Here is a 72,089-nt window from a genome sequence, read left to right as displayed (position 1 = left end):
TTATCTATAATCTTTTGCAATTTTTTAGATAATTTCATAATTCCATCCGTGTAGAACTTCTGTGGTTTATTGGCAAAAAAATTTTTCAAGTGATTTTCAGCAGCTCTTTTGTCGGCCAATGTTTTTCTATCAAGAAAGTTCTGAAAGGTCAAAACAAATGATAGTCAGACGGTGCAAGGTCCGGGCTATACGGTGGATGCGTCAAGATTTTCCAACCAAGCTCCCTCAATTTTTGGCGCGTCATCAAAGATGTGTGTGGTCTGGCGTTGTCATGATGGAAGACAACACCTTCTCTGTTGATCAATTCTGGTCGTTTTTTCTTAATCGTTTCCTGTAATCTATCCAGTTGTGAACAGTAGAGCTCTGAATTAATCGTTAGGTCATGTGGTAACAGCTCATAATGGACGACTCTCTTCCAATCCTACCAATCACACAGCATCGCCTTATTTGTCGTCATATTAGGCTTTGAAGTCGTTTGTGATGATTTGCCCCGCTTACCCCACGAACTTCTACAAACGATATTCTTGTATTTTACCCATTTTTCATCGCCCATGATGATTTGTTTCAGAAATGGGTCAATTTCGTTGCGTTTTAGTAATGTTTCGCTAATGGAAATTCGGTCAATCAAATTTCTTTGCGTAGCCAGCCTTTTTCAAATGATTCCAAACTGTCACATGATTGATTCTTAGTGCATTGGCTATGTCCAGACAGCTTGTATGTCAGTCTTGTTCGACCAGTTACAAGATTTCATCGACTTTTTCAGTGACTGACCGACCAGAGCAAAGTCGATCTTTGACATCAAAATTTCCAGAACAAAATCGAACAAACCACTTCTGCGTTTTGCATCCTGCGTTTACTTACAGCATCAGCGCCGTAAACTTTACAAATTTTTCTGCATATTTGTGCTGCGTTTTTGCCTTTTTTGTAGTAAAAAAACATCACATAATGTATTTCTTCAGAAATTTTATTCATTTTCAAACCAATTTAACTTTTGACACGATTGATGAATTACAAAACTTTATTTACAAAAAATATAATCTAAAATGTCATCTTTCAGACGCGTGTTTGTTTGATACAATTGGATTAGTATCGCCTGATATATAACCATCAACACCATCTAGTGACAAAAAATCGCGAATACTTTTTAAATGACCTAATATATATATACAGGGTGAGTCATTTTAATCTATGGACCCGAATATCTTCCAAATAACAATATCTACAAAAAAATGGTTTAGATAAAAGTTGACCAGGATAGAAGGGGTCATTCAATTGTACCATTGGTTTTGACCTTGAAGTTCAATTTTGAAAGTTATTTGAACGTCACGATGGTTTTTTTAAATGGGACACCCTATTTTTGACTGCGGATTTCGAAAGAGCGGAAAATTTTACATCAAACTTGTCTTATGAAAAAATTGTTTTTGCGACCTTGGAGAGGTCAAAAATGAAGGTGAAATGCCTGAAAAATGATCTAGTGTACTTTTTCTGAAATGATGTGGTTTTCTGGGTAACACAAATGTTCATAATGCTTAAACATTACTACTTGCAACTTTCGGCCGGATTCTTCGACGCACGCCTATTGTTCCCCTCCCGCCGCTCGCGCCTTAGCAACGGCGCCGCCGGACGGCGTAACGCACGGTCCTGAGACGATGTATCGCGCTCTGTAGTTAGCCATTCCTAAAGCTACCCTGCTTAGAACTGTGGATAGTTTTCAAAACAGATCGCAGTTATGCCTCGAAGCCAACGGAGGTAATTTTGAACAATTACTCCGTGGGTAATTCATTTAAATTACAGTGTCAGTGAGAGGCGAGGGGACTCACGATAATCAAGCACCCCGACGTGAGAGGCAAGGGGACTCACGATAAACAAGCACCCTAAAGGAAACAGAACTTACTACGTTCACGTCGTTGTTTCCGGGTAACGCTAAAAGTAAGATGAAAGTGCTTTTGACCTTGATATGACCTTGATATGACCTTCAAAAGGTCAGGTCGAAAAACTAAAAAATCCCTATGCTCATGTAAAAAATGCCATTGTTTAAGAACCCGTTGTCAAGAAACAGGTTCTGCGGTCAAAAATAGGGTTTACTAATCAAAAAATGCGTTATGAGCCTTAAACAACCTTGAAAATTAACCTCAAAGTCAAGCTAGTCAAAGTGATTAACACTTTTACAATTCATTAACTTTGTTTAAGCATTATGCACATTTGTGTTACCCACCCGCGCGTAACGGTGAATGCGCCGCCCCTGCGTACCATCTGTATTCGACCCGTGATACGCTAACTTAATCGGATGATATTTCAAAATCTAAGCGTCTGACAAATTTTTGGCAAAGAAAAAATCGTCTTAGAATTCGACCAGGATTACGTCCCTTAAAAGACAACGGGTTATTCTGAATCACCCTGTATATATATATATATATATATATATATATATATATATATATATATATATATATATATCAGGAGCATTCTATGAGGACACTTTCAAGGGGCCAAGGGGACTTATATTTCTATATTTAATGCATACTTTGGGGCAAAAATTTTATATGATTCGGACTGTAGAGTGGCGCCACCTAGAGGCATGTCCTCAAACAATACATTGACTACATTAAAACATATAATGCATATTTTACACGTATTCTTCTTAAGAGGAACGTGAAAACATATTAAAAAATTAATAGTAACTAATCATTGTATTGTTACTCAATTCTAGTATCATTACGTCAGTATTAGATAAATAATAATAAAAAAAATAATAATCTTAAAATGTAATTAAAAATTTTATTTCCAAGGCAATAAAAAAGCATGCAAGTTTATCTTTATGTATTATTAAATTTTTTAATAGAAACATTGATGGGAAACTGTCTCCAAATTATACAATAGATATAATATCCCGATGAAAACGTTATTAAACTAACATATACCTTGATAAATTTAAAACAAACATTAAGTTCCGACATAATGATTTTATAACAACGTTCTTCGAGTTGTATATAATTCAAATAATATTTATTTCAAAAACCCACGGTTAAAAAATTCCAACTGTATAAAGTATATCTAGAAAGATTTCGATAAAACCTTTTTACTGACACACAGAATATATGCCCTTAAAATTCCAGAACACACGGTTAATTTGAGAACGTTCTCGAGTGCATACATAGTTTATACAATTCAAAGATTGTCCCCAAACAATGCTTTTGGTGAAAAGATTTTAAAGTGTAATGTTTTAGTAAGATATATTTTATTATCTGAGAAGACAAATAAGTTTTATTTCCAATAATTTCTTATACGAAAATTAATGACTTTTTCAGTAGATTAATCAGATGAGTGAATAAAATGAATACATAGTTATATCTATATAACAGCAAAAAATTAACAATAAAATATTTCCATGTTAGCCAGTATCTGGTAGGTCAATGACTAAATGGACATTAGTGGAGAGAATTGGATGGCCAACCTTAAGCGCACTTCTTGTTAAGCACGGGAATGTTGATGTTTACAAGTCGCGTTTGTCATGCGATTGTCGCATGTTACATACAGGGTGTTCGCTAAAAAGAGTACCAACTTTCTCGGGATGACATATAACAATAATCAGAAATATCCTTTATCATATTACAATGTTTGCAAAATTTAGCCGTTTGTAATTAAAATCGGCGATTTAACCCGATTTCCCGCCAATTGTAAACGCTAGCAATGATTACTCAGTGCTTGCGGAAGGGAGGGGGGGAATTATTTATTATAAGTAAGAATAAGTATTCGAGCGTTGTCAAGCCGTTTGAAGAACACACGCCATATAAAGATGAGCTCTAGGAATGGGAGAGTGTAAACGTATCTCATCGCGTGTTAACTTTTATCGCTAAACTGCACAGAATCGATTATATATGTCCAAAGCATTTAATGAAGACATTTGCTTGGGTCAACGCTATAATACTTCGGGACATTTCGATTCTTTGGGTCTTGTCACTATTTCAATATGAAAATACTTAATATTCTCTTTCAATTTTCTCTTACAGCAATATACGTTTTATATGCTTGCGCAAAGCGAGAGAGAACGCACAACAGTGGACACAGTCTGTCTTTTCCCGAGTATTACCCCCACTCCTCAAAAACTCGTGGATCGCTCAGTCTAGAGATCCTGTCTATGCGTTTAGCTAGATACTTTGCTGTTTGACTAGATGTGTATTCTTGTTCTTCTCCTCAATCAGAAGGTGTTCTACAGTTTTCTATACATTTCAGAATAATTATAATCTTAGTTAAAGTTTGGAAAAATTAACAATTTTGACTAAATATTTACATCAGTCATGTATTCATTAGTAAGGTTTGACAATCAAGAGTATTTTATATCTCTTTCAAAAAAAGTCAAAATTGTTCAAGGATTAAATTGTCTTACTAAAATAAATGGATCATCATATAAAGGTTATTTATTAAGCACTGATAGTAAGTTAATTTTAATAAACTTATCCCTTTAGTAAACAATAATTATTAGTTAAATGTTATAACTTCACACTCAATAGCGTAACAGTTACGCATAATGCTACATTTTTAATATAATGTGTAAAATTACAACATTAATGTTGTTACTTATAGTTGGTATTTACTGGATTAGGTTATTCGATGAGTTCTATAGAAAGTATAGTTTGAGGACATATATAAATTGTTTATAAAATTTTTGTTTAGAAACTAAAACTTTGAATTGTTCAATATTATATACTACATTTATTAATTATTAGATTCATATGAAGCCTTGCAAAAGAAGCTGGATGATATTAATACTACAAAAGATGAATCAAAATCATCATTATTTAATCATCAAAATTCCAATGTGAAAGATTGTTCGATACTTATTTCAAAAACGCCACCAGCAATAAATAATCAACTAAACAAATTTTCATTTAGAATTAATCAAAATTCATTGATTGATTCAGAAGTATCTGTTGAAAGTAGTACACCAAGTGGCGCGTCTAAAATTGTAAAATTTATTCGAGATGAATGGCAAAATATCTCGAGTGTTTCCCCCAAAAATGTATCATCTAATGTTGAACAAATTGAAAATTCTAATAAAATAATAAACAATATGTAGGATTCTCATTCAAATTCATTAGAAAGAAACATTGAATCTAACATCACTGAAGACACTGTCTCCAAGAACGACACTGATAATACACTTGGTGCTAGCTCGAATTATATACCAAGTAGCATAAATGAAACAAATTGTACTGCTGAACAAATTTGTAATGAAAGTACTAATTTGAATTTTTCTAATAATGATGCGCCTCCGGTTGATATTCGTGATGTTTATGTACCTGTTTTTAAAAAACGAAAATATGGGTTATTCACTTAAACAATATTTTTACCCATATTGCAAAACATTGCGAAAAAAATTTGCTCGTCATTTAGAATTGAAACATAAAAATATACCAGATGTACAAAAATTTATACATTTTCCAAAGGGCAATGTTGCGTATACATTTGCTTTACATATTATTGTAGTCGAATTTGTTTTTCGAAATAAGAGGAATCAAATGGGTTTCGTAACCGACTCGTTCGTTCAGGCTCGAACATGTTACAACCTGCACGGACGGTTAGGGAGTGTGTGAAGTTAGCCACCCTTTTTTTGAAAATTACTATTTTGAAAGTTGTTCCAGGTTGTTCTAGTTGTTCCAAACATTGTTCCAAAAGAACAATTCTAAAGGTGATATAAAAGTCGCAAAAAAAAAAAAAATTTTTTTTAGCTGGCCCCAGTGTTTTTAAAAACTATTATTTTGAAAGTTGTTCCAGGTTGTTCTAGTTGTTCCAAACATTGTTCCAAAAGAACATTTCTATAAGTCGAACAGAAATCGAGGAAAATAAAAAAAAAACGTTTTCTGACGAACAAATTCCTGGACGAAGAGTAAACATATCTTCTTTTTCTTGTTCCAATGTGGACCTTTTTATTCTAAATAGTTTTAGGTCTGTGAAACATAGTTCTGCAATATGAATCTTACATCACAATCAGTTCTGTTATAATGTTATAAAGTTTAATTTCTTTATCTTAAAACTCAGGTATTTTAGAAAGATCAACTACAGTACACCTTCAGTCACTGCTTCAGTCACTGAATAAAACTCTAGCTAGTTCTTGTCCGTAGGTAATATTGTTACAATGAGTATTCAATAATACCAGACAACAACTAAGAATACTGCATACATTTCTACCAAGGTAAATTAAAGCATTAAATAAAAAAAGATAAAAAATTTATTTAATATATTTTTTATTTTATATATAATCGTTATATATATTGTTTCACGTAACCGTTATAAATATAAAAATATGAAAATATTTTATGTTTCTACATAAATACATAAATTTACATTATATTTTGTTTTATCACATACCTTTTTTGGCTTACGTAACAAATTATCATATTCTATCTAATTGGTACCATTACGTATAAACGCAGTGTAATGACCAACCGACATATGGGATTGTTGTCCATAGTACACAACGCATCCAACATGAGTGTAATTTTGTTTATTTAATTGAATGGATACTGGAACATCGTTCAAAGCAGTTATGACTGAAGATTCGATAAACAGTTGTGCACCGTATGATACGCTCATAGATCGTTCCTTATTACATTTACTACACGTAAGTTTTAAAACTTTTCCCTCCATTATTGCATCAACAACTTTTGCATAACCGTATTTGTTTAATATCTCTTCATTTATCGATAAAATGCATTTCTTAACAATTTTTATATTTCCACATATTTGACATGTACATATTTCGTCATAACTATAATTTTCTTGGAATAAATATTCACATAAATTTACAATGTTCGATAAAGCGTCTATTGTTACAATGTTAGGAGTTGTGATATCTTGTATGAAACATATCACATCTTTTAAAAGTTCAGCTCGCATTTTGTAAATCGTTTTAGTCGCATCTAATTGTACAAAAGATTTTATAAATTTAGAAGCATCTGTTGAGGCTGTATCTACAATATTTTTAAATTTATCGTACACGCATGCCGCGGCGAGAATTTGCATAACGCTATCAAAACCACATGTATTTTTAACAATTATTTTAATAGATCCTATTTTTAAAATAGAAGAAATATTGCCATTTTTTAATTGACCTAGTGTAACATGTTTTTTACTAATATTAAACGTGTCCCAACCAGGACATTCATCTAGATAAATACGTTTAGTTTTTTTATTATCATTCTTATTTCGCCAGTTTTGTTCTGCCGCTAATTCACAAGATTCTTCATCTGATTTGTCAGAATTTATTGATAGTTTTATATCTATTTTCGAGCATGTGACAATTTCTGTTGAAACTTGCTTTGCCGTTTCATAATGCATATTAATATTTGACGTAGATAATAATATTGGTTTGTTAATTTCTGACATAGCTAACTTTGCTTTACCGGAAAAAGACCGAATATGTACTGTTAAAAATTTATCTATTCGCATTGATTGCGAACTGTATTGTAATAATCTGTGTTTGATATCATTAAATTCTGACTCAACTGCAGATGAACTTGCATTAATTTTGCCAAATCCAAATTGTGATATCATTACTCCGGAGTATATTGGGAAATATGGTAGCAAGTACTTAACTTTTTGTGCCATTGCTGGACAATAATATGGATTTATATCTACACCCTCAAGAGCATTACGCAAGTCATTAGTGCAACTGTCGAAAAACGCATTGACCCAGGTAATCATTGCATTATTACTAGTAAAATTAATTTTTTCGCTATTTTGGTGTGTATCTCCCTGATTAAGGTCTGTCAATAACAAATCCGATTCGTCTACATTGCGACCAATCTCAGTACCCCGATCAGCAATTTCATCTATATCGGGAACTCCTTTAATTTTATTACACAACAAAATTCGAGATTCTTCAGCTAAAATATCTTGCTGATTCTTATCTTTTCCAACATTTTCACTAGAACAGAGAATAATCGTTGCTCGCACAATTTGTTGTAGGTTAGTAAAATCTGTTGTTTTTGTTAATAAACACATTATCATTGTGTAAAATGTTTTTACTTTAGGATGGACAGATGTAAAAATTTTCCATCTAGTTATAAAACTAACATAATGCGAAATATCTAAACGCAAAAAACACGTTGGTATATTCTCGCTCTTATTTGCAATTAATAAAAAACATCTTGATAAATATTCTTTTAAGTCATTACAATCACTAAATGCTCTTACAATAGCACCCATTAATGCTCTATCAAAATCACAAACTATCTGTTGTGGACGTGGAAAACTTGTTTTATGCAAACTACCGATTCGACGTATTTCCAATAACCAATAAAGAATTGCATTTGTGTGCTGCGCAGCGCTTAACATTTGAAATACAGGCATTTTTGCAGTTGGAGTTTCGCATACAATTTGATACAAGTATATATGACTTGATAATTCTCCATTTGGCAATTTTAATTTTTTTACCAAGGATCTAGTCGCATCTATTGAAATATAATTTGGATATTGCATATATATTGCTATTTGTTCTAAAGTCCAATAATGAACGAAAAACGGGTCTAACGAAATAGAATGTATTATACCAATGTGTAATTCATATTTCATTTTAAGAATATTTTTTATGGGGTCTATTTCGTTATTCGCACCTAACTGAATATCTTGTCTCTCTTGTTTAGCTTTTCGCAATACGCTATTAACAGATAAATGTGGAGGTTCCGAATCGCCTAAATCCATAAGTTGTCTGCTTCCGTTCTGCGCCACTGACAGGATAATTGATGATTTTCTGCCAATATTTTGGATACTTTTACTCTCCTCTGCCCTTTGAGCTGACGTTTCTTTTCATGTCTTACGGATTCATCAAAATTACTAATCTTGCATTCCATAATAACATCGGTTTTAAGTGGAGGCTTGTTAACAACATGACCTAAAAATGTACTATTGCATTCTTTACATAATCCCTTAACGATAAGATATATGCCAGTTTCTGAAATTTTAGAATGTTTAAAAACCAACGCGCACGGCAGTTTTGTCGCTTTATGAACAGATGCATATATTTTATCTGTCCAAATTTTACGTTGTAATACGCAATAATTACGAGAACCATGTTTTTTATCAAAATACGATACATCTTCAGGAGACATGCTAACCCAATCTTTATATGCAAATGTGATGTTAAATTCGAGAGTTTTATCTTGTGTAGAAGTATCAAAAGAAGATGTACTACTTTGTAAAAGTAAGGACTGTGAAACATCTACATTGTGAAATTTTCTTATTTTATCTAGAATTCCATATCGATATTTTATCATCATATAAATATATTTTGGTTTAATTTTGTTTTTTAATGCTATACTTATCTTTTCGTATATTTTATTACTCGGTACGACTGGTTCGCTATGCTCGTCTAACAAATCTTTATAATCTGATGATAGAATAACATCTAACAAACTTTCAACGTTTTTGGCCATATTACTGTAACATGATATGCGAGAATAAAAATAATGTCACAGAGATAATAAAAAATAATAGAATAATAGACGTCAAAGGATAGCTATACATACGTTCAGATAGATTTCGAAATACTTCAATAATAATTTGTGACGAAACTTTACGCTATATGGTAATCACCGAGGTACTGTCGAAAAAATTCCTAATCTATAAGCGCCATTGTTTAACGCTTTATAACTTTTTATCTGCTTAATGTCTATTTCTATCAACGCAAATTAACTTTAATTTTAGTTTAACTTACTGCTTATCTTTCTTTAGTTCTAAAAATTGGGAAGGAATAAAGAGTAAGTTGAACTAAGGTTAAAGTTAATCTGTGTTGATGGAAATAGGCATAAGAGCGACTATTTTTCATTCATATACATGTTCTAATACATAGAATATGAATATGAATGAATATGAATGAAATATTAACTGTTTGAACTAAGTTTGAACTAAATCAACGAAGAACTACTGTTTTCTTTAGTTTATTTTAATGCTTAACGTGCGTAACGTAGACGTGCGTAATGTAGGTTAGGGTTACCTATAAGGCGCTGCAATCAGTACAACAAATAACCCTAGTATTGGATAAAACGTATAACCCTAGGGTTCGGTAAAACGAATAACCCCGGCATCAACTGTTACGTATAATCTCTTTGACCAATTGTGAGCATTTTTGAGTATGATTGACAAAAATAGACATCACACAGCAAAAAGTAAACACAAAATGTTTTAATACATTTAAATGGACACAATACATTCAAAATCTTCAAAAAGTATCTTATTTATCTTACTTAAATTTTGAAGAAATGCTGACTGTCAGACTCTACTTCGACCGTAGCAAAACACAATTTTTACTGCCATGACAAGTTAACTATGTCATTTTATCAATAAATGAAGAGATATTAAACAAATACGGTTATGCAAAAGTTATTGACACAATAATGGTGGGAAATTTTTTAAAATTTACGTGTAGTAAATGTGATAAGGAACTGTTCGGTACATAACTGAACGACACGACTTGCGCCGGACACCGATCACAGTGATCCCACCCTTTCGATTTTTCGTCTTGTTTCGGAGAAATTCGGCGGCTTCCGGGAATAAGATGCGTGGGGAGATGAACCGATGATCTTGATAATTCTCGAATCACTCCTGGTCCAGACTTCGAAGCTTTAACACCCTTACTTTCAACCACGCGAGCGAACGATTGTACTCGATCTACTGACATTGTAGATATAAATCTTATATTTAAGATCACAATCTTATACATGTCTTACGTGGATATCCCGTATGCACTTAACGTTGGCGAGGCGATACTATACATTTAAACAGCAATACTCGCACTCACGCATGCGGCTTCAATTGTCGCACAGGAACGTTCTATGAGCGTATCATACGGTGCACAACTGTTTATCGAATCTTCAGTCATAACTGCTTTGAACGATGTTCCAGTATCCATTCAATTAAATAAACAAAATTACACTCATGTTGGATGCGTTGTGTACTATGGACAACAATCCCATACGTCGGTTGGTCATTACACTGCGTTTATACGTAATGGTACCAATTGGATAGAATATGATAATTTGTTACGTAAGCCAAAAGAGGTATGTGATAAAACAAAATATAATGTAAATTTATGTATTTATGTAGAAACATAAAATATTTTTATATTTTTATATTTATAACGGTTACGTGAAACAATATATATAACGATTATATATAAAATAAAATATATATTAAATAAATTTTTTATCTTTTTTTATTTAATGCTTTAATTTACCTTGGTAGAAATGTATGCAGTATTCTTAGTTGTTGTCTGGTATTATTGAATACTCATTGTAACAATATTACCTACGGACAAGAACTAGCTAGAGTTTTATTCAGTGACTGAAGCAGTGACTGAAGGTGTACTGTAGTTGATCCTTCTAAAATACCTGAGTTTTAAGATAAAGAAATTAAACTTTATAACATTATAACAGAACTGATTGTGATGTAAGATTCATATTGCAGAACTATGTTTCACAGACCTAAAACTATTTAGAATAAAAAGGTCCACATTGGAACAAGAAAAAGAAGATATGTTTACTCTTCGTCCAGGAATTTGTTCGTCAGAAAACGTTTTTTTTTTTATTTTCCTCGATTTCTGTTCGACTTATAGAAATGTTCTTTTGGAACAATGTTTGGAATAACTAGAACAACCTGGAATAACTTTTAAAATAATAATTTTCAAAATAGGGGGGCCAGCTAAGAAAAAAATTTTTTTTGCGACTTTTATATCACCTTTAGAATTGTTCTTTTGGAACAATGTTTGGAACAACTAGAACAACCTGGAACAACTTTCAAAATAATAGTTTTTAAAAACACTGGGGCCAGCTAAAAAAAATTTTTTTTTTTTTGCGACTTTTATATCACCTTTAGAATTGTTCTTTTGGAACAATGTTTGGAACAACTAGAACAACCTGGAACAACTTTCAAAATAATAGTTTTTAAAAAAAGGGGGGCCAGCTAAAAAAAAATTTTATTTTTTTTGCGACTTTTATATCACCTTTAAAATTGTTCTTTTGGTACAATGTTTGGAACAACTAGAACAACCTGGAATAACTTTCAAAATAGTAGTTTTCAAAAAAAGGGGGGGCCAGTTAAAAAAATAGTTTTTTTTGTTTTATTAGAGTATCATTAGGAATAAAATATAATCGCTTTGGAACAATGTGGAACAAAGTTAGAACAATCTGGAACAATTTTCAAAATAGTAATTTTCAAAAAAAGGGTGGCTAACTTCACACACTTACGGTTAGGCAATCCGCGTCTTCACATCCACACCCGTGCGCATACACACGGACAGTCTCTGAGCCAAAAGGACGACCAACCAGAACGCGGCTGCCGGGATGAGCACGCGATTTGCTGGAAGCAAAGAAGTGGGATCATCACGATCCCGAAAGGGTATATAAATCGATCGCTCATCGATCGAAGGACTCATTCTCGATTTCGGCTGGCAATCGGCTGTTCGTTGGAACAATAGCAATACACTGCGCTCAAACAAAATTATAACCCCGAGAATGCGTTACGTTACACATCTTGTTAGTGAGTAAGTGTCCTCTCGACAAACACGCGAAGCCGTGCATCGATCGAAATTTGATATCTTGCTGAGAAGCGGTAAAGTGCCGAACAGGCAATAAAGAACGACGCATAGTTATTGAAAAATTCGAAAATATGGGAATTATTTTTATAACACCAATGCTGATTTAAATACAGGAATTCTTATATCTTGTCGACGTCCTCAAGCAAAATTTCAAAGTACTGCCGAAAATTACATATGTTGTCATCATTGTAAAGGATTTTTTTCTAGAAGGACTTTAAGTATGCATTACAAAAAATGTAATCCAGTTTATGAGAAAAGACGAAAAAATCAACTCATTAAGAGAAAACAGTTAATGGGATATATACAATATCGTGCTAATCATGTGATGCGTCGAAAAATCATGCCAGCATTCCGCGATGATAAAATTTCAAGATTGATTAAATACGATGAACTTATAATTTTATTTGGCAATAAATTGTGCAATATATACACACTTTCTCATCAATACGATATGATTAGAAATTATTTACGTCTTCTTGGCCGTTTTAAATTAACAATCAAAGAAATCAATAATAAAATATCTGATTTTATTTTACATAAAAAAGCTGGACAAAATACGTTCGAACAGGTCGGTTTGCGGATGTTACTCACATATACTCTGTCTAAAGTTGAAATACTATAAAATGCTGCAGAAAAGGGAGTTTTTCCGAAATATATCATGAAACACATCAATTTTCAATTTCAGACACGATTTAATCAAAAATACCTCATATTCGCTTTGTTATATAAGTACATTTTTTAATAGAAATAACAATGATATAATTTTTTTTTAAAGTATGAATCTTTAGCTTTAAAACGCCGTATTGTAAAATTCTTCACAGTTTTTTGTTGCAAAGAAATGATTTTTTTTTTTTTAAGTGAATTTTTAGATGGCCACAAATACCTCATATTCTCCATGTTACATAGTTATACTTTTTAAAAGAAATGACTTTGCCAAGTTTTATTTTGAAAATGTGACTCTTCAGCTTTAAAACGCCGTTATTTAAAAATCCTTAAAAGTTTTTTGTTGCGAAAATATGATTTTTTGAAGGAAAAGTGGATTTTTTACCAATTTCTCATTTTTGCTTAATGATTTTTCTTTTATAGCTTCACAATAAATTATTTTTCGGCAATGCCGATTGTGCAGTCACACTCCTAAGATTTTGAACTTTCGTTTAAAAAAAAATTGTAAAAAAATATTGATTGTAATCAAAGTTATAGCTTCTCAAAGTTGAAAAAGTCTCCCAAACCCAAAAATGTTTCCGTATTTTACAGGATCGGTGTGTTTAAGGGTTAAAATACACTATTAAATTATAATATATGTCGTAATTTATTAAAATTAGATTTTACCTTAAATACAAAACAATATGGGTCATCAAATAAATTCAATATTTTATTTGTAAATTAAGGTTTTTATAAAACATTTTTTTTGTGGAAAAATGTATTTTTTTTCCTTTTAAATAAATAATTATGTAATTAAGCAAGTAAAAATTAATCAATTAATATATTTCAATAATAACTCATTGAAATAAAAAATTGTTTTATTTAAAATTAACTAAGTTAAAATTATTAATTTTTCTACTTTGTTGTTTAATTTTTTAATTAGATACAAGTTGCTTTGTCAAACTCTGACAAAGATGATACGAAAGATGATAGTATTCAAACAGAAGATGCAGTAACTGATGATGAGCTTAATCAAAATAACACAAATAATTTTAATAATAAAGATGAACGTCAACCACGACTTTTGAGAAAATGTATTTATAAAAAATTATTAAGTGATAATAGTGACGATGAAATTTTAAATTCTAATACATATAACAGTTCAAGTTGTAAGTTAACAAAAATTCATTACCATTTTATATTAGTTTTATTTTATACACTTACATCTTATACACTGAGAGGAAAAGAAACATTAAAAATTAAATATATTGTATGATGTTTTCCTTAATATTTATTAGTTATAAAACTTAATTATAATAACAAAATATACTCTCTAAATTTAAATCAGTGAAATCTTCGTGATTTACAATGCTATACTTACACTGTGATCATCAGTGATTATTTATCTTTCAGTGATTAAATATCGAAAAAAAAAAACATAAAACATTCGGTTATCAATATTTTGGTTTTTTTCTTACAATCAATGTATAAGAATATTAAGTGATTTTGTTTAAAATATTTTTTTAATAATATATAATAAATTGAATTTTTATTACAGCCATACAACAAAGATCAATAAAACGTATTAAATGGACACAAATGAAAAAAGAAACAATAACAAAACACTTTGGATATTCATGAACTGGTTAAATTACCATCATTGAGCGAATGTAGAGCTGTGATTCTTTAGAATACATATTTAAAGAAAAGGACGCCTGAACAATTAAAATCCTGGATCAATAATCCGCACAAAGATAAAACTAGAAAAAAAGAATATTTGCGTAACAAAATGCTGAGATAAATTAGTTCCTAGAAAAACGTAGAAAAAGTGCTGTAAAACCAAAAACTTTCTATAAAACAAAACTTAAGAAAATTTTTTGAATTTATCAAAATTTAAAAATTTTTACAAGATTTTTAATTTTATTATAATTTTTATTTTATTACATACTTTTTTTATATTCTTTTAATTTTGCAGAAAAAGTAAAACTTACCGATAAAAAAGTAAATTTTTTGGTTATATTTTTGTTTAAAACAATTATATGTTGAGAGAGACTGTCACATTTTTTTGTGATGTTTCAAAAACATTGATGCATTTATTTTTAAAAAACTAACTTAAAAAAATTATCAGAATAAATTAGATTAATGCAATAATAATTTGAAAACCTGCATCCAAAAAAACCTGATTACAAAATAATCATTATAACTGTTATTGCGCCAATATATAATTTCATTTATAGTTTTGTACTAAGATCGATACATTTTGATTAAATTATTTTAGAAAAGAAAAATATTACACAATTCATATATATAAAATTATATCTTTATTTATAAAATGTACAACAATACTATTTAATTGTAAGCGTAATTACTGTATTTTCAATAATAAAAGTTATAATATTATATTTTTAACAATTTATTTTTATGAATCTGATCAATAATTTACAATAAAACTATTCATCATTTACATTATCTTATATAATCGATTAATTACCAGGAATTAAAGAGAGATTGCTTATTAGTTTTTCAGATATATATTTTAAAGGCGTTTTAAAGTTTAATTATAATAAATAAATAAAGATTTACGAATGAAAATTAATTTTCTATTCTGAAAGAATGCTGAATATATATGTATATATACCATTTACGTATATAATATTTACTATTAACATATAGACTTTAAGACTTAATGTTTACAAGCAACGCTTTAAAAAAATTGGTTCTTTATAAAAATTGTAACGATACGCCCCTCCACCGTCCGTGCGCCTCCGTTCCGTCCACCGAACACCGAACGCCGAGTGCGGCCGAGGACCACGTGCACGCACAACCGAACTTCGCCGTGCAACCACGCGGCGACACGCGCGCCGACCGTGGCGTTCCGTAACGCTCCCACTCCGGCTCAACCGACCGAGCGCGCGGATTGGCTTGCTCAGCCGCGCGTTCGGATATATAAGCCGGCAACGCACAAGCCAGATCCGTCCGACTATCCGACCCGTCCACAAGACCGAGCATTCTCGATCGCTCCTTAAAGACGAGCATTCTCGTCGCACTCCGATATCCTCGACGGGCATTCCCGTCGCTATCCTCGGCCGAGTATCCTCGACCAGTCGTCTCGACGAGCATTCTCGTCATCATCACCGGCCGAGCATTCTCGACCAATCACGTCCGAGATCCTCGACGAGCATTCTCGCCATCATCACCGGCCGAGCATTCTCGACCAATCACGTCCGAGATCCTCGACGAGCATTCTCGTCATCATCACCGGCCGAGCATTCTCGACCAATCGCCGTCGTCCTCGAATACCTTTACTGTCGAACCGACAAACTTCGTAACCCATTCATCGGCAGGGCACAAGCAACCTGTCGATCGAGCGCCCCACTTGCACGGGGCGCGCTCGGGCGAATCGCGGCGGCGACCGCGCCGGCAACGACCCGCATTTGCGCACACGCTTACACAACCGCGTTAACCAATCCCGTCGCGCCCCGCGACTCCCCGACCGTACGGGAAAGCAGCCCGCATAACTCGCTAGTCTAGCCGAAAACTTGTAAATAGATAGTTCTAGCATTAGATATAAACCGCGTAAAAAGACCGTTACAGGTACTCCGCCGCGTAACTGTTAATCCGAGTACCAGCCATATTGTTATCTCTATCAGTATCTCTTTGCGATCTCTATACTATTATCTCTACCATTGTCTCTTTGCGATCTCTACGTTATTAGCTCTATCATGATCTCTTTATTTTGATATCTCTCTATTTCGTTAGCTCTTTTATTTTCTTTCATGTTCATTCTGCCAACTCTTTTTGCAATTGTTATTTTTAATAAATCATTCACTATCTTTTGCTACGTAAAACATTGGGTATAGTCATTACGGACACCTGACCAACCGACGAGCCTTATCCGGTCCGATCCCGAAGTTCCCGCACCGCACCGAACCGACCGAAACTGCATACCGTTACAAAATAAATAAGTTTGTTTAATAATACATTTCTAACGGTTATACATTTTTACTACTTTCAAAATATTATTTATTTATAAAAAAGTAATTGTTTTATATGTTGATGAATCTCAAAGGATAATTCACAATCTTCAACCTTCCAGCTGAAGCGCACACAAACATAATAATAAATATACAGGGTGTTCTAAACCAATGTATAAATATTACTACGATAAGGTAGAAGGGATCAAGATAAATCAAAAAGTCTAATAACAGTTTGCGATATTTGCAATAATTTTTGTGTAATAAAATATTAAAGTCAGCCGAATAAGAGCACGCAGAGAGGCAAACAGTTAGTCGCCTGAGCCGTAACACCGCCCGGCTCGACACAGTGCGGTGCCAAGCTATCCTTTCCCTCGCCGCGCGCCACTTACCGTCGCCTACAATCGGGCCGCAGTGGGCGGTCCTACGGCTCAGACAAGCGACCGCTTGTCTCTCTGCGCGCTCTTATTCGGCTGACCTTAATATTTTATTACCAAAAATTATTGCAAATATCGCAAAATGGTATTAGACTTTTTCATTTATTTCGATCCCTTCTACCTCATCGTGATAATCTTTATACATTGGTCTGGGACACCCTGTATATAGACTCATTTACATATATTTATTAATTTCCTAATAAAATTATTGTATAAACTGAAAAGCAACATAAAGAAATTAAAAATAGAAAATAGTGAGTTCAAAAAGTGTCGAAATGTCACTGAAGTATGGGTTAGCTCAAGAAAATGTCTTTAATGCTCTAAACATATTGTATATACATACATATAAATCTTCCGCATGTAGTATTAAAAGTCTATAATAGATGTAATGTAATGTATGTTTAAGTAGTAATTTCTTTCATTGAGCGTATATTTTAAGTCTAATCTTTAAGAAAGTTAAGGATTGGGAATTATTATTTAATGTTTATCAATATTCAAGATAATCTTTTTGTGAATTTTTTTTATTTTTATTTTTATTCAATATATACAATATCTGTTCTATTTACAAGCAGTTATACTACATATTGTATTTTTTTCTATACAATATGTAGTATAACACTGCTTGTGGGTAGAACAGATTAAATGCAAAATCCTTGAAAATATTCAAGGACCTTTACAATAGTATGAGTCTTACAATAACCAATAAAAGAAAAATGATTAAAGTTTTACAAATCGATATGTATTTGTGCGGTTCAGTGGTGAAATTAAATGTAGCAATAAAAGCAGTCCAATCTTTATACTGTAATTATGGTTTCTACGTGCGATGATGCATTAAAAGTTAATTCTAGCAACAACCATCAATACATAGTATTAGATTGTCTCTTATAGCTGAGTTGCATAGATAAGCATTTATTCATAAATCTTTGTTAATTAATTTCTTATGTATTATTGTAAAAATTGCAATATGAGACAGAATTTTTCTATTTAGGTTGATTTATTCTAGCTAGTGAAGCATATAAAAACTATTATCTAATACCTTGCATATAAAATAATAATTAATTATCAAAAAATTATTTTAAAAATTAATAAACTTTAAGTAGTAATTATTAAGTTATAATTCTGAATCTTTTTTAAAGAATAATAGATTTAAAACATATGTTTAATAAACTGCAATATTCATGAAACGATGGTATTAACGATGAATCAAGAAACAGTGACAACCTGTAAACGTCTTAGCATTCTTAGAAAGACACATGGTAGCCTCAAGAGAAATTATTACTTATAGAACATATATGTATTTGAATCTCTTTGATTAAAAGCATTAATTGGAGACTGTCCTTAAATTATACATTCAACGTATGAATTATCCACAAATTATACGCTTGACATATCTAATGGAAGTCTTGCTAAAACTTCTATAAAAAGCGGATAGATTCTATAAGGGAAACTTTCCTTTCTTTTCCTAACTTTCGTTTCTTTTCCTAACAGGAAAAGAAACGCGTAGTAAAATAGTCAAAAAATGGTTAGAATATTACGTTAAAATGGCGTTTATTATGGAATCTATTTGTTTCTAATGGAATTTTTATCAAGGATGTACACTCGACATATTTCATGGAAATATAATGTCCTCAAATTAAACATTTTATCTCTATACCTTTATAATGTATTTTGTCCTCAGAGTAAATATTATAACACGCTTTTGCAAGACATAAATATATAACGTGTACATTAAGGATAAAATATATTTTAAAAGTGTAGAGATATAATGTTTAATTTGAGGACATTGTATATCCATGAAATATGTAGAAAGTATAATTCGAGGACATTTCCATTGTCCTCGTCCATTTATGTCCAATGCATAATGTGAGGACAATTCATATGTTGAATGCATAATTTGAGGACAGTCTCCAATTAATGCTTTCAATCAAAAAGATTCAAAGTATCCATTGATTGCAAGATTTTCAATACTTTTTTTGTCAATTACTCTATAAATAAAATCATCAATTGCATATTGTTTGTGAAATAGTAAGGCACCAATCAGCTGAATAAAAATAGGATGTCCCAAACTATGCTCTTGATATATATATTGTCACGTACTTTTCCTGACGCCGGAGAGCAACGGCGAAATACGCGATCAAACAACGGAATAGCTCGCAAAACACGCGCGGGAGCGACGAGCGAACCGAGAAACACCAAACGCTCGCACCAAATCGCGAGATTGGGCGCCAGACGCGATGATACCGGTCGCGTCTCCGGGTTCACTTTTCCACTCTAAACACGGATTCACAACACGCGAGAATGCGTCATGCCGAAACGCGAAATCGTCGCTCGCACGCGGCCAGCTAACTCCTCTAACCGGTGGAGGGACGGGGTAGCGGAGACAGGGACGAAGCGGCTCTCTTACGGGAGACGACGGGTAGGCGAGAAATTAAGTAAAGTCAGGCCGATATAACAGATAGAGAACACTTATATTGCAGTGCATAATAGAGACGGCATACAATAAAATAAGAACAAAAAAGAATAGCGGTTAACGTAAGAAAGAAAGACAAAGAGATAAGGCGTTGATCAAAAAGAAATTAAGAAGCCGGACGCGGGAATTATTTCAACTCAGACCATAATTACGCTACACGCGCCGATCACGACGACTGGTCCCGCGCGAAGCGCGGCAGCCAATCACGCGCGCTCTGACCGGCGCGGCAAGAACGCGAATGCAGAGCCTCCGCTAAGGCGAGCCACGTAATTCTGAGACAAAAATGCGTACAGTAAAAGATTCGCGCCGACGACAACGCAGTCGCCGGAACCGCACTACAAAATTAATAGAACACGCGCGATACACCAAGTCACCGATATCTCGGGCGGCCGTATGATCACGGCCGTAACACGACTTACGCACGTGTGCGAGGGCTTTGCGGCTTCCCGGGAAGTCGGTCGTTTGCGAGCTTCTACGGCGGGACGGCTCAAACACACGCGGCAGCCGACAGCTGGGTGCCTCGACGAGGTCTCGGGCTTGAGGTGGAGAGCCAGCCAAACATCAAGAAGCAAGGTGCGTTCAATCGCCACGCGGCGGACGCGTCGGTAACTCGCACACTAACCTAATGGCTCCACCCCGGAACGCGAGCCGGTCGACACCGACAGCTCGTGGCTTTACACAGCGGTTAGACGGGTCACCTCGACTCCAGCACGGTCCTCCTCCGGGTCCCTAGAGTCCTCGTGGATTCTCTACATGCCACGACGACGCTCGCCAAGGCCGGGCACTCCTTTCGATAGCGGACACCGATATCCGACCGATATCTCGCTTTTCAGCACACGCACGCAGTCGAACGGGTCGCACGCAAAAGCCGAGAGGATCGCGCTCGATGCGCGATCGATGAGCGCTACCCCTCCCACAGGGTGTGCGATATCCTTGCGCCTAGCGGCGCGGCCTATCAGCGGCCGCCCTTATCTAGCCGTGACGTCACGGCAGCGCAGTGTCGGGTCTCCGCAGGTGTCGTGCGGTCTCCGTCGGCATCCGACATCCTCGTCGCTCTCGGACGACAGCAGCAGCAGAATTTTCCCAGCGACGACTCTTCGCCGCTACCCTCCTCGATGGACAGCCGGCATTCGACGGCCCTCGTCCTGGCCGTTCGTCCGCCCCAGCCTGTCCATCAGCTGTGCCACTCGCGAGCCTCCTTTGCGTGGCGCTTATCTGTCGCCACGTCTTGTCTCGTCCTCCTCTCCGTCGGCGTTTTCCGGTGCGCCGGCCCTGGACGATCGCCCTCTCCTTTCCCTGTCGCTGTCCGTCTCCCTCGCCGCTGCTGGTCCTTCGGCGGCGTTTGTCGAGGTGCCCGCGGTTACAAGTAATAAGCCGCGAATGAGTAAATAAAATAACACGCAACGCAATCCCGCCGGAGATTTCGTTCTCTCGCAGAGTGCCCGACCCGGTCATACGTGCCTTCTGGCGCAACGCTCAGGCGGAAGACGGAGTGGTGAGGCAGCTAAAACTGCCACGTCACAATATATATATATATATATATATATATATATATATAGGGGAGACCGGGGCAAATCGTTAGACGGGGTAATTCGATAATTGGAAATTTTTATGGGTACTTATTAAAAATTTACTTTAAACACTGTAAACACGTCCTAATGTAACGATGTTGCTAACAAAGATTTGTTGGTAATGGCGTCATATTGAAATCGTAGTAGTGAAAAATGTGTTTTGCGACAGTCGAAGTAATTTCTGATAGTCGGCATTTCTTCGAAATTTAAATAAGATAATAAGGTTTTTTTGAAAACTTTGAATGTATCGTGTCCAGTTGAACGTATTTGAAACATTTCGTGTTTACTTTTTGTTGTGTGATGTCTATTTTTGTCGATCATACGCAATAATGCGCACAGTTGATGTTGGGGCTATTCGTAATACCGAGCACAAGGGCGATTTGTTAATACTGATTGCAGCGCCTAACGTAAGTTGGATAACCCTAACCCTTCAGCTGTATTACGAACGTTAGCGCTACGCAGAGTTAAACATTGAGGTAAAGTTCTTCATTAATTTAGTTCAAACTTGATAATATTGTGTCTTTTAGTACATAGAACATGAATATGAATATAAAATCGTCGCTCTTAAGCAGGTAAAAAGTTATAAAGCTTTAAAGATTGACACTTGTGAGGTTAGGAAATCTGTCACACCGATGGCATAAAAGAACATGCGAACGTGTATGTTTGCATTTGTTTTTTGTATACCTACATCCTTTTTTAAATAAAAAAAAGTCTTAACAACAGCTTTTTTACAGACTTTCAACTTAAAATACAAATTTCGGAATATTCCCGGACTAGTTACGAATTACCCCGAGCTTGGGGCTATTCTTAATTCATGACATTGGTCGACATTTTTATATGTACTTTAAAGCAGGTACATTTGTATGTTCTATTTATATCGGCATTGTGAAGGGGAAGGTTCAACCTTTCAAACCGGCTCATGTTTTTTTTTTTAATTAATATAGGACTCAGGAGACACAAAAAAAAAGATCTAACGATTTGCCCCGGTTTCCCCTATATATATATATATATATATATATATACATGCACGCACACCCGCCCGACCGCGATCGCTTTTCTTCGCTGATAATTCAAAACAAAGTATTAAGCGTTTCCCCGCATGCACTTTCTAGCATCAAGTCTAACGGGTAGCGCTCTCGACGCGATTAAAACTGTACCGGTCACCGCCGACAACTTTGACATCGCGTGGAAGATTCTGCTCTCGCGTTACGACAATAAGCGTCGCCTCGTCGATGTTCATATTGCCGCGCTGCTCAATCTGCCCCCAGTCAATAGGGAGTCGGCGTCTGAATTAAACGACCTTCGCGATAAGGCGAATCGCGCTATCGTCTCGCTAAAAAAGCTGAACAAATCCTTCAAAGAGATTCTGAGCGACATCCTAGTTCACACAGTCTCGCGAAGGCTCGATAGCTCTACGCGAAAAGCGTGGAAACTAAAGGGAAACTAAGACGCGAACATTCCCACGTTCGAAGATCTCGACAAGTTCCTTGCAGCACGCGCTCGCGCGCTAGAAGAACTCAGTCCCTCAAGTTCGACCGCCTCGACCAGCGAAAGGATCACAGGTTACGGCTTCGACTGCATCTCCGATCTCATGCCCGCTTTGTAACACTTCTCATTATGTAAATAAACGCGCTCAATTTTTGAACCGGAGTCCGAGTCAACGAGTGGAGGTCGTCAAACAGGCAAAGCGCTGTCTAAATTGTCTCAGTACGAAGCACGCCACTCAATCCTGCCCAAGCAAGTATTCATGTCGGACATGTCAAAAACGACATCACACTCTCCTTCACGTTGACTCGGGTTCCGTGTCTGCGGTCACCGCCGTCGCTCCAAACGCGTCAACGCCCTCCGAAACGACGGAAGTCTCAACTGCAGCTTCGATGTCCGCGGCTTGCGATTTCCCATCTCGACCGCCGCACGAATTCTCGTGACTTCCCTCCTTGATCGAACGCGCATCGTTCGCGCTCTCCTCGACCCCGGATCGGAACTCATTACGTTCATTTCAGAAAGTTTAAGTCGGGAATTGAAATTACGGCGCCTTCGTCTGCCTGTCTCGATTTCCGGAGTCGGATGCGTGGATGCCGGATCGTGTAGATACGCCGCTCAAATCAAAATTTTGTCGATACATTCGCCCGAGCCGGCTTTTTCAGTCATCGCGACTATCATGCGCTTACTTGCACCATATTCTCCGTCACGCGCCGCGTCTCAAGGTTCGTGGAGTCATTTAGACGGCCTCTCGCTGGCCGACTCAGACCCAGCAAGCGCTGCGCCGATTGAAGTTATCATCGGTGCCGATCTCTACGGTGAGATTCTCCTCGATGGCCGTCGGAAAGGAGAATTCGGTCAGCCTTACGCGCAGAACACCATCTTTGGATGGGTACTCTCCGGACCGACGTCCTCTTCGCCGTTCCTCTCGTCGGCATCCGTTCACTGTTGCTCGCAAGTAACGTGCTCACGCGGTAACTCGCCCACGCTTGATCAGGCATTGAGACGATTCTGGGAAGTGGAGGAGATTCCGCGGAAGGCGGTGCTCACTCCGGACGAATTACAATGTGAGGAGCATTTTCTCACAACGCATTCGCGTTGCTCTGATGGGCGGTACATCGTCCGTCTACCATTCAAAAACGGTCTGCCGATCGAAATCGGATCATCTCGCGGCACAGCTACTCGCTGTCTTAGCAGCTTACTCCGTCGATTTCGAAAATCGCCGGATCTTCAAAAGGAGTATTCGGAATTTTTGCGCGAATATGAAGAGATGGGTCACATGCGGGAATCCCCTCCGCTCTCTGAGTCGTCTCAATGCGTATTTATTCCCCATCATCCGGTTATCTGCGACGGAAGTAGCACTACGCGTCTCAGTGTAATATTTAATGCGTCGAGTGTTACCTCCAACGCGACCTCGCTCAATGACCATATGTTAGCGGGACCAAAGCTTCAGACCGAGTTAACTGCGGTTATTTTGCGTTGGCGTTAATTCCGATACATTTACTAAGCGGACATCGCAAAAATGTATCGACAAATTCTTGTCGATCCGCGGGACGTAGACTATCAACGCATTCTCTGGTGCAAAAGCGAATCTAGTTGCCCTCGCGAATATCAATTACTCACGGTCACATATGGAATCGTGGCCGCTCCGTTCCTGGCGCTTCGAGTACTGCGCCAACTTCTCTACGATGAAGGACCGTCATTTCCACTCGCCGTGTCAGTCCTTCAGGATAACATATACGTCAATGACGTGCTCTTTGGCGCCGATGACATTCCGCTCCAGCGTCAAACGCGCGATCAGACATGCGCGGTGCTGAGCCGGGACGGGTTTCAGTTGCGCAAATGGTCGAGTAACTCATCTCGACTGCTCGACGACATTCCTGAAGAGAATCACGGTCTCGCTTGTAGTAAAACTCTGCAGGAAGACGAGCAACTGAAGATTCTGGGAATTAGCTGGAGTCCATCTCAGGACGCGTTACAATTCCGCGTGTCCGTTCCATCTTCGATTGCTCGTACGAAGAGGTCAATTCTCTCGGTCATCGCGCATCTTTTCGATCCCCTCGGCTGGAGCGCCCCAGTAACAATCCGCGCTAAAATCTTTCTTCAGAAGCTGTGGCAAATCCGCATCGACTGGGATGAGGATATTAATACTAGTCTAGGCGATGAATAGTTGTCGATCGAGAACTCTCTCAAAGCCATCGATGGCCTCCTCATTGATCGGTGGATACGGAAAGGTGCGGACACCGTCATGTGCGAGGTGCACGGATTTTCGGACGCGTCTCAGAAAGCCTACGCGGCCGCCGTATACATTCGCCTAGCCTCGTCATCGGGCAAACGGTCGTCGATGCTGCTTCTCAGCAAATCAAAGGTTGCGCCAATAAAACCATGGAGCGTACCACGGCTGGAACTGGCTGCAGCCGTGTTACTCTCGCGCCTCGTGAAATTTGTACTGGAGTCATTGCGGCTTCCAGACTCGACTCCGTGTTACTGTTGGACGGATTCCACAGTGGTTCTCGCCTGAGTGACTCAACACCCGTCGAGGTGGAAGACGTTTGTCTCAAATCGTGTCGCCGATATTCAAATTCGCCTCCCTAATGCCTCTTGGCGACACGTCTCCACTGATGACAACCCCGCTGATTGCGCGTCTCGCGGCATTTTCGGGAGTCAGCTCGCGTCACACGATCTCTGGTGGAGTGGTCCGTCGTGGTTGCGTTTCGCCAGCTCTGACTGGCCGTCGCCGATCGCCCCCACTGAGAAAACCGTGAACCTGGTCGAACAGCTGGAGCCGTGGGATCTTGCTTCGCGATATTCGTCATGGCCGAAACTTCTCAGGGTCACGGCATACATCATGCGGTTTGTGTCTCGGGTACGTGATCACTCCTCACCGCGCGTGATTCAGCGGGACGGGTCTCTCTCTTTCTCTCTCCGCGAGATCCGCTACGCTCGAGTCTTTTGGCTGAAATATATTCAGAGAGATTCATTTCCACTCGACCGGAACGCTCTTAGGTCAGGAAAACCTCTCGCCTCGAAAAGCTGTCTCAATCTGCTCACTCCGTTCCTCGACAAAGAGGAACTAATTCGCGTTGGCGGGCGGCTCGCTCACGCTTCGCTCCCGTTCACCACCAAACATCCTATTGTGCTAACGTCTCACCCGTTAGTTGAGTTGATCGTGCAGAACGCTCATTTGCGATTACTCCATGCTGGCACTCAACTAACTCTCAATGTGGTGCGGCAGAAATTTTGGCTGCTTCGCGGTCGCAGTGTCGTCAGAGCCGCGATTCACAAGTGCGTTGTACAACACAACTCATGGGCAATCTCCCTCAAGTGCGAGTGTCGCCTCCTTCGCGCGCCTTCCTGAATTATGGCCTTGACTATGCTGGACCAATTCTCATCCGATCTATGTCTGGTCGTGGAATCGCGTCGCGAAAGGCATACATTGTCATAATCATCTGCATGGCCACTCGCGCCGCCCATCTGGAAATTGTAGACGGTTACGCCACTCCTTCGTTTCTGGCGGCGTATGCGAGATTCGTTGCTCGACGAGGTCTTCCTGAGTCCATCTACTCGGACAACGAAACCACGTTCGTCGGCGCCGACCGCGAAATGACGATCGCCTTTCGCGCAGCGCTGCGCAACTCGGATTTTCAAAATCAAACCGCCACCGACAACACCAGCTGGTACTTCATACCTCCGTCCGCGTCTCATTTCGACGGTCTCTGGGAGGCGGGGGTGCGAAGTATCAAGCATCATCTCCGTCGCATGATAGGAGCTCATACGCTCACATACGAAGAGATGTCTACTCTCCTCTATAGCATCGAAGCGTGCCTCAACTCAAGGCCGCTAGCGCCGCTCTCCGACGCACTCGACAATTACGAACCGTTAACGCCGGGACATTTTTTGATCGGCGGTGCATTAACCGCTCGCCCTGAACCGTCTACGCTCAATATTAAAGAAAGTCGTCTCACGCGATGGCAGCTCGTTCGCCAGATAACGGAACAATTTTGGAAAAGCAGCAGAGTGATTATGTTAACACTCTCCAGCAAAGAACTAAGTGGAGACGCCGATTTCAAACCGATGTTCGCGTTGAGCAGCTAGTCTTGCTTAGAAACTCGCTTCTTCCGCCGTGCAAATGGGAATTGGGCCGTATAATAATGTGTCATCCTGGCTCCGACGGGCTCTCGCGAGTCGTCACCATAAAAACAGCAACGTCGGAATACAAGCGCCCGCTGAGTAAACTTTGTTTTCTGCCAATCGACATTAAGCAACAATCGAACACCGACGGTGAACCCTCGAAATAACGCAAACATATCAATCGCCTCGCTCTATCCTTACTCGGAGAGCGCCGAGTTCATCTTTCGAAACGAATATTCCGAGGCGGGCGGTATGTTCAGAACTAAATGTATTTCATCGTATATTTTATTACATATTGTATTTTAGCATGTATCGCATATTATAAATTTTCAAAATTGATAACTGTTCGATTGAAAATTATATTTCTGTTCCTCGCAATAATTATTAAGGCAATATTGACACTGATACTTGTAAATATCTTTGAAGTTGTATTTCATCTCTATTTGTCTCACGTCACGGTCAAATCCGAGGATTCTGTTATTCTTTTCACGAGCATCTCTGTCCGTTAATTTACTCATCTCCGAAACAAACAAGTTTCGCGCCAAGGTGCGCGCGAAGGAGAGTCAACGAACATCGATATTTCCCAAACATCGATTTGAACGGTACGCGCTTTCGTTCGTTTAAATCGATAACTTCCATCGGGAGGGCCGCTTGGCCAATAATCTTCATTTCGGGAACAATTCGCTCCTCCCGAGTCTCCTTCGCGGAGCACCGTTTTTCCGGAGTTCGTGCTCTCGTTCGAGAGTCCGACGCCTTAGAAACTAGAGAAACGCGATCAATTCAAACTATCTTTGCAAAGTGACCGCGCGAACGGAATCAGACTCATCCATATCGATACCGAGCATTCATAGTGCATTCGATCCGACTTATCGGTAACAGCAGAAATTTTGTGACAAGTTGTAATAAACATTTTGTGAGAACCGATAAAACTGTACATTCAGTGCATCCTTGATCACCTCCTGTTGTCCGTTCCTGCACTCCAGCGCCGAACCGCTCATTTCTCTCTTGTTCGCCTGTGTCGTCGTCGCTTTCTCGCGCTTTCTCTCTCTCTCTCTCTCTCTCTCTCTCTCTTTGTCGTTCGCGGTACTGCTGTCTCTCGCGCTCTCAACGCTCGCTAGCAGTATCGTCCGAATTTAAAATTCACAACTCCCGCGTTCTCTCTCTGAGAAAAAAAACCGGCTTCCAGTGCTCGTTTGTTAAATCCTAAATAAACTAAACCGAGCCCACTGAACAGTTTTTAACTGTAATGATCATTGATTCCAAATCAGATTGTTTGCAATAATAATGTTCCAATAGTTCTCTTATAAAATGATTATCGATTCCATTAATCAGATTATTTTCAATAATCACTACAACGCACTATTTTTAATATATAAATGATTATTAGTTGATTATCCACTATAAAAGATAGTACTAAATATTCCATATATCATTGCTGATTTTGGTATGACAAAAAAAATATATAATAATAATACGTATTATTTATAACTTTGAGTTCAATAATAACACGATTACAAACGTGATTATTGATTTTCAATAAACACTACACCATTACAAAAATAATAGTGTAGACAACATCGTAGTGACTATTGGGCTTAAATAATCTTTCAATATTTCTGTGCAATAGTTCATCCCAATAATCTGCGAAAAAAATTTGACAAATAATCCAATAGTTTTATTAATAGCTTTACTAATAGTTACAATAGTTTATTTCCGTAAGGGTTGGAACTCGGTCAAAAAAAAAATCGTAGAAGAATTTAAAAAAAAGCATTTTGTAGAAAAAAAGTCATACTTTATAGTACTTGCATTGCATTTATCGAGAAAAAATTTTTTTATTGAGTTACAGGCTGTCAAAAATACGTAATTTTAAGGAAAAAACAATATATCTTTTTTGGGGCATAGCACAGAGAAATTGAAAAAATTTTTGAAAACCATTAATAGCAAGTTAAAGCTGAAACTGTAATCTTTAAAATGCCTTTTTAATTTTTTATCTACTGATGATTTTTCACAAAGTACAGATATCATTTGTGAAAAGTGCATATTTAGCTTTAAAGTTGCGTAACTCGGTCAAAAAATTTTAGAAAAATTTTAAAAAAAGCATTTTGTAGACAAAATGTTGTAGTTTATGAAGCTTTACTTGAATTGTTCGAAAAAAATTTGTCGAGCTGCAAAGTATCAAAGATACGAAATTTTAAAAAACAAAACAAGGTGTGCTTTTTACTGCACAAAGAAGTTAAAAGAACTTTGAAAATCTGTTGATAGAACGTTAAAGTTGGAACTTGTAGCTTCAAAATGTTTTTTTTATTTTTTATTTACAATAATTTTTTGCCGAGTTACAGCCATTTAAAAATAGCTTAATTTTTGGTATCTGGGAAGTGTTCCTTATGTATATACAGGGTGTTTGATAATTAATGATTAATCTCTTGCATGTAAGTAGAATGAATTAAACTGAGTCAAAAAGTCCTGTACCATTTTTCAAAATTTGCAATAGTTAACGAGTTATAAATTAATAAAAATAGCTGAATTAATCCCGCCCACAGCCAATCCAAGCGCGCGCTCGACGTTGCCGAGCGCACGGGGCGTGGTGTTTATTAGAGACGATGGCCTTCGCAAGAACGGCGCGTAATGCTGGGCCCCCGCCGTTCTTGCGAAGGCCATTGCCGTTAATAAATATTACGCCCCGCGCGCTTGGATTGGCGGTAAGCGGGATCAATTCGGCTATTTTTACGACTGACTGCTGCCAACCTAAGGTTGGCAAAAAGCGAGGGAGTATGCGTTTCACCGAAGGCTTATCTTTGTTACCTTAGTTCTCAGGAACTACAACATAATATAATATCAACTTTCGCACATGAACTTCTTAGTAACCAAGCATGGTTTAAAGCGTATAATTATCGTTAATTGTTCTATTAAAATCATAGACAATAAATGATATTATTCGTCTATATGTTCTCTCATTGGTTAGCAATAAAGTTAGGTATAGCAAATTGATTAACCAATGATGTGCGTTGAAAGCATCCTCATGGGGAATTTTAGTGATTTACAGTTGTAAGACATTTTGAAATTACAAACAATATACCGATTTTGATGAAATTAGGCTCATTTGACGCGTTTTTTGCACAAAATGAACAAATCTGGCAGAAAAAAGTGTCGGACTGTCCCGCTAACCAAGATATCAATCGTTAAAGTTAGCGATTGTACAGGTTAGAAAACCAGTCATCTCGGCGTAATATAACGAATTGAGCATGCGCTGTGATAGAAATATGCACGAAATTTGAAATGTTTCATTATTAATAATTGAATAATTTAACAATTTATAACAGTCAATAGTTATTTATTTATTAAATAATGTTTAAGGATAAACTGTTTTATATAATAAATTTTTTAATTATTTATAGGTAGTTATTATAATTGTATTTATCTTTACAGAAATTATATTAGTGAAATTATATGTATGAATCTAAACTTTTTCCCCAAAGCAACGGAAAAAAAACTATAAAATTGGAAGAGTTACTTTAACATCCTTTTTTTATTTTTTATTATAAAACTATGAGTAAATGTAAATTGTTAAAAAAAAAAATAAATAAACTGCTTGAGTGCCAAGGCAAATGGTTTATCGAATTGATCAGTACATTCAAGATACTTGAGATAACTCAACAATCTTCCAACATATTTTTTTTTTTATTAATTTCACTAATTTGTGATCAGATCCATACAGTTTATATTGACTTTACTAATACATTTCTGTTCAGATCCATACAGTTTATGATTACAGCCAATCTTATCAATATGGTACGGATTATTTTCTTGCGCTACTATTGAAAGAAGTTTGTGAACACGTAAATACATATATGGTTTGGTTGAAGAATTCTCCTCGAAACAATGTTGAACTGTGTTGAGTTAGTCTCTCATCAAATACAAAATACCACTCTTTAGGCTTTGGGATTACTAGGTTTTACAAACTTTAACTAACACTTCCTTTATGAAATAAGTCAATTAGCGGTAAAAAAAAATATATTACAGACTTCACACTTTAATATGGAATTATCAAACTTGACATTCTCTAATCTCTTTTCTACCTTTTGTAATTGTTTTAAATAGTTTAGCGATGCGTGACCTAGTCTAACATGCCATAACGTTGTCTCATTTATTTTCTCTAATTTCTTAACTTCTTCGGTTACTGAGCTTTCAAACATTTCTTCTATATTTTCTATTGTTTGTATGTCCTCTAACTTAATGGCTTGCTCAGATTCAGTATTGCTGTTGTTCACATTTATGAGCTCTCCTTCATTCTCCCTCCCAATCGCAGAGTCAACATTATTTCTCTCATCTAATTCTCCCTCCGAAATTGATATCTCATTATTTTGAATGTTTGCTCGCGATTGTTCAGAAAACTCACAATGTGGAACAATTGCTGCTCTACATTTATACACAGCACACTCAACATTATCTTTGTCCTCTATATATTTGTTTTTGACTTCGAATTGAATAATCCAATTTGGCTTCTCATATTTTCCTTCGAAAACTGTTTTATTTGTTAATTTATTGTAAACTTTAAGCAATTTATCATCTAAATAAATACTGAAACCTGCATCAGCCAGTTTTCTTAAAGACAATAGATTTTCAGATACTTCTTTCGTTGCCATAACATTTGTTAATTTAATGACTTTATTTTCTTTGGTATTCGATATTAATAGAAGATCTCCTTTACCATCTATTGAAATGTCTGCAAGCTCATTTTTATTCGCGCATTTAATAACTCTATCATTACATTTTTCAAAATTTGACAAAATCATACTTTTATTCACAATATGATCTGTTGCGCCGGAGTCTGCAATAAAATTAACCAACTCTTTTGCACTATTTCTATCTTTTATTAATCTAACCACACATATTTTACCTTCTTTTGATTTAACTTCTGTTGCTGTTTTCGTTGAAGTTTTCTTGAAGTTTTGCAGCTTAGTTATCTTCCCTTTGTCGTTAACTCTTTTAGTGCCTCTAGGTTCAAATTTACCCTTTTTCTTTATATTTTTATTAACAACTTTATCTGCATACCTTTTTCTGCTACCTTTTTCCTCTAAATCTGTTCGCCTCTTTTCCGGAATTGGGGCAGCTATCTCCTTTATGACCTCGTACTTCCTGGCAATAATAGCAGAACCATGCCCCATGTTCTGCTAGCGGGCAATCCTTTGCCATGTGGCCCAGCTTGTTGCAACTGAAGCATTTTGTTTCCTCTATAGTTGCTCTCTGTGCTCTGATCTCTGGTTTGTCTATCTTCTCTACTTTCTCGTTTTTCTTTTCTGCCTCTAACTGCATCATAAAAGATTTTATTTTGTCTACATTCATTTCTTTAAGACTTGATTGTCTTCTAATCAAATCCACATTTCTCGTTCCGGTACATTGATTGACACGGCCTGATATAATGCGGATCTGATTTCTTGTTCTGCGAGAGGCACTGCATCCTCGCATGACTCATATTCTCTAATTATCGAATCAAAGCGTTCGCAAAAATCACTTACTTTTTCATCTTTTCTCATTTTAATTTGATAAAGCTTAGCTCTTACAGATGTATGAGTTACATTTATTTCGCTCTTTTTATATCCTCTTAATTTCTTTAATATCTCTATCGGCTCTTTTTCATATAAAATTCTCTTATGATAGCTTTCATCCAAATGATTTATAATAATATCTCTGACTAAAGCTTTTCTTTTAATGATTTTTGATTCGGAAAGATTTTCAGGACTTGTAACACTCAAATCTATTACATCTAATAAATCGTTATTCGTTAATTCAGATTTTAAATAGTCCATCCAAAGATCAAAATTGTATTTTTGCGTCAGCTTGTATTCTCTTTTAATATGCAGTCTTTGTTTATTTAATTCTAACTCTATCGTGTTTTTAAATGTCTCTAAACTTTTATCTTTTTCGGCGGAACAGACTTTTATTTCATCTAACTTTTTCTTTTTAGATTCTACTTCTGATTCTCTAACCGTTGTTATGCTGTTATTTATTGAACCATGCACATTTTTATTGTTTACCTCTAAGCTTCTAAGTTTTACCCTTTCTCTCTCTAGATTGAGTCGGGTAACTTCCACCATGTTTTCCATCATATCGGTGGCTTTCGACATGATTTTGTCCATCAGCTTCATGGAATTTTCCATTTTGGTGACTAATTTCTCCTGCTTCTCATATATCATTCTGCTTCCGATCGGCAGCATCGGAAGGTTTTCCACCCACGCTTTAGTCACCTCGATGTTCTCGGTGACGACAGGCAGCTTCTTTTTCGGAATCGCTCCTGTACTTTCCGTCTTTTTCTCTTTCTCCCTCTTCTCGCCGTCTGCGCTGTCGCTCTCGATCACGGTAATCATGCTGCTATCGCTGTCGTAGTTGACCAGCGCTTCCGGAATCTCATCCTCTAACGAGATATTCTCTACCTTGTCGTCCATTCTCTAATCGGGATTTAGCTGTTGATATATCATTAGTGTATTAATTTACCCCTGGTGGGGTCCAGGGGCGAAGCCCCTGAGGTTCGGGGCGAAGCCCCCCCGACTGAAAAAAAGCACAAAAGAGAAATCAAATGCAAGTACTCGTTCGTTATCATTGATTACGCAAACATTGCGAAACAAGACAGGTACAAGCAACTGAAGCGACGCAGTTGTAGAATTCGTAGTGGACTCGGTACTCGATAAAGTTAAAATAGTAAGTGCAACAATGACGCGATATTGCGAAACGACGACTCGATAGCTTCGACGACGGTGACCTCTCTTGGCGAGCGCGTTTTCTCAGATGCGAACGCGCTCGAGCCCCGCCACCGCGTCAAGGTGGAGGTCACATCGGCGGGGAGGCAGATTGGCGGAAGGTGCTATGCCAATCTGCGCGAAGATCTATTTACAATGTTGACATAGTCTAAACGACCAGTGAGTCGTTGGAATTTATTCCGACTCACTGGTCGTTAGTCCAGCCGTGTGAATACGGCGTCTTTTTGTCGCAATGATGTTCTCATCGCTGTCGGTAGTGGCGGAGGTGGAAGGCGACGTCGAAACAGATGCGACTACCGACGCAATCAATGGCTCGGCATCGTCGGACGAGTCCTCGTCGGAGCTGATAATTATTACGGCTTCGTTGTCGTCGTCGTCGTCGCTGCTAATCACAATCGGTGACGAGGGTGGCGGCGGCGGCGGAGAAGACAACGGGGCCGATGCTGATGGCGGCGGCGGCAGTACGTTAATGCGCCGTAATACGACGCGAGGATACAGATTCGACGTATCTTCCACGCCGAGGTCGCTTGGCGTGGTCAACGGCGTTTGCGGCGCTGTTGCTGGCAGCGGTCGCGGTCCATCCTCCAGACTTGTCACCAGTACTATCGGTCGCGACTGTCGCGACGTTATCGCGGACGCTGGCGGTGACTCGTCGTCGTCGTCGTCGTCCCCGCTCGTGACGACTTTGATGTAATCCGTGGAACATATATCCCATAGGTCGTCGATCGGTGCTGGGGAGTGAGGTGCTGGAGCCGGTCGCGGCAGCACCAGCCTCTCCAATCGCACCATAGGTCGCGAGTGTCGCGACGGTATCGCGGGCGCTGGCGGTGACTCGTCGTCGTCGTCGTCGTTCCCGCTCATGACGACTTCGATGTAATCCGTGGGACATATATCCCGTAGGTCGTCGATCGGTGCTGGAGAGTGAGGTGTTGGCGCCGGTCGCGGCAGCACCAGCCTCTCCAATCGCACCATAGGTCGCGAGTGTCTCGTCGGTATCGCGGGCGCTGGCGGTTGTGACGATGCTCGCGGCAACGACAAACTAATGAGATGCCGTAGACGCGCGAGCGCGACGGCAAGTTGCCCCTCGATGATGTCGGCCTGCTTTGAGGTGCAGGGCTGGCATTGCGCGAGTCCCAGTCCGCGTATGTGGGCTTTGACTTGCGCTATTTCATTTCGTACCGTTGTCGGCGGTACAAATATCTGCACTGATCGAACAAGCGGGCCGCGTCGTTCGTTGTGCGGTCGGTCCTGCGGCGTCGGCAACAGTACGGTGTCGTCGACTGGTGGCAAACGCACCGTCGGGTACGAGTTTCGTGGCACGTCTGTTCCACGTGCTGGACGACGTCCTCGTCGATTTTTCAACGGCCTTCCCGGCCTTCGTCGTACCCGGCCTTCGTCGTACTTCCGGTGGCGGAGTCGGCGACAAAGCTGTTCTCTCTCGTACCAGCTCTTGCGTGTCGGGCGACGGTGTGCGCGCACGCTCCAGCGACGGCGCTGGCGATGGCGAACGTTGTCGCGATGGTGCGTGCTGTACGCGTTGGCGTATCTTTAGCAGTCGTCGTCGGACTTGGTTTACAGTCGGACTCGTACTATCCGCACGTCGGACTATCGACCATGATTTCTGTTGCGCGGTCGGGTCGATTACTCGCGCTGGAACTATGTGGACGTTTTCTTCAATAAAAGTAAGTAGCTTCGCCACAAGGTCATCATTATGTGGCACGTCAATAGTGGCGCGGCATATTCGCGCGAACGCCGTCGGCAGGCGGACGAGCATCGCGCTCGCAACATCGTCCGGTGTTACGTCTTTGTGGACTTGAGCGTGCCTTGCGCCCAAGTGACGCAAGGTTTTATATTTAGTGTAAAACGTGTCCACATTTAGTGCAGTTTCGTAACTGTTGTAAATATCTCTGATCAATCGGTGATCTACCGCGTCGGGAGGCCCATCGCTTCGCGCGCAAACGTCGGCGGCCGTCTCGGCCAGTTCCGCTTGCCTTCGCGCGACACGCGCCTCGTTCGTAGCCTCGTCATCTTCAAGCGTGTCAGCGGCGGTGGCGGTGCGTACGGCGTGGGCATCTCGTTTGTCTAGTCCAAACATGGCTCCGTACCCCCACGTCGCGTACAACGTAACGAGCCAGCGTATGGCGTTGCGGTAAATATCTTCCTCGTCCTCGTCGCGGTTGCGGTGCGTGTGCACGGCCCACACCACGCGACTCACCCGCCACGCGTGCTTGGCGACGCGCATCTCTTCCGGCGGCATAATTTTCGCGTAAATATTAAATTCGAACGTCGCGTCGTCCTCGTCGTCGCCATTGTCGACGCGGCCGTCCAATGATCTGATGCGGACGGTGTCCTCCGCGTCGACGGATCGAGCCTCCGTGCCGTTCACAAACATGTATCGGCCAAACCGATAATTGTAGTGTCTGGTTGCTCCGTTACTAAAGTAACGGAGCCGAAATTCCGCTCGCATGCAGCGCTCGATCACTGGCGCTGGTACCCACGGCATCGTGTCCGTTGATAGTCTCGTATGTCGGAGGCAACGCTTAAGGAACATGGCGTCCTCCTTGACGCTCGCGTCGCAGTACCGCCGCCAGTTTGGTATCCGACATATCGAGCCCCGTTGCAACAGCCATCGCGCCGCTTCACCGATGTGTTGCCTTTCGTCAAACAAATGGTTATTTTCAATGAATAGTGAGACGCCTGCCTCGTTGCACCTCAGGCGGTCGATCGTCCGCACCTCCTCGATTCGCAGCTGGCTGCACGTTCTAACCGAGTACTCCCAGTAACACACCAGGTCCCTGATGTACTGGGAGCACTCGTTTCCTACTGCGCGCAGTCTCGTTGTGCCGCACGATTTTAAAAAGCGGCACAACAACGAGGTGGGCACCGCGCCCGGGTCGTCGGCGCGAGCCATTTTTGCGGCAGAATTGTACGCCTGCACGAACGTAATGCCCTTGTCGGGCAGAGTGTGGGCGGGAACAACATGCGCCGCAAAATAACCGTAATTGGCAAGAAAGCCGATTCGGTATTTTTGAATTTTCTTTTTCAAATGTTCGCCATGTTGGAACAAGTCCCTGACATGGTCGAGTTTGACCAATAGTGGTTCGTTGCCGTCTCTCAAGGCGACGTTTGTTGCGTGATGCAACTGCACCACGTCAACATGCGGATGATCCACGTCGGTGAGTACATCTACCAAATAGTCAGACGCCGCCTCGTTCGACATCTTCAGCCCGTGCTCGCACGTGTATAGTCTTACAAACGACATGCCGCAATCTCGCGACAAGTCAACTACTTGAAGACGCGCGGTGAGGGCGCTCGCGAAATGCGGCCAGTCCGCCGCGTAAATTCGATACGTCCGATCGACGTCAAAAATCGCAAATCTTGCGCCGTCTCGCGCCGATTCGCGAGTGAGAGACATTTCGTTCAACGCTTTTTGCACCACCAACGCTTCAAAGGCGGTCGCTATTACGCGTAGGCGGCCGTCTTGTTGGGGCGTGGACGTTCTCGGTGTCGAGGATAATAATTCCGAGTCGTCGTCTATCTGAAACTCGCACGTCTCTCCTGTCCACGTCAGCAAAACAAAATTCAAACCATTCCTTTTTTGGTACCACCGTCTCAGAATGGCCGTGAAGAAGGTTGGCTGTGCGAGCCTTCTGGAGCTCGCTTCCCAAAAATTTGTTTCGCCGTTCTAAATAGACCGACAACTTTGTGTTTTTGCACAATAGAATTGTGGTGGGTCTTAAGTAAATCCTAGCGCCAAAGCGACACCGAAACGGCTCGGCGCTTCGAGTGCATACAAGGACGGAGTCCACGTCAACGGTCGTAAGTACGTCCTCGTCGATGACGTCCCCGTTTATTATAGCGACCGGAGATGGCGCTTGTAGTGGTGCCGATGGTGCATCTGGTGGTGGCACCAGCGGTGCCGCAGGCGTTAGCCGAGGACGGTCGAGCTCCATTGCAGTTTTATCTGTGAAAAGACAAGAAAAACAAATTATTATCAATGCGGTCCCAGTTTAATGCAATACCTTAGTAGGGTAATACTTACCAGCAACGAGTGCCGCAAACTTCTGCAAGCTCTGAAAAGAGCTGTTTTTCACTTGGTGTAGATCTGTAAAAAAAATGAAGTTAAACTATACGACAATTGTACGCGTGTTATTTCATTCGTATCGATGCATTACCTGCGCTGATGCACCGCTACTGCCGTAGCTTTGACAAAAGCTGGTTTTAGCTTTTAAAAAAGCTGATTTATAAAAGATCGCCGCTGTTCGCTGTACAACACTCTCGCCACAATCTGCAAAAGGATACAAGATAAATATCCCCGCATCTCGGATCGGCTGTTTCTCCGAAACGGACGGAGCCACGGGGTCCACAATGTTTGGTCTACAAAGATCTATCCAAGACCCTTCGAGGTTGGACCCTGTAGCTCCAACCGTTCGGGAGCTGTAGCCGGGATTTCTCGACATACGTTTTTCGGCCGTAACTTCCGAACCGTTGGGCCTACAGACTTGCGCGATAGCTCGTTTTAAAGCTCTTCTCGAGCCCTTTAAAATGGCATAAAGCAGAAGTCTGTAGCTCCAACCGTTCCGGACTTATGGCCGAAAACGTTGAAAAACTATTTTCGGCTGTAACCTCCGAACCGTTGGGCGTACAGACTTCCGCGATAGCTCGTTTCAAAGCTTTTCGCGAGCCCTTTAAAATGGCATAAAGCAGAAGTCTGTAGCTGCAACCGTTCCGGACTTATGGCCCAAAACGTTGAAAAACTATTTTCGGCCGTAACTCCCGAACCGTTGGGCCTACAGACTTCCGCGACAGCTCGTTTCAAAGCTTTTCTCGAGCCCTTTAAAATGGCATAAAGCAGAAGTCTGTAGCTCCAACCGTTCCGGACTTATGGCCGATCAAAGTTTTTACCCCCTTTAAGGGGGTGTATTGGGAAGGGGGGTGGGGGGGTGGTGGTTTCCGGGTGCGTTGGACAGTGCTCGCCGAGACCTTTCCAACGAACCCAAACACGACCACTTTCCTCCACTTTTAACGTAAAGCGAAGAAGTCGAGCCGCACTTACAGTGCCTCGAGAAACTCGGAAACCGAGAGATCGGAGCCGCGTCTCCTCCGGCACCAAGACTCAGCGCGGACCATGGAGAGAGATCGCGAAAACTTGTAAAATTCATAACTTTTGAACCAGCGGACCTAGGGGAAAACTTCCAACGACAGTACCACGAGGGGGGGGGTGGGGGTTTCAACCCCCCCCCCTCGATTTTCAAATCGCGATTACTCGAGAACGGTGCGTCGTAGCGAAAAATCGCAAGAGGCAAAATCGTTTCGCCTCGTCGAGGTCCTTCGACTGGGATACTCGAAAAATTTTTAAAAATTTTTTGAAAACTCATTTCATCGATAACTCCTCAACGGTTGGACTTGGAGACTCGGACGTCGTTAGGTCGAGGAAAGGGTTCCTCGAGCCCTTTCGAACGCCGCGAGGCTCAAGTCCGTAGCTCAAACCGTTCCGGAGTTATAGCAAAAATTTATTTATTTATTTTTTTTTTTACAACACAGTACAATACACTAGGTCTTATCGACGGACGGGTCTCTGGGCGGCGGCGGCGCGGGCGGCGACGACGTCGCTATATTGTTCGGCTTCGACGGCGGCGTTGAACACGGCGTCCAGGTATCTCGCTCGATAGCGGACAGCGGCGGAGCCGTAGTTAGGGGCGAATTCCAGATTCGCGACGACGCGTGGTCCGATCTGGTACAGCTCGAACGCGACGCGCGCCGGTGGTCGCTGGTAAAACTTGGTTCTCTTCGAACCATCCTCCTCGCTCAACTCGACCTCCGTCGGCCAACCCAGGTGACACTCCTCGAGCCTGACGGGGGGTGGCAACATCCCGCTCTCTCCGCTTTCGGCACGGTTCGTCATCTGTAACAAGTAAGGAGACGGGGATCCGTTAGACTCGCGCTCCACGTGGCATCGCGAGGGCGCGGAGGATGAACGGACCGCGACCGGTCCGCTAATCTTCCGCTATTGAGATATAATATTCGGAGTCTTAAGGGGTAACACCACTGTAGACGGCCCAAATAAAGCGTTTTTTTGTGAATTTTTTTTGCATGGAAGGAAAAGTAAGAAGAAAATAATATTTAAGGATGTTATTAAACATGTTTTTAAGTGTTTGTAAAAATTTTTTTATTAAAAAATATTAAAAAATGGCGACGCTATAGCCACTGTCGTGAGACGTGTTTATTTTTTAGGGGTTTGCGGCACGCAGCAGAACCATCGTAGAGATTTATCTGGAACAAAACAAAAAATTTTTTCTTAATCTACATGAGTATAGCTAGAGAAACACGTACGGAATTTGAGAAATATTTATTTTTGAGTAATTGGCACGCATTTAAAAAAAAATTTCAATTTTTGACGGAAAAAACGGTCACATATTTGTCAATAAATAATGTTCTAATCAACTTATCGAAAATTCCGTACGTGTTTCTCTTCGAAATGTTATTTTAAAGAAGTGGTTAAAATTTGGAGTGGAAAGAATGAAAATTGTTTGAGTTATGCTGCGTGCCGTTTTAAAAAACCATGTTTTGAGAAAAACGCGTTTAAAGCTTAGAGACGTGTTTTAGACGGGACAAAATGAAAAATGTGACTGTTTGAAATTTTTTACCATTAGTCTGCTATCCCAGGACCGTAAAGCATCCCTTCTTTGCTCAAGTATTGTTCCTCATTTTCTTTCCGCGACGATTTTGTGCTGGTGCGTGCCTTCTTTGCTGCATCTGTCAAAGCCCGCTCGGAGTGCTCGATCCTTGTCGCATTGGCTTCAAGGCAAAAATTGTATGCTTGGTAGCCGATATCCATCTCCAAAACTTGCATAATTCGTAAAATGTTAGTCAAACCGTCATTGAAGGTGCACACAGCAATATCAGTTGCTGCACATAATACTTTTTTGCCGCTTGAGTAAGATTTTGGCGCCAAGTTCCATACAGCAGCATTGAAACTTTCGTTGCTATTTTGAGTGTAGCCTCCCAAGCAACGATTTAGCAAATCATCACGGCTCAGCTCCTCGTAAATAGGTTTGATAGCTTCAAAAATTTCCTTCGGTAGTGGCGGCTTATGATGGTAAGTAGCCAAGGAATTTGCTGCTTGTGCCTTTTTCCAGTCGCACCAAGACTCCGAGCACTTCTCGTGTTGCGGATTTTCATCGGTTGACATTTTATGAAATAAGGTTGCCCAAATATCATTTTTCATATTTTTCACGGAGTTTGGATTCCGCCGTATCGCTAAACCATAATATATTGTAAGCTCGTCAATTAATTTAGCAGTTAATTTACCTTTTCCTCCGAGGCCTTTTACATTTTTTTTTAAATTTCGCAAACGAGTGCCCATTCTCTTTTGCACGTGATCAATGCACTCTTTCTTTTTCACTTCAAAATTTTCGTATGGATGTTTCTCCAGTATACCCTTGAAGGTTTTGCTATCACCGTCGCCGACATAGTTTGCATATTTCATGCCATGTAAAGTTTCGGAACGTTGAAACATTTCGACGACGGCGTCTACCTCCATCTTACCAGACGAACCTTCATGATTTGCTTGACATTCATCAACGTGTGTTTTGAGCCATTCTTCATACTCAACTGTTTCTAATTTACTCTTCCAATGCTCGCAAGATTTGCAATATTTGGACTTCACCTCAACGTCGACGATTTTGCCAGTGAACCATCCAATCAATGACGTGATTCCGAAAAGCGACGAATATCCACGTTTCCTCCACGAACCATCACCAGAAACTGTTATCCCTGCCAATTGCCCATTTTCTTCGCTCATCTTTTTTTCTTCTTCTGCTGCTTTCTTCATACTAATGTCTCGTACGGTGGCCGTAGCAATCGAAATCATATCCACTATTTTGTCGTAAAAAGATTGAAATATCGGTCGTGGCATTTCCATAAATGCACAAAACTTGATGATTCCATTTAGTCCCACTCCTAATAGTCGCATTACTAGTACTATTCGACGATTAATTTCGTATCCATTTCGTATAAATTTACTATTTGGAATTTCAACTCTTGGGCATTTAGGGCAAGAAATAACTATTTTGAAGCCTAAGCCTCGAGCACTCGTCTCATGAAAGATTATGTTTGAATCACACGTTTTACACTTCACGTGTTGTGAAATAACAGAAAATACGGCAAAAAAATTAATAATCCTGTAGCCAAATTCGCTTTTTACGTCAATATCGTCATTATTCATTTGTAATTTTCTGGCAGAAGCACTGACGCCTGCTGAATCGCCTTCAGCCTCGAATCTATTCATCGGTCGTTTTGATGCGCTGCTCCGACGCCGCGTTGGGTACGATGTTTTCGTGCCTTTTTTGCCCTTGTACACTTTTTTGTCACTCATCGTGACAGATATAATGCAACTCAAGCCACGAATAAATGGTTTTGAATTACCACTGCACACAAAAGCCAATTTTTCAAGCAAAAGAATGATGTGCTCGCGATACGTGAAATGTTCTTTGTACATGTGCTGACGCCATATTAACGTACTTTTGGTTTGAAATGCTTCTCATGCAACAGAAATTCCTTCTAACTACATCTGTTGGTGTACTAGAGTAGTTAGAAATCAGAAGGTAAGTCATTAGGCTGTACCCTTCGAGCAGGTATCGATGTGCCGTAGGTAGTCGTTTTGGAGCAGCCCGACACGCTTAAGAAAGAGCGCGAAATTTCACACAAAAAATTTTGTAACAGACATAAGACTTTTTTTAACTCATTCTAGAAGGTTCAAAGTATTTTTTAAAGCAATAAAAAAAAAATCGATTTTTCAAAAATTCTACAGTGGTGTTACCCCTTAATATATACAAAGCGGTGTCACCTCGGTCACTCGCGAGAAACTTTGACAATGCGACTTCTAGCGGCGAGAGTCGGAACTACGGCGCGACGGCGAGTGAGTTCGGCCGAGAGCGCGGTCCGTAATACCGCTGTCGGTAATTTCTCTCCGTCGGTCATACCTCTGTCGGTAATTCTTCTCCGTCGGTCATACCTCTGTCGGTAATTCTTCTCCGTCGGTAATACCGCTGTCGGTAATTATTCCGTCGGTAAGTATCGTCCTCCTTTAGGGCGGGAAAATTTGGATTATTCGGTAGTTGCGAAGTTCGCCGCTAGGCGTCGCACGACTGAATTTCTCGCAAGCGCCCGAGGTGACACCGCTTCGTATATATAACGACTCCAAATATTATAACTCAACAGCGGAAGATTAGCGGATCGGCTACAAGTCCGCTCATCTCCCGCTCCTTCGCAAAACCGAAGAGCCTAACGAATCTCCTCTCTCGTTCGTTACAGACGATGAATCGCAAGAGGCGAGCGACGACGGTCGAGGCTAAGGAGCCACCGCCTACGAGACTGGAGGAATCCCACTTCGCCGTCAGGTGCGCCGAATTCGAAGCCCACGAATCGGACGGTTCATACAGGGGGCGCTTCCTCTACGACGTTCCGGCGGTCTTCCGCAACGTAATGGCCGATGCGGACGTAACCGAAAGCGAGTCCGACGACACAAAGTCCGTAGAGTCGTCGGACTTTTCAGATTCCTCGGACGACGCTCGCGGCATCGAAGACGGCGACGACGAGACGAGGGAGCCTTCGCACAAGAGTGCGAACGTTGCTGGTTCGAGTCTCGATATTTTTTTTTTTTTTTTTTTTTTACAAGGAAATGTAATTATTAACATATTATTAATATATTATTATTAATACATACACAGAAAATAAATGTAAATACATTTTATTCATTCATTGCATATTAAAAAAGCACATTTTTCTACATATTACGAAGGAAAAAATTAAATAAATGTAAATGTAAAATAATAGTAAATGGTCAGTGCTATGCAAATAAATAATCATAAAAAATTAATGTGAAACATATTTTATTCATCGGTGGAAGTAGATGGAACAGTACATGTTGAAGGATGATATTTATCATAAAAACAAGCGAAACAATAATTCGCACGACAATGTGCGCATCGTATAAAAGCTACATTTTTACAATCGCATGACTTTTTTAAAATGTCTAACGGAAAACATACTTCGTTGACATTCATGAAAACTTCTCTCTCATCTGGACCCTTGCAAAGGGTCCTTGGTAACATAACGTTCTCCCTTCTCCTTCTTTCTGTGTAACGGCTTTTAACTGCTTCACAAAACACGTTTCATATTTACTTGTATATAGCACTAATTTATCCGTTGTTTAAAAACAATCAATAATTACATTTATTTAATTTTTCGCGTACGTTCGGTACAATACACAAGCGTGGCGTGCTGGCCACGGCGCGCGGACGGACGGATGGCGGTGACGCTCGGACGGACGTAACAAAGCTTAGAATTTACGCGCGGATGGACAAACGGAAATCGAAACGCGCGGACGGAAAGATGGTATGTATACGCGAGATTCGGAACGGTCGGATTTTAAACGCGGTATCTTACAACGGTGCTTATTTACAGGTGCGCGGGATTCCGAGCCGAGATTCTCGCAATTCGGAATCCCTGTTGACGCGCTGGTACCGTGGCCTTGCCGAAGGCCGCGGCCACGGCCGTAGACGACGCGCGCGCGGTATAGCTGTACTTCGGCCCGATCGCGACGTGCTGCGGTTAATACCGCGATGTTCGGCGGTGGTAATCGACTCACGCCAAGATCTCTTGGTGGAGGCGTGGAACTCTACACCCCAAGTCGTGAGTCGATACCGAGACAGGACGGCGGATCGGGAAAGTGCCGACTACCAGGATCTCCTGGTGGAGCCCAAGATGGTCTTGAGCCTGTGAACCGGCGGTCTAGGAAAGCGAATGGCTCGTGTCAAGATCGCTTGACTGAAGCTAAGGCACTTAACTCCGTTTGAGCACTCGAGATAGACTTTCTTCTCGGACGGGAGATCGGACGGAGAAGAAGCCTCGACTCTAGGAGCGGCGGCGCTTATATACTCGAGTCTCGTGGGCAGGGACGGTGCGGGGGGTACGGAACGGTACGGAATCGGTGGGGGACTCCCTGCCGCTCGAGATCGGTCCAGCGACCGCCACTCTGGTCGAGCGCGTGCGCGCGGAGATCTGTCGACGCGCGGATGCGTCTACGCGCGCTACGCCGGTGTTATTATTCTTATTGGCGCTGTGCGTCGCTTTTTCACTGTCCGACGGTTGTTCGGTCGGACAGCCTGGAATGGTGGACGGTCCGAGGGGGGGCGCGGAAAGGCGGTTTGATACATATATATATTTTATATTATATGTTTTATAATAAATATTTTTAATCAATATTTCTACAGAAAGCTTAATAATGTATTTGACCCGTTACACAATCTAGTAATAAGATCTTTCGATTGAGTTTAATGCATTTATAAGATTCGAGCACAGACTCTTGCATAGCTGCAAAACTATATGCATAAGAAAATTGATTGGTCCATTAGCACATGCATCAGGAAATGGGCTAATTCATTTCCTTGTGCATATGGTTATGCAGCTCTGCAAGAGTCTGTACTCGGATCTATACCAGTCTATACCATTCAAATATGGCGCGACCACTAAGATTAGTTCCCGACTGAACCACCCAAATTGCTAAAACTCGATACGAAATTTACTATTGGGTTTTTATGGATGCTTTCACTCTATCTTATCCTCTTTGATCCAGGTATGATATACTTTTCAAATATGTTAATAAAAGTTTGAGCGTAAAATATATTTATACGTTTTCATCGCAGCAATATTTAAACGAATAATAAACGTATTTTATATCACATTCGATATAGCTAATTAAAGATTTATTGAAGATGTATATTATTTATGAAATGAAAAACATTTGTGGCAGCCGTTCCATTAGGCACCACCATTGCGTATGCTCGCGGGCGCCCGTTCGCCAAACGCTAGTGCGCGCTATCGCCGCGGGGCGGCGACGCAGCCGAGCGTAGACGTTTTCTCGTGATTAAAATGCATCTACCAAGAGGATATAAGCGCGGGCGGAATCAAGCCCAGCAGCTTTTTGGTTTCGCAGAGTGAGCTTCCAGGGGCCTCTGTACGGCGCACGGCATCTGAAGTAACCTTTTATTATCGTGTACTTTGTACTCTCAATTAACCGGCTCCATCCAGGAGTCGGCGGCCTAGGCAGAGCCTGCTAACTCTGCCGAGGAAACGCCTGAAGCGAGCAAGGGACCTCCCCATTCGGTCGCAGTCACGAGCCCAGCGATCAAACAAAGAGAAATCGGAGCTTTGCTCTGCCCCGCTACTTTGGACGCTCATCCCTATCACTTTGTCAACGAAGCCTTGGAAGCCCGTGGACCTTCGCATACCTAGAGGGACGGATGTAGTAATCCAGACCATGGTGGAAGTATACATAGTGTGTGCAAAACCCAAAAACCACACCCTTTTTTCGCGTCGAGACCGCTCACTCACTAGGTCTGCGAAAAACTAAATGTTTGATGATATCAGGTTGCTACAACTGTTTTGATTGTATCTTTGTCACACCGTACTATATATGCGTTGTGTCCTTTTCTTCGAAAGAAGTAAAGTACGTGATTTCGAGAGAAGCACGCAATTCAAGAATTTTTATATAAAATTTAGCGAAGATGGTTCGTCGGTGTATTGTAAAATCTTGTGCAAATAAAGAAATTTGTGGTAAAACCGAAATAATTTCTTTAGTTTACCGAAGAACGAAATCATGCGTGAAGGCTGGCTTCGAAAAATCGGGGAGGTTAGGTCTTCAAACATAAAAAATGGTAAATGGTCTTATAAAGATTATAAATGTAATAAATACAATAATTTATAAGTAAAATATATTAGGGTTGGTTTATGCTAGCCGTTACCGTAAGAAATTCACCAGTCGTAGTCAATTATTCTTGTATAAATCGATTATGATTGGCCAATTTCTGACGGTTACGGTTATAATAAACCAACTTTGACTGTAATAACTAAATAATTAGTTCGCAAAGTATTGAAAGAGTATTTAAAATTTTATGAATAACTGTAATTGTTTCTCTCTTAATTTGAATTGGTGAATACATTAAATACACAGTATCAATTATTAACTGCTATTTGAATCATTTTCAGCAAAAATATGTTCAGACCACTTTACCAAAGAGTCATTCCACGTAGGAAGTGTACAAATCCAAGACGGCTCCTTTTGTCAAAAGCATTTTCCGCCTTTAAGTTATCTCCAATACAGAATAAGTAAATATATCAATAAATAATTATTATACAGGTAACCTGTTCTTTTTCCACATTTAAAGACTGAACGTCTTGCACGGTTTATCTTTCTCTTTTTTCATATTAAAGGAAAAAGATAAATTTACTACAAATTCAGCCCTGATATATGGAAAAGAATAGATTATGTTCCTTTAATTCCTTTTGTATTTATTGTCACATTTTTAAGATAGTAAAACTTAATGATTCTTTTATTTTTCAGAACTATTGATATGGACTTAAAAATTATTCATAGAGAATTCCTACTTTCCATCAATATCCATAGAAGTACAGATGGATCGAGCAATAATTAGGAAGCTGCCAGCAATTCTCAAATTGTTCAAAGCGATAGCTCGCCAGTATCAGGCAAATAATAAATCGAAATCAACCAAAATTAACAAATATGTAGAACGTATAGAATGTGGAATTATTACAAATTTATTAGATGCCACTCCTGATCCACTCATATTGGAAAGTGTTATCGCAACACCCAAAAATTATTTTCGAAAGTAAGAATCGCAAAATAATACCAATATTTTAATGATATTAAATAATAGAAATGACATATAAGTGTGGGATTTAGAGAGATAATAGTCATCTTGAGTCAAGTTAGGGCGATATACTCGCTTGTTATGGGCTTGAGCTTAGGTATGTAAGGAAACCGTTCGTGAGTTTAAGGATAAACTCGAGACCTACGAAAAAATAAGGAAAAATCAACTTGATAAAACATCAAAGTACACAAAGAATTGAGACGAATGGACGAGGAAGGCGGGTAGCAAATTCTCGCGCGAGGACGGAAAGAAGACGACTGACAGCCGGGAGGACGGAGCGCTGATACGGTGCTTCAATTATGGTACAAGTGGACATCACGCCAGGAAATGCAACAAAAAGTCGCTAGGAAAAAAATGTTTCAATTGTAATAAGTTCGAGCACGAAGCAAAAAATTGTACTGAAAAAAGAGCAAGCGGTTCTAGTTCGAATGCGGAGCAGGCGGTTAATCTGGTAAGCGTGTCCTTGACTAACGTTATCAAGCAAGTTGTTATTAATAATAAAAATTTGAGAGTGCTCACAGACACGGGAAGTCCAGCTAGTCTAATGCGAGAAGACGCGTTTACAAATTAAAAGAAATTTGAACTGGTTCAATCAACGCGCGTATTTTCTGGATTCGGAGGCGGCGAATCTAGAGCCATGAGCTATTTTCTGTTCTGTAGTTCTTATACGAGGTGTGTTCAAAAAGTATCGCGAATTTTGAATTTTCGCGGGTTACGTATATTCGAATTTCGATCTTTTTGTGGCGTTATGTTGGTACTCATGTCTCTCACTTATGCCGACAAGCTCGGCCATTTTGAATGTTCACTTAATTGTTGACAGCTGCTTTGCTTGCACGTGTTTTGGATCGTCTTCGATTTTTACCTATTCAAAAAAATGGATCAAAGAACCTGTATCGAATTTTGTGTGAAAAACGAAATTAAGTGCGCGGATGCATTCCGAATGTTGACTGTGGCATACGGAGAAGCTACCTTGGACCGAAGCAACGTTTATCGGTGGTACAAAATGTTCTCAGAAGGCCGAGAAGATGTGAACGACGAAGAGCGTGCCGGACGCCCGAGCACTTCAACAACAGACGAAAAAATTAATGAAGTGGAGAAAATGGTATTGGCCAATCGTCGAATCACCGTTAGAGAAGTTGCTGAGGACCTAAACATATCGATTGGCTCGTGCCATTCGATTTTTATCAATGATTTGAGCATGAGACGGGTCGCCGCGAAATTCGTACCAAAATTGCTCAATTGCGACCAAAAACAGCAACGCATGAACATTGCTAATGAGATGTTGGACTCTGTCCGCGACGACCCAAATTTGCTCCAGAGGGTCATAACTGGTGACGAATCATGGGTTTATGGTTATGACGTGGAAACCAAAGCTCAATCATCTCAATGGCAGCTGCCGCACGAACCAAGACCGAAAAAAGCGCGCCAAGTTCGGTCGAATGTGAAAGTTTTGCTGACAGTTTTCTTCGATTGCAGGGGCGTGGTGCATCATGAGTTCTTGCCACAGGGTAGAACGGTCAATAAGGAATATTACCTGCAAGTTATGCGCAATTTGCGCGAAGCAATCCGCCAGAAACGCCCGGATTTGTGGAAGAACAAAAATTGGCTTTTGCACCACGATAACGCCCCTGCTCACACATCGTTGCTTGTGCGCGACTTTTTGGCCAAAAACAACACACTAATGATGCCGCAGCCACCGTATTCCCCAGATCTGGCCCCCTGTGACTTTTTCTTGTTCCCTAAACTGAAGAGGCCCATGAAAGGACGACGTTACGCTACGCTTGACGAGATAAAGACGGCATCGAAGGAGGAGCTGAACAAGATAAAAAAAAATGATTTTTTGAAGTGCTTCGAAGATTGGAAAAACCGTTGGCACAAGTGTATAATATCTCATGGGGATTACTTTGAAGGGGACAAAATAGATATTCATGAATAAATAAATAATTTTTGAAAAAACACAAAATTCGCGATACTTTTTGAACACACCTCGTAGACGGCTATGATGACTTTTCTTTAACGTTTTATGTTGTGCCTTATGAGACGACAAGTGTAGAAGTAATTATTGGTAGGGATATAATAGAACAAGCTAATTTGAATTTTAGTCAAGAAGATGTAACTATTTATAAAAAATTAAAAACTGATTTTCTTGCTCATATAAGTATTCCAGAAGATTTGCAAGCGGAAATCGAAACCATTCCAGACGCGGAAACAAAAAATAAAATTAAAAACTTAATAACTGAATATAAGCCAAAAAAATGTAAAACGACGGGAATTAAACTTACAATAACGCTTAAAGACAAAAAGCCAATTTTTCAGAGACCACGTAGATTAGCTTTGCCGGAAAAGAAAATAGTTGAGAAACAGGTAGAAGAATGGATCCGAAATGGTATAATTGAACCATGCTCTTCTGAATATGCAAGTCCAGTAGTTGTAATAAAGAAAAAAGACGGATCTCCACGGGTGTGCATCGACTATTGGCCACTCAATAGAATAATAAAACTAGATAAACATCCGTTGCCATTGATCGAGGATCAGGTAGACAAATTAAAGGGTGCACTACTATTTAGTAAACTTGACCCTAAAAACGGATTTTTTCATGTAGAAGTTGACGAAGAAAATCAAAAACATACTGCATTTATTACACATAAAGGTCGATATCAACTTTTAAAGGCTCCTTTCGGTTTGTCTAACTCTTCTCCTGTATTCCAAAGATTTATTAGTCAAGTTTTTTGACCACTAATTAACGACGGAATAATGACGTTATATTTAGACGATATTATAATCTTTGCAGCTAATTTTAAACAAGCGGCGGACAGATTAGTAACCGTATTAATAACAGCGAGCGAAAATGGGTTAGAATTAAATGCTAAGAAATGTGAGTTTATGAAAAAGCGTATTGAATTTTTAGGGACAAATAACAGAGAATGGAACGGTATCGCCATCCCCGGAAAAAGTAAAAGCGGTGATACAATTTCCAGAACCGACGACAATTAAAGAGGTTCAAAGCTTTCTTGGTCTCACGGGGTATTTTCATAAATTTATTAGTGGATATTCAATGACGGCAAAACCTTTAAGCGACCTATTGCGTAAAGATGTAATGTTTCAATTCGGAGAAGTAGAAAAAGAAGCTTTTAATAAATTGAAGCAAATATTAAGCAGTGAGCCTGTATTACAGATTTTTGATCAGACACTCGAGACAGAGCTGCACACCGACGCCAGTCAGGATGGATTGGGCGCAATATTATTGCAACGATCGTGGATAGACGGTAAATTACATCCGGTACAATATATGAGTCGTAAATCGCGACAAACCGAAAGAAATTATAAAAGTTACGAATTAGAGGTGTTAGTTGTGACAGAAGCATTCGAGAAATTTCGTATATATCTACTTGGCTTAAAATTTAAGGTAGTAACAGACTGCGCAGCGTTTACGCAAACCACGCAGAAGAAAGAAGTCTCTCCAAAAATCTGGCGATGGGCTGAAAAGTTGGAAGATTTTGACTATACACTAGAGCATAGGTCAGGCACTAAACTGAAACATGTCGACGCTTTGAGCAGGAACGTAGTCATGACGATAATCGAAGACGGTATCTTAGCAAGAGTAAAAGCAGCTCAAGCAGATGATTCAGAATTAAGAATGATAATAGAGACATTGAAATTAAAACCTAATAATGAGTACACGTTGATGGGAGGTGTGCTGTATAAATTTGTCGAGGGTAGAGATGTATTGGTAGTTCCAAATCGTATGCAGAACGAAGTCATACAAGCGGTTCATCACAGAGGACACTTATCAGCAAAGAGAACAGAAGATGTTATTCGAAAAGAATATTTTATGCCAGATTTAAAGAAAAAAATAGAGAAATTAATAGCAAACTGTATCCCCTGCATACTTGGTAATCAAAAGCAAGGCAAACAAGAAAGTGAACTCCATCCATTACCTAAAAGTGATGTGCCTTTGCATACGTATCACATAGACCATGTGGGTCCCTTGGAATCCACCAGCAAGAAATACAATCACATTTTAGTTGTAATAGACAGCTTCACTAAATTTACTTGGCTGTATCCGACAAAGAGTACAACTTTACAAGAAGCAATTAAGAAATTGGAGTCGCAACAACAAATATTTGGCAACCCAATATGCATTATTTCAGACAGAGGAACAGCGTTCTCGTCGAAAGAGTTTCAAGACTATTGCGACAACGAAGGAATTAAACATGTTTTGATTACGACGGGCCTGCCGAGAGCCAACGGGCAGGTGGAGAAAATTAATCGGACCATAATCCCAATACTCACTAAGTTGTCACTAGAAGATCCTACCAAGTGGTATCGCTATATGAGCCAGCTATAGAATGTCTTAAATTCTTCTTATCAAAGAAGCATTAATACAAGTCCGTTCGAATTGCTAACAGGAGTAAAAGTGCAATGTAAGGAGGATCTACGCTTAAAAGAAATCCTGGAGCAAGCCTTACAAGAACAATTTAATGATGAACGCTCTTCTCTTAGAAGCAAAGCTAAAGAGCACATATTAAAAACTCAACAGGAGAACTGTAAAACGTTTAACAAACATTGGAAAGCATCACGGAAATATAAAGTCAAAGAATTAGTTGCGATTAAACGCACTCAGATGTGTCCAGGACGGAAATTGCGTGCGAAGTATCTAGGACCGTACGTGGTAATAAAAGTAAAATATAACGATACATATGACGTTAAACAAGCAAATCCAGGAGAAGGTCCAGGTTGCACTAGTATTTGCGCTGAATTCATAAAACCCTGGTCGAGTGTGTAGCAATTACTCGAGGCGAATAATTGGTCAGGTAGGCCGAATGTCAAATGAAAAAAGTTATAATAATAATAACAGTAATGATACAGTTAGTAATAATTCGGTGCGAATAATTAGTCAGGAGGGCCGAGTGTGGGATTTAGAAAGGTAATAGTCATCTTGAATCGAGTTATGGCGATATATTCGCTTGTTACGGGCTTGAGCTTAGGTATGTAAGGGTGATAATAAAAAAGCAAGCGAAAAAAGGATTAAGGCCGTAGATTGTTGACCGTAAGTTTAACATGACGATCGTTCGAGCGTGCGTTCCCAAAATTTTGTAACTATGAAATAGCGAAATACATTTATATTAATTAAAGAAGAGTGTCTCCCTTTCAACCCTACATAAGTAATATCTTTTCATGTTTTTGTAGAAAATCACGGCTGGAAAGAAAAAGAATATTTGAAACGCTATACCACACAACTGATGCCCTTGATAATGTGTGCACCAAAACTTTTCCAAGAAGGTATGTTTATAATTTGTAAAATTTCAATTCTTAGTTATATAAAATATTCTGTAACAAATGATTGCAAAATACGAGCAAGAAATATACTGGGGGAATACCATAGTGAGGAAGACACTCCTTCATGCATCCGCAAACAATGGTACGCTTACATTAACCCTTCATGTATATTTTATTATAAAAGTGTCTGATAATTATCCTATATTTTTTTATTAAGGGTCTAGTCTAGTGTTCGGGTTCATTTCGGAAGCTTATTTTATGATTTTTTTTTTACAACAAAATAAAATACAATCAAGTCCGCTTTTCGCACACGTATTTATTATAATATTAAGATACTAAAATAATTTTTTTTTCTGATTTTTTGTGTAATTAGTATATTTTATTAATAATTAAATTTGGCGGCTTTAAATTGATGCAGGTCGCTGGCGCAGGTAAAATCTCCAGTTGTGCTTATCTGAAACAAAAAAATCAAATTGATTATTGTTCTGTAGGCTATTGGCTATCGCCCGTAGTAAAATTAAACATTTTTATTAATAAATAACAAAATGGCTACTTATAAAAAAAAAGTGTAAAAAATCATGACTTTTTTCCATAGAAAATCGGTTAAAAAAATAGAAATTTATTATTAAAAATAAGTAATTTTACTACCGGCGATAGCCATTGTTGTGTAGAATAACATATTAAAAATTTGAAGCAATCGGTTGGATAGATTTTTTTAAATCACCTGCGCCGCTTACAAAAACGTTGTTTTGAGAAATCGCGTGAGAAGTTTTGATTACATCTTTCTTATAAAAAAATTATACTCACATTAATCCGCTCTGCCTGGTGCGTACAACAATCCTTCGGTTTCCTCAAAGACTTCGTTTTCGGCTTTTTTAGATCTTTGTGACGATCTGGCCAATTTTGCAGCGTCGGATGTTGACTTTTCCGCATTTTGAATTCGGCAGTCTTTGTATATTTGTGCGTAAGCCATGCCTTTCGGACCGATTGTCACACCCATTGTCTCCATAATTTTCAAGACAGGCATAAACCCTTCATTGAATACGCATGCAGCTGTTAGTGTAGCAATTTCTAATGTCATTTTTCCTACAAAAATATGTTTTGGAGCCAAATTCCAGACGCAGTGATTAAAGCTTTCATTGTTATTCTGATTGTTCTTTCCCAAGCATCTTTCCAGTAGATCATTCGACGATAATTCTTCGTATATCGGCTTTAAAATTGTTGCTGTGTCGTCATCAAATGCGGGTGGATGTGTAAAAGTACCTTGTTGATTTTGAGCTTTGAATTTCTGATATTCGCACCATGAAGTCAATCCTTGTGGGCAGTACGAATGTTGCGGATTTTTGTCTGTGGAAGATAAGTAAAAAAATGTTGCCCACACTGCTTTATTCATTTCTTCAACAGAATCAAAATTTCTTAAAATTGCTAATCCATAATAAGTGCTCAGCTTTATCATTAATTTGTTGGTTAATGAGAGTGTTTTAACTTTTGCAGGAACACTTTTTACCGATGAATCTCTTTTCATTTTACGTCTTTTTGCTGGTACAGCTTCATGTTCTTCAGTTTCTTTGTTAACTTTTTGAAATTGTTTCTTGGCTTTACAAAACTGCGTTAATGATTTCTTTCCTTCTTTGACACGCCTGTACATCCGTTTCTTGACATGCAGTACACATTCTTTTTTTTCAACTTTAGGATTGCCATCATAAGGATCAGCTTGCAATAAATTCGTAAACGTTTTTGAATCGCCATCTCCTATGTATCGTTTGTATTTTACATCAAACTGTGGAACAGATCTTTTGAACATTTCGATTATCCCATCTACTTCCATTTTCCCTGAACTTCCTTCGTGGTTTGCTGTACAACTATCTTTGTGTTCCTCATACCAGAGCAAGTATTCATCAGTTTTTTTTTCCTGACCATTTTTCACAAGCTTTACATACTTTTGATTTCACTATCACATCCACAATTTTATTCGAATATTTTCCGATTAATGAAACAATACCCAACAGCGATGTAAATCCACGCTTCGTCCATGAACCATCGCCAGAAACCGTGATCTCATCCTCGGGATAGCCATTTTCAACGTTCTTCTGTTTTTCTTCATTCACTGCTTTTTTAAAAACTGCCTCACTTACGGCTTTTGCGGCAATATGTATATGTTTAAGTATTGAATAAAAAGTATTTTTATTCATTTTCTCCAGTTCCATTACCGAACAAAAAACTTGAATGCCAGACAAACCGACGCCAAGTAGCCGCATAGCAAAACAAAAACGCCTGTTAATTTCATATGCATCTTTATCATTGGGCAAGAGTTAATTTTAAATTCCCGGCAAGAACATTTTACCACTATTTTAAATCCCAATCCTTGCGGAGATTGTTTTAAAAATTGTACTTCACCACTACAAACTTTACACTTCACTAATCATTGCAACGCAGTAAAAACTAAACTAAAACTTAGCAAACTATAACTAAAAGTGTCATCGTATGCAACTTCAAAATCATTAGTATTTTTTAATTTCTGAGCGGATGTACTGACAAATTCAGTATTTTGTTCCAATGTATATTTATTGCCCCGAAAATGTCTTTTTTTCCGCCATAACTTGGACGCTTGGCACTTTTTTTACTTTGCTTTTTATCCATTTTCACCGAGATTTTCACACGATGCTCAGTCACTGAAGGCCAGAATTCAACTGCCGAATTCCTCCGACTTCCGAACTTTCAAGCAGGTATGAGCCTGTCGAGACAAGAATGGACGGGTAAGATTGCCGCGGTGCAGCTGCCGCGTCGCGCGCCGTTCGCAGCGGGCGGTCTTCGGGCGCTCACGTTTTTGACCTGTAACTTCCTAAATATTTCGAATTTCGGTCTGAAATTTTTACAGGATACTCTCAAGAGTTTGTACTTTCGAAAAATATAAGAAAAAAAAAGCGATTTTTTGAAGCCCGAACACTAGACTAGACCCTTAATCCTACATTTTTTTGTTAATAACACTGAAGAATAACAAAGGAAACAAAAATTAGTGAATTAACTATTCTGTCACTAAAAATTAAAATATTTTTACAAATATAATTGTTATTAACAAAAAGATATAGGATACTTACTCATATAGTATACAAGTACAGATACAGTTTCAATACATGTTTTAGTATTTAAAAAAAATTATGTTCTTTCAGATTTATAATGGAGAATTGCAACATTTGTGAGACTATCCAAACATCGAAACAAAATGAGGAGATCAGTCAATGGAGTTGCTAAAGGTTCAATTGCAACCTTATCGATCACTAAATGAATTTCATCTAAAATCTAGATACAATAAATGGGATGAAATAGAAGATATTGAAAAAGAGTGCCAAGCACTGCGAATGCAGTTAGAACAAAGCAATGAAGAAAAAAAAATTAAGAAAAAAAGAAAAGCAAATGCAAGTTTTGATTGAAGATCTTCAGGTAAAACTGGCGACAAGTAATCTCGACAAATTAAACTTTGATCAAGCAGTTGAGAAAAAAATGACACAAATATTGGAGCGTTACATCACAGAAGGACAAATAAGATGCATCCTACAAAATCGAAAATATGTTTATTGGTCGATAGAGGATTATGCTTCGGCAATATCATTTCGAAGTGTTAGCCCAAAAGTATACAGATATTTCCAGCTGAAACTCAATTATCCGTTACCGTCGCTTTCTTCATTGAGAAGATGGGCTTTGAAGACCTTTGATATTCGAAAAGGATTTTTATCCGATGTTCTTGCAATAATGCGAGTAAAAGGGAAAACCTTCACACCGTTCCAAACAATAACAGTTATCACTTTTGATGAAATGGCTGTAAGTTCCGAGATTCAGTTCGATTCAATACTTGAAAAATTGGTTGGTCCTTGTGGAAAAGTTCAAGTAATTATGGCACGTGGTTTATTCCAGAAGTGGAAACAGCCAATTTACTACAAGTTCGATCAACAAATGACGATAGATATTTTAATGGAAGCTGTATCTCGTTTGTATAATGCTGGATATGAAGTAGTAGCAACTATCTGTGACATGGGGAATAGAGGAGTGTGGAAAGAGTTACAAATTACTCCGGACAATCATTTTTTTTGAACATCCTGTACTGAAAGAAACAAAATATTTGTTTTTGCTCGTATTCCGCATCTGCTAAAACTACTGCGAAATTGGTTTATCGGCGATGGTTTTTTACTTCTACAATGCAATAAATCAAAGCTGAAGTTATGCAAGCCATTATTGACATCGGCAAATCAGGAAATCTTTGTGTTGCACACCGTTTAACACAGCGAATATTGGATGCTCGTCATACAGTCAGGCAGGCTGTTAAGCCAGCGGCACAAATTTGGTCTCATACAATGTCAAAGGCGATTAAATGGACCGGTGATAATGGACTTATAAATGTGCCTGATTACAAAAAATTCTCTGATTTCGTTTCGATCGTTAATAAGTGATTTGATGTGCAGAATTTGCACCAGAAACACACATCCAGGAGTGAACGGCTATGGAGCGAGCATCGATAATCAAGAAATGGTTTTACAATTAATGAATTCATATATTAAAAACCTGAGAGTTGGTTCCAGAAAATCTCTGATGCCTTTTCAAAAAGTCATTCTAATTAGTAATGCTTCGCTTTGAGAATTGTACGACTATCTCCAAAGTAAATTTCTACAAGAGTTCCAATATATTTTGACAAGATGCAGGATGTACTAGAAAACTCTTTTGCCTACATAAGAGCCATGGGCTCTTGCAAAGATAATCCGTCAGGGTATGATTTCAGATATCGCCTAGGATGGTATATTCTAGGCAAATACAGTCAAGCAGTGTTTTCTGTAAATAGAAATGCTGAAGAAGATCTTGAAAATAGCTGCATTTCATCCATCAGTTGCGAAACACCCTCAACTTCAAAAATTCCAACAACAACAGTGACTTCGACCCCATTAGCATCATCTCCAGTTGTATAACGTCATTTGTCAAATCATCTGATCAAATATCAACATTTCATAACATTTCGGAAGTTGATCACAGGACGAAACAATTCTAACAAAAGAATTATTTTCGAATATTATAAATATTTCACCGGAAGAGTTACAAGAAGATTCTGCACATAATTTGGAAGAAAACATGGATGACATGGATTACAATGATAATGACCTGTTTATATTTAACGAAATATCAGATAATACGGATATATGCAGATTATATTCTGAAAGCACGATAAGTGATATCGTGCAAGAAGCAGGATTGGAATATGTCGCTGGATACGTGGCTCATCAAAATAAAACGAAATATCCCAATTTACAAAAATTGACCACAAATGATGACAGCGAAAATTGGATTCAAAGTGTCTCCAAAGGCTACCTCAGTCATCCGTCGAATGAATTCATGAATACAAGTAAAACTGCTGAAAAGTGCTTCAATAATTTTTACGGAGAACATTTTAGTAAAGAAGATTATGTCATTCAAAAAATCATAAATCTTATTAAAAGAGATAACGAATATTTAGATTGCATTCCAGAAGAAGTATTGCAGTGCGAACTCGCATATACATACGAGTTTGCAAAATAAATAAGAAGCAATACTTAAAAAACGATGAAAGGAGAAAAAAAATAAAAAAAATTATTTCCGCAACAAAAAAAATTTTTCGCAACAAAAAATAAACATAGACCAACTTTTGGCGACTTAGTCAACGATTTGCGGAAACTTTTAAAGAAAGACTGATCCCGCTATGCTTCCTTTAGAGTGTTATTGTCTCAACAAGACTGCATCGACTTTTGTGGTAGGTGAGCAACCTATACTAGTCAAACTTCCACAAAAATTAATCAAAGTCTGTGAAATATCAATTTTACATTTACTCGCAGCATTTTGTGCGGATCGAGTAAAAAGATCGCGGCTTTTCAAGCGGAGCGATCTAGGAAAAGCACTATATATAGTACAGTTCGCGGCCTTATGGCGGATCGAACTAATTTAGGAGATAATTAACTAGGAATTCTTCAAAATTAAATTTTTGTATTTGTTTTTACTTTTTATATTCCGTCAAGTCTTAAGGGGATTCTAAAGTCGTCTGTTTTACCGACATTTTTTATTTTAACTAATTTTTTAATTGGCTTTATAGAATCGCAAAACTCTTTTATAGAAAGTACGCACCAAAATCTAGAGGAATAAGATCAATTTCATGTGAAAAACGAAAAAAAATTTATTATTTGGTACGTAGAGCTGTCACATAATGAAAATATTTGCTTAGTGTGCAAAATCTGCGATATATATATATACAAAATGAAATCTTATTCCCCTAGGGATAACATATACGAATAATATCGTGCAATTCAAACTAAGATTGAAAGCCTAGAAAAAAAGATTAGCTCAAATAAAATTTGTATAATTGCAAATCCATATTCAGGACGATGAAAGAGGAGTCTCTCTATAAAAATAGTTGCTGACTTTTGCGATAGATGGTGCCACCATCGTCATGTAAGACTGTTCGTATATCGCCAGACTAGCTAGACATCTAAGTCTGTTCGTGTATAAAAATGTATACACTTTTTACAATTACGAGTTTTCGCTTTTTCTCTCCCAAATGTATCTCATTGCATACATTTTTGAATATTGTAATGCAATATAATGCATATAATAAAATCGCAAGTTCTACAAAATGCGTGCGTGCAATGAGACTCCTCTTTTCATCGTCTTGTATCTAGATTTGCAATTATAAAAATTTTATTTGAGCTAATCTTTTTTTCTAAACTTTTAATCTTATTTTGAATTGCAGGATATTATTCGCATATATTATCCCTAGGGGAATAAAGTTTTATTTTGTGTATATATATCATAAATTTTGCACATTAAGCAAATATTTTCATCATGTGACAGCTCTACGTACCAAATAAAAATTTTTTTTCGTTTTTCACATGAAATTGATCTTATGTGGCAGCATGCGTATAAGTGTGTGTCCTGCATGCGTACGTGCTGTAAGCGTGGATGCAAGCAAGCGTGCAAGCGTGCGTGCGTGCGTGCGTGCGTGCGTGCGTGCGTGCGTGCGGGGAAACGTATTTGTTTTTTGCGAGCAAGCGAGCGTGTCTGCATGTGTATGTCTGCGTGCGTGTCTGCGCGTGCATGTGTATGTGCGTGCATATGTGTAATTTGAGAGAAGAAAGAATGAGAGAGAGAGAGAGAGAGATTAATAACGTATACAATTTTTTTTATAAATATATATATTTTTAATATAGTTTATATATATACATATATATATTAGTTTATATATATTTTTTAAATATATTTTTTATTAATATGGATACCGGTAGTAATAACCGTATCCATATGTATATGGTGTTGGCGTTCGCGGCGGCGGCGGTGGCGGCATTTGTATCACCGTCGGCGGCGGCGGTGGCAGCATTGGAACTGGATGTTGCATCGGCGGCGGAGGAGGCGGTGCTGCGTATGCTGGAGGAACGTACGTTTGATATGATGCGTATCCTCCAGCATACATCCGCCTTCTTTCCTTCTGTATGGCCCGCTGCACTATTTAGTTGACTTGCTGCAACAAAAAAATATGTTTTATGAATATATATGAAAATATATAAACAGATCCAAATAGCGAACTGTCATTTTTACATCAAAATGTATAGTATATGTTATTTTGACATAAAACTTAGTTTGCTAAATGGACGGACATACAGTACGAACATTTATACAAATGTCTATAAATTACTTACATTTTTATTTAGGAAGCCTCCTCTTCCTCTTCCCCCTCCTCTTCCTCCTCTTCTTCCTCCTTCCCGCTCTTCATCAAATCGTCTCTCTTCCTCCCTCTTCTCTTTCTTCTTCATCACGTCGTTCTGATGTTTGAGGAAGGGTACAGCTACTTCGCGTGGCGCCGTCACTTTTCGCTGTAACAAGAAAAAGAAAACAATAAATAATCACAATAACAATAAATATTTTGCCTACTCTCTGTCTCTCTCTCTCTTTCTCTCGTGTGTGTGTGTGTTAGAAATTTTTATTATATAATACTTACATTTGCGTGTAATTCGTGGCATTTTGCCCATTTTTTGCGCTCGCATCTCGCTGGAAGTGGACATGCTCACGCGGCGAAGCCTATCATAGATCATATAAGTAAATAGATAACTAACTCCCGTAGTTTGCTTTGGAATAGCATTTTGAACGCCACCTCGGAAAATATACGTAAACAAACTAATATTCAATATGGACAACCTCTAATACAATATATTTATTAGCAATAGTAAAATTAAAAAAAATAAAAACAAAAGCTGAAACTATAAAGTTGTAAATTGAAAAATAAATCATTACATTGGTCATATCATTAGTTTAATTAAAGTATGATAGAGACATTATAGTTATTAAATTTCTCTTATTTGAGTTTCTCCATGGTAGCACGTCGATTCGTGTCTTCTCTCTCGACCCAGCGTCAAGCGAGGAAGATGCGCTATTGAAACGCTCCCCACTACTGTTCGCTCGCACCCCGACCTCCGCCGCGCTGTCAGGAAACACGTACGTGCGCGGCTTCGCGTGTATGTGGCAGCCGAGCGTCAGCGCGAAGTGTACGCGTAAAAGATCGCATGGTGCAATCACGCGCGATGGAAACATTTCTCGGCGTGAGAGTAACGTGATAATCTCGCTGTGCGCACAAGAACGTATCATGCTGCCCTCACGATGTGATGGGGGCACGCTGTGGTCAATCGCAACGTAATCAAACAAGACCCTCTCATATATTATATAAAACTAATAAATTAATGAAATACTATATGAACTTCCAATCATTGTGCATTTTTTTCAAGTACTTTTTATGCTTTTACTAAAAATATTTTAAATAATAATTTTATTAATCTTTAAATGTAAATCATAAAAGAATAAAATACATTGATATACAGGGTGAGTCATTTTAATCTATGGACCCGAATATCTTCCAAATAACGGTATCTACAAAAAAATGGTTTAGATAAAAGTTGATCAGGACAGAGGGGGTCATTCAATTGTACCATTGGTTTTGACCTTGAAGTTCAATTTTGAAAGTTATTTGAACGTCACGATGGTTTTTTTAAATGGGACACCCTATTTTTGATTGCGGATTTCGAAAGAGTGGAAAATTTTACATCAAATTTGTCTTATGAAAAAATTGTTTTTGCGACCTTGGAAAGATAAAAAATGAAGGTGAAATGCCTGAAAAACGAGTCTGGTGTACTTTTTCTGAAATGACGTGGTTTTCTGGGTAACACAAATGTGCATAATGCTTAAACATTACTACTTGCAACTTTCGGCCGGATTCTTCGACGCACGCCTATTGCTTCCCTCCCACTGCTCGCGCCTTAGCAACGGCGCCGCCGGACGGCGTAACGCACGATCCTGAGACGATGTATCGCGCTCCTTAATTACGCCGTCCGGCGACGCCGTTGCTAAGGCGCGAGCGGTGGGAGGGGAGCAATAGGCGTGCGTCGAAGAATTCGGCCGAAAGTTGCAAGTAGCTGACAGCACTGCGATACCTAATGCTAATAATCAACGATTGAAAAAAACTAAACAATTACATTTGATTTAAGATTTATAATTATTGTTATAATAGAGTTTTATTCCTTTTCTTTCTTACTCACTTCTGCATAATTGAAAAATTTACTATTTAAAGTTGCTTAAATTTAAAAATTCCAAACATACATACAGGGTATGTAGGTAATTACATTCACAAGTTACCTTTCCAGAATGGCTGATTATAGTCCTAATGAGATTGTTGATATTATATTAGTTTTAGGGGAGTGTCATAGCAATTACAATGCAGCATCAAGGCTTTATGCTCAACGTTTTCCTGAAAGGCGACATCCAACTGATATGACAATACGTAGTTTAGTACCAAAGAGTTCGCAATGGACATCTTGTTCGTCAACGTCAACATCATGAATATGAGGAAAATGATGCGCGAGCTGTAACTATTTTAGCAATACTTCACCTTAATCCTCATGTTAGTACTCGCCAGATTGAAAGGGAAATAGGTATACCACAAAGAACTGTTGTTAGAATTTTAAGAGCTCTAAATTATCACCCTTTCCACATCACTCTTACGCAGGCTTTACAGCCTAATCATCATCTGATGCGTATTGCTTTTTACCAGTGGGCTTTACAAATGTTACACGATGATCCTAATTTTTTTAGGTATGTGCTTTTCTCAGATGAGGCTAAATTTTATAGTGACGGACAACTTAATAGACACAACTGCCATTATTGATCAGATGTTAATCCCCACTGGTATAGGCCAATAGATCATCAAAATCGATGGAGTATTATGGTGTGGTGCGGCATTGTAAATGGTTATTTGATTGGACCTTATTTTTTTGAAGAGAACGTTGATAGACACAGTTACTTATCGTTGCTAAGAGATCACTTACCAGGCTTATTAGAAGATGTTGACTTAGCAACAAGAGCAAGAATGTGGCTTCAACAAGATGGTGCTGCACCGCATTATGCACTCATTGTACGTGCCTTTTTAAATGCCAGTTACAATGACAGATGGATTGGACGAAGGGGTCCAGTTGAATGGCCTCCTTGCTCACCAGATTTGACGTCGCCTGATTTCTTTTTATGGGGATACTTGAAAAATGTTTTTGCTGAACGACCAACCACAAGAGATGATTTTATGGACCGCATTCGTAGAGCTTGTGCAGCCATTCCTAGAGCTACCCTGCTTAGAACTGTGGATAGTTTTCAAAACAGATTGCAGTTATGCCTCGAAGCCAACGGAGGTAATTTTGAACAATTACTCCGTGGGTAATTCATTTAAATTACAGTGTCAGTAAGAGGCGAGGGGACTCACGATAATCAAGCACCCCGACGTGAGAGGCAAGGGGACTCACGATAATCAAGCACCCCGACGTGAGAGGCAAGGGGACTCACGATAATCAAGCACCCCGACGTGAGAGGCAAGGGGACTCACGATAATCAAGCACCCTAAAGGAAACAGAACTTACTACGTCCACGTCGTTGTTTCCGGGTAACGCTAAAAGTAAGATGAAAGTGCTTTTGACCTTAATATGACCTTGATATGACCTTTAAAAGATCAGGTCGAAAAACTAAACAATCCCTATGCTCATGTAAAAAGTGCCATTGTTTAAGAGCCCATTGTCAAGAAACGGGTCCTGCGGTCAAAAATAGGGTTTACTAATCAAAAAATGCGTTATGAGCCTCAAACAACTTTGAAAATTGACCTCAAGGTCAAGCTAGTCAAAGTGATTAACACTTTTACAATTCATTGACTTTGTTTAAGCATTATGCACATTTGTGTTACCCAGAAAACCACGTCATTTCAGAAAAAGTACACCAGATCGTTTTTCAGGCATTTCACCTTCATTTTTGACCTTTCCAAGGTCGCAAAAACAATTTTTCATAAGACAAGTTTGATGTAAAATTTTCCGCTCTTTCGAAATCCGCAGTCAAAAATAGGATGTCCCATTTTAAAAAACCATCGTGACCTTGAAATAACCTTCAAAATTGACCTCAAGGTCAAAACCAATGGTACAATTAAATGACCCCCTCTGTCCTGGTCAACTTTTATCTAAACCATTTTTTTGTAGATACCGTTATTTGGAAGATATTCGGGTCCATAGACTAAAATGACTCACCCTGTATAATATAATGCAAAGTATTCCAATCAGCACACAATATTCTGTTTTTGTAACATTTATATTAATTTTTCATTGTACAATTTATTATAACATAAATATTTATTAAATATTTATTTAACATTAATTAAATATTTAAAATAATGGTTTGGAGAAAATATTTATTTAATATTTATTTGACGTTTATTTAACATTAATTAAATATTTGAAATAATGATTTGGGAAAATCATTATTTATTTAACGTTAATTTCACGTTTATTTTATATAGATTTCACATATTAATTTGTCATTTGAAAAAATATTTTTTAAAGACATTAATTTAACACTTATTCAATTTTAATTTAATCTTTATTTTACTTTAATTTTTATTTAAAAAAACATTTTTTAAAAACATTAATTTAACATTAATTTAATATTTATTTTAAATTAATTTTTCATTTTAAACAACAATTTCAAAAACATTAATCTAACATTTATTGAATATTAATTTAATATTAATTTAATATTTATTTTATCTTTTCTTAAGTAAACGTTTTTTAAACGTTTATTTACTGTTATTTAAGTATTTATTTTTTAGGAATTATTTAATTGAAAAAATGATTTTAGTAAGCCTTTTTTAAATGTTAATTATTTATTAAATGTTTATTTAATATTAATTATTTTATTTATTTTTTACCTGTATAAAGTTATGTTTATTTATTATTTATTTATCATTTAAGCTATTTATTTTATTATTATTGATTTTAAAATTTGTTTTAAAAATGTTTCAATAACATCTGTGAAAATCAGTAAACAATTAACTTAATTATATATATTTATATAAATAATATACTTTAATTAAATATATTGCGTCTTTTCAATAACATATATTGACCTTATCTATCAGTAATGTACATGTATTAGCACAAAGTGTTTACAGATTATCACGAGGGATCAATTTGCAGCGAAAACAGAAATCAAGCACCATTCACCGTGGTCGCAACTTGGATGGGTAACCGCGTGGAAATTTCGAAAAAATAATTTGAAAAAACCTCAATATTAAAGAAAATGTGAAAAACTTTTATTGCAAAAGTTTTTAAAATGTTTGTACAAACATTTTTTAAATAATGTATGCTGATTGGAACATAAAAAATGAGCAATGATTTGAATTTTTGAATGCCGTATGCATGCATGCGAGCAATATGAGTCTTATTTGGAGAACGCATTTGAGGTTCATATCGCTCGCACGCATGAGTACCGCACGCGTGCGACCGATATAATTCTCATATAATGACGCATCTGTCAGAAAAGTGAGCTCACACCGTGCAGATAATCCGCACGACATGCGCGCTCTATGAATTCACTATGCGCGCATTTTGTTATCTGGGTATTTATTAGCAATAGTAAAATTAAGAAAAATAACAAAAGTTGCAACTATAAAGTTATAAATTAAAAAATAAATTATTATATTGGTCATATTATTAGTTTAATTAAAGTATGATTAGTTATTATTAAATTATAAACTTAATAATTGCAATTTTAATAAGAATATATAAATACAATAAATTTTGAGAAATATTACTATTAATATTTAATGTCATATTGTCAAACTATTTACATTTTTTTTATAAACCGCTTTTGCTTTTTTTTATAATATTCAATAGCTTGCTGAAATATAATATTTGTGGAAATATATCGAGTGTCACGACCAGATAAAATTCTATTGACTATCATACAAAATGTGAATAATGAAACTAGTAAATTTCTTTAAAAAATTACTTTTTAAAATAATCTGTATTACAAATAAATGATTTTAATTTGGTAAATTTATAGAAATGTTATAACATTATCTGGCAAAATAAATAGACTTATCACAGATAATGTTATACATAGAGCACGAACAACCCGCAACCGAATAAAAATACAAAAGTGCATATTATGATTTATTGAGCTCTATAAGTATTCATCAAACATGAATACACATACACAACGCTCTGAGCGTCAAAACCAACGCACGCAGAGAGAAAAAGATAGTGAACCGCGAAGCGCGGAAAGAAACAAAAACATAAGCATCGCAGAAATCAATCGCTACACAGTAACGGTGAAAGAATGTTGTGTCCAGGCATCGTTTAGGCAAAGTTTTTCGTGTAGTGACAAGTTGTGCTATACAAGTGTAGAATGGGTGTACATTCTGCACACAAGAAGCCTCCATCTGTTGCCAGGTTATCCCGGAAAAAAGGATGGCTTGAAAAGTAAGTCTAATTTAAATCTAATTTTTAAATGGCATAGGACCAAATGTTTTCAACTTCTTCGTACATATATTTATCACGTAAATGTGTCTTTATTTATGAAGAACATGGGTTTACCACCCATGCAGCATACCCGTCTTGCCAACGTCCTGAGGATGTCCAAATGTCTGCATGACGTTCACAGAACGTTCGTTAGACAGATGTGTTGTAAAGGAAGTATAGTTGACTTATTTACCAAGAAGTAAAACAATTGGACCATATACATACATAGCGGCCAAGAGATCTTAATACTAAATTACAATTTGTCAAATAAAATAAATTATTGTAAACACACGTAAAATTATAATTTTTCAATGTACGTTAATCAAAATGTAAAAACGTAAGCAAAGTTTACTTTTTCCTCTATTTCGTTTTTTTATATTTTTAGAATAGAGATTTCCGGTCAAGAGAATGCAATGCTAGCACGATAAAAATTTGCTAGATGACAACATAAAGTAAAAAGAAAACATTTCGTTTATAGATGTTTTTGCACATTTTTAATATTGATAAATAATTTAAAAGTGTTTAAAAACTTTTGGCCGGTATTAAAAAATTTTTATCTATTCTATGTAATTTTTCTTGTTCTCTAAACATATTTCATATTAATGTACAGTCGGGAGAGCTGTAATGTTAGCAGAACCTATTACAAGAAATACAGATTTTTTTTAATTTCTTCAATTCAGCAATATATGAATAGCCCAGATAGCATAAAATATTTATGTTATGTACATGGTAGATCTATAAAAGCCGTGCGAGAGTATGAGCGCCACGCGTATGTACAGACTACGTGGCGCTGTGGTAGGGAGAGACGTGCGCGCGTATGCGTGCGGATCGGAGCCTCTCCGTCCGAGGAGCTGGAGCAGGAAGCACGCGGTCGAGGTTTAGGCTGTGCCCTCCCCTCCGCGCTTGTATATCGAGTATTGCCCTAAAATACATACTCACTACTAGGCATAATCGTTATATGTTAATTCGGTTAAGCATATAACAAACTGGCGACGAGTATGGGATGCCAGTAAGTGAGTGAGTGGAAATTATAAGTGGAAATTGTAGAAACTTTCGAGTGAAAGAGAGACAGAAAACGTGCTGTGGAACGTGGAAACGTGCGAGTGAGCGAGACGATCGGTCAGCTTCGTTTCTTTTTTTTTTTTTGAAGACAATAGAAAAGGACACGAATTATGATGCCGACAAGTGGTTCGGGTGTTGCTGGTAATTCTGGCGGTGCGGGAAATTCGGTGAATCCAGGAGCTGGACCCGCGTTTGTCGCAAACGTGCAAAGTGCGATTCAAATTGAAAAATTCGATCCGGCGACACAGACTTGGAAGCGTTGGTTACAACGTCTAGAAGATGCGTTCAAGGTCTACAGAATAACGGACACGGAAGAAAAAGTTGTTTATTTGCTCCACTATATCGGAGTTGAAGCTTTTGGCGTGTTGTGTGATCGTATTGATCCAGACGATCCATATTTAAAAACGTTCGACGAACTTTGTAATAAGCTGGGCGAATATTATGCTCCAGAGCCATTAGAAATTGCGGAGATATTCACGTTCCGCAAGAGAATGCAAAAAGAAGGAGAGGCCGCACAAGAATATATGGCGGCACTTCAAAAGCTATCCTTGCATTGCAAATTTGGAAACTATCTTAACACGGAGTTAAGAAACCAATTCGTGTTTGGAATCAAAAATCCACGAATTCAAGCCAGGCTGTTGGAAACCGTTGATCTCACAAAGGAACGAGCTCTAAAGGTTGCGTGCGCTATGGAGATGGCGGACCAGGGTGTCAACAAGTTGAAGGATGAAGCTGTAACGGCAGTGGATTTCGTCGGAGCTGGAAAGAAAAACAAGAAGAAGACAAACGACAAAGAGCGCAAGAAGCAGCCGTTTGTAAAATCGGAGTCGAAGAAATCAGCACATGCGGGAAATGTAAAATACTGTAAAAATGGTGTTAAAGATAATAATAAAATAATTTGTTTTAGGTGTAGTGGAAACCATTTGGCGCCTTCTTGTTCTCTTCCTCGGGGAACGAAATGTTTGGAATGCGGCGGTTACGGCCATTTGAAAAGAGTATGTAAGAAGAAAGGCCAAACAGACTGTGTGGATATTGCCACAATAGATCACGCACAGGAACATGCAAATCATCGTTCAAAGTACACAGTCTCTCTCCAAATAGAGGATAGGAAAATAGAATTCGATGTTGACTGCGGAGCGGCGGTAACATTGGTGAGTCAGCCTTGGCTGAAATTAAATTTTCCAAAAATAACAGTCTTGAAAACAGAATTAAAATTGCGATCATATTGTAAAAAGAATTTTATTCCAATCGGATTCGTTAAAGTTAAAGTTAAAGACGTAGACTCTTGGAAGTATTTAAACATTTACGTGGTAAAATATGATAGACAGCCACTCTTGGGTCGTGAATGGATAAATCAATTGAAAATTTTCAATAAATTAAAAGAAAGCTTAGAACAAGTGCAATCATTAAATTTAGTAGAACAATCGTGTAATAATCGCTTAAAAAACCTGTTAAAGAAATACGCAAATGTAACTAGTGAAGATTTTTCTCCAATTAAAAAAATTAAAACTCAACTAAACTTAAAACCAAATTCACAGCCAGTGTTTTTGCGGAGCAGGCAAGTGCCTATTCAAATTAAAAACAAAGTAGAAAATGAATTAGATAGAATGGTGGAAGCTGGAATTTTGAAACTAGTGGAAGCATCTACCTGAGCAACTCCGATTGTACCAGTTTTAAAAAAAGATGGCGGAGTCAGAATCTGCGGCGATTTTAGCGTCACTGTAAATTCATGCTTATTGGTTGACGAGCATCCATTACCGACTCATGAAGAGCTTTTTGCTAAATTAACTGGCTGCGTAGTATTTTCTAAATTAGACTTGAAACAAGCTTATTTGCAATTAGAATTAAGAAAGGAGGATAAAGAAATCCTTACTCTAAACACTTCCAAAGGCCTATATCAATGCAATCGACTCATGTATGGAATAGCATCGGCACCGGCGATCTGGCAGAGAACAATTGAAAATATCTTGAAAAATATTCCAGATATTACTGTTTTTCTGGATGATATTAAAATTGCAAGTGTAAACATTGAAAAACATTTTGAGATTTTGGAATTAGTGTTAAATCGTTTATCGGAATATGTTAGAATAAATTTGGAAAAATGTGAATTTTTAAAAAATCAGATCTCGTATTGCGGACATGTTATTGGAAAAGATGGTATAAAAAAAGAGCGAAAGAAAATAGAAGCAGTAGAAAAACTGCCGAGACCTAAGAACGTATCTGAAGTCCAAGCGTTCATGGGTTTAATAAATTATTACGGACGATTCATAGAAAATCTGAGTTACATTTTGAAACCATTAAATGATTTATTGAAAAAGAATTCACAGTTTAGATGGACTCCCGCTTGTGAAAGAACGTTTAATAATGCCAAGCAAGCATTCTGTAGTGATAAAATTTTAATGTCGTTCAATCCTAAGCTGCCAATTGTTTTAGCTACCGATGCTAGTCCATACGGAGTGGGTGCCGTACTATCACATGTATATCCAAATGGAACGGAGCGAGTGATAGAATATGCGTCAAATACCTTAAACGATACACAAAGAAAATATACGCAAACTGATGAAGAGGCGTATGCCATTATTTTCGGAATTAAAAAGTTTCATAACTTCTTGTACGGTAAACATTTTACGTTACTTACTGATAATAAACCTTTAACGCAAATTTTGAATCCAGGAAAAGGTTTACCGGCGTACAGTGCAATGCGTATGCAGCACTATGCAGTGTTTCTGCAAGGTTTCGATTTCGATATAAAATACAGAAAAACTGAAAATCATGGCAACGCTGATGGATTTTCGCGACTACCGATTAAAGAGAATAATGTGGCGAAATACGATGCGCTAGACATTTACATAATCGATACGTTAAATATGTTACCAATTAAAGCGAGTGAAATCCAAATAGAAACAGGTAAAGACACAAATTTATTAAAAATAGTGAAAGCCCTCGAAGAGGGTAAATGTTTAAAAAAATTAGGGTTGCAAAACCATGAATTTGTCCTAAGCAATGGAATTTTGTTACGAAAAGACAGAGTCGTTATTCCAGAGAAATTTAGAAACAGAATTCTTAAAGAATTACATTTAGATCACATAGGCATTATAAGAATGAAAGCGTTAGTGCGAAACTACGTTTGGTGGCAAGGAATCGATGTCGAAATTGAAAAAACAGTTAGAAGTTGTAAAGAATGTAGTAGCGTCCAAAACAATCCTAAGCCAGTGCCATTGCATCATTGGGAGCCTACGGAGGAAGCCTTTCAAAGAATCCATATGGATTTTGCAGGACCATTTGCGGGTCATAACTTTCTAGTTTGTGTTGATTCGTATACAAAATGGCCTGAAGTTTTTGTAATGAATAATATCACTGCTTCAAGTACTATCGAGAAATGCCGTGAATTTTTTGCTAGATTCGGCATTCCCCGAATGCTAGTAACAGATAATGGAAGAACTTTTGTCTCACAAGAGTTTCAAAACTTTATTAAAGCTAATGGAATTATACACAGGCTCACAGCTCCGTATCATCCGGCTACCAATGGTGCAGCGGAAAGATTTGTGCAAACATTGAAACAATGGCTGTGTAAAACGAATTCAGAAAAAGAAAATGTAAAATGTAATGTTCAAAAATTTTTGTTTCATTACCGCATTACTCCAATTCCGGAGTTGAAGAAATCTCCGGCCGAAATTATGTTCGGACGTAAATTACGAAATCGGTTGGATTTACTATATCCAAAAGAATTGGAAATTAAAAAAGAAGCAATGGGGAGTGATGAGACAAGAAATTTTCAATTCGGAGATAAAATAGCAGCTCGTGAATATTTAAACAAAGAATCAAAATGGCGTTTTGGTACAATACATAAAAAATTAGGTAAATTACATTATCTGGTAAGATTTGAAAACGGTAAAATTTGGAAAAGACATGTTAATCAATTGCGCTTAAGCGAACAAAATACTAAAAAGAATGAATCGCAAGAGGCGACAGATATTTTTAACTATTCTAATCCCGACTCAGGGGAGTCAGAAATTAATTCGGGTGGAGAGAGACTGGGTATAGAGTTGAACGATGCAAGCACTAGTACCGCGGTTTACATTT

General features: G+C 38.4%; 4 protein-coding genes across 4 annotated transcripts; 2 read left to right on the top strand and 2 right to left on the bottom strand.

Annotated features, from left to right (window-relative positions):
• The first annotated feature begins 23,847 nt into the window (after nt 1-23,847).
• Nucleotides 23,848-24,657, top strand: LOC105201303. Its single transcript, XM_011169271.1, has one exon. The coding sequence runs from the start codon at nt 23,848-23,850 to the stop codon at nt 24,655-24,657; it is 810 nt and encodes a 269-aa protein (XP_011167573.1).
• Nucleotides 24,658-26,474: 1,817 nt separating this feature from the next.
• On the top strand, nt 26,475-27,263 carry LOC105201302. Its single transcript, XM_011169270.1, has one exon. It carries the CDS (start codon nt 26,475-26,477, stop codon nt 27,261-27,263), a length of 789 nt encoding a protein of 262 aa, XP_011167572.1.
• Nucleotides 27,264-31,472: 4,209 nt separating this feature from the next.
• LOC120357207 lies at nt 31,473-33,785 on the bottom strand. The gene is made up of 2 exons (XM_039447174.1): nt 33,335-33,785; nt 31,473-32,606 (listed from the first exon to the last, which is right to left on the bottom strand). The coding sequence occupies exons 1-2, from the start codon at nt 33,740-33,742 to the stop codon at nt 32,361-32,363; spliced, it is 654 nt and encodes a 217-aa protein (XP_039303108.1). The 5' UTR covers nt 33,743-33,785; the 3' UTR covers nt 31,473-32,360.
• A 6,413-nt stretch (nt 33,786-40,198) lies between these two features.
• On the bottom strand, nt 40,199-42,661 carry LOC113005539. The gene is made up of 2 exons (XM_039446816.1): nt 40,702-42,661; nt 40,199-40,327 (listed from the first exon to the last, which is right to left on the bottom strand). Exon 1 carries the CDS (start codon nt 42,552-42,554, stop codon nt 40,704-40,706), a length of 1,851 nt encoding a protein of 616 aa, XP_039302750.1. The 5' UTR covers nt 42,555-42,661; the 3' UTR covers nt 40,199-40,327; nt 40,702-40,703.
• Between the last annotated feature and the right edge of the window lie 29,428 nt (nt 42,662-72,089).

This window comes from Solenopsis invicta, chromosome 3 (genome assembly GCF_016802725.1).
Source record: "Solenopsis invicta isolate M01_SB chromosome 3, UNIL_Sinv_3.0, whole genome shotgun sequence".
In the NCBI taxonomy this organism is placed as follows: domain Eukaryota; kingdom Metazoa; phylum Arthropoda; class Insecta; order Hymenoptera; family Formicidae; genus Solenopsis; species Solenopsis invicta.
The sequence above is the reverse complement of the archived record's forward strand: the minus strand, read 5'-3'. Positions and strand labels throughout refer to the sequence as shown.

Coding starts and splice junctions, on each gene's coding strand:
- LOC105201302 (XM_011169270.1), top strand. CDS start 26,475: ATGGGCAATCTCCCTCAAGTGCGAGTGTCGCCTCCTTCGCGCGCCTTC.
- LOC105201303 (XM_011169271.1), top strand. CDS start 23,848: ATGCGCTTACTTGCACCATATTCTCCGTCACGCGCCGCGTCTCAAGGT.
- LOC120357207 (XM_039447174.1), bottom strand. CDS start 33,742: ATGGACGACAAGGTAGAGAATATCTCGTTAGAGGATGAGATTCCGGAA. Junction 32,607..33,334: donor TAAAACTTAGAAGCTTAGAG/GTAAACAATAAA, acceptor TTTATGATGCAG/TTAGAGGCAGAAAAGAAAAA.
- LOC113005539 (XM_039446816.1), bottom strand. CDS start 42,554: ATGTACAAAGAACATTTCACGTATCGCGAGCACATCATTCTTTTGCTT.